Below are 72089 nucleotides of genomic sequence, written 5' to 3'. Positions count from 1 at the left end.
TCGAGAAAGGACGTCCGAGCCAAGTAGGACTCCGTGGGTCCCAGCAGTACCATCAAGCACGAACTCGTAAACATGAGGTCGAGCTGAAGGCAGGAGTTCCTTGGAGATTGAGGGTTTCTTCGCGGGTCGGCTGAGTGTTGGGAGAGTTGCGGCTGGAGGAAACGTGGCAGGCGCGGTCGAGACAGGTGCATCGACCTGGGCATTCGGATCCTCAGCTGTGCTCGTAGCAGTTGGAGCCGATGGGGTCTTCTCAGTGCGCCTGGGGATAGTAGATGGTCAATCTGATTTCCGCGAGCCTCTCAGGCGCGTACTCTTTTGAGATCCCTCATCGCTGAAGAGCACGACATCAAGGTCGGAATCCATAGCACCTGCACAGTTCCAATCGAGATTAAGCATAGTTCTAACAAACTTGGAAGATAAAAAAAACAACAAGTAGAGAAAGACCTAACTGGAACTCTCCCCCGAGCTTGAGCTCGAAGACCATGAAATTCCCCCATCTTCAGAAGAGGCGGGGGGAGTACCTTCCCTATATGTGGATGTCAAACTCGAAAGGTCCCTATAATCATTGGTCCCGTATTGGACGGCTATTCCATTCCATACCTCGTTCAGGCTATACATAGTATCATATTGCCCGAGCCAGCTATCGAACCTATGAACCCGTTCATCTACCCAAGTCCACACATAAAAGTGGTTCCTATTGTCTTCGCACAGAACTAGCCTATCGGGTTTGCGCTTTAACAGGGTGGGGGACCACATTTTCGAGCTTAGGATGACTGTACCTTGATCATCCGAGCCTGAGCTCGAGGCTTCATCGTTGGCCTCGTTCCATGATTACGGGCTCCTTCGGCGAACTGGAGGCGGGGGCCTAACCTCTCTCCTCGGGGGGAGGACGCCTGTTGGCAAGGGTACAAGCTCCCAATGGTCGTATTTTTTGTTAGACCAGTCCGAGGTGGAATGGCCATCTCCCAAGAGCCCGCAAGCTCGAAGTTTATCTTCATGCAAAAGGTATGAGAGCGATCTCCTGCCATAAGGGAGTCGAAGCAGGATCTCCCTGCGCTCCTTCATCTCGTCAGAAGGAGTGAGACGACGATAATTGGATGGAAAATAAAACACATTTCAACTAAGTATAAGCCTATAGATAAATGTTCGAGCACAGAGATAAAGGAGGTGGGGCACTTACGGATCCGTCTGAATGAATAGCATCGTGACGGAGACAGGCCATCTGTCCAGAAGAAGGTCTTCTTAAAATCAGGAGGATGATTGGGAAGATCCTCAAACATTTTTTTCTCCTTTGGGTAGCTCGAAAGATAATAAAATCCATCTCCTCCTCGAGCTCGAGAGGGATTGCCTTTCAAATAGAAGAGATACAAGATCTCTGCTGGCGTGGGTCCTTCCCACTTCAGCTCGCTGCAAATCGACTTCAGGGCAGACAGAACCCTATACGAATTAGTGTTGAGCTAGAATGGAGCCAACCCAACAAAGTCCGTGAAGTCCTTGAAGAAAGATTTCAAAGGCAGTAACGCTCCTGCCTTCATATGCTCCTGGCTCCAAGTTGTATACCTCAGCTTGTTATCAGGATTTCCATCTCCTGGAGCATAGCAGCTTCGCTCGCTAAAAGTAGGGGCTCGACACCTTAAGGAGCCTGACAGTCTAAGACTATGGAAGGCCAGGATATCATTTATTTGACCTAGCGAGGTAACCGAGCTCCTGTAGTGCTCGGCCTCGAAGAACTCCCTCCTCGACTACGAGGTAGAGGGCTCCCCCATCAGTGATAATTGGAGCTCTCCCTGGTTGTACGCGACGATCACTTTTAACCTAGGATTAAGGGGGATCGGCTTGGGCCCTAAATCAGATTCCGGATAAAGAGCCTCTCGAAGGATCCTCCTCTTCTTTTCTATGACCTCGACGATTTGGCGGCGATAGTGAGCTTGGGTTTCTTCCTGTTCGTGTGCGAGATCATATTCACGAATCAGATGTTGGTTCCGAGCAAACAGCGATTCTGGGCTCGGATTTTTTGGCGAGTACGGAATTGCCAGCAGCGACCCCCACTGTCTTTCCAGATTCTGTAACATCTAGCAAGAAAGAAAAAATGGTGAGGGCCATGCAAGCAAGGAATTACGAATACCGAGCTTGGTGAAACAAGCTCGGGAATGCTTGGGTACGAGGTGAGTTCGATTCTAGAGACCCGATTAAATGTCACGGCGTATATTTCACGAAAAAGGGAAGGAAGTGGATTTAATTTTTGAGAATCCTGAAAAATCAGGGAAAAAGGTGACAGTTACTTACAAATGATATTTTTGGGTATCGTGCATTCTTTAAAATCAAGATTTTGTACCCGATATCTTGGTGTACAAGATATGTCCTCCAAAATTTGAAAACCGAAAAAAGAAAAACGTATTTGAGTCTTCCTACATTTGAACTGGAATCTAAACCAGTAATGGGGAACCTAAACGTTATCTATCGATTGAAATATACTAGTACATCAAACTAAAGAATAAATCAACACATTCCCAGAAATGCAGAAGCAACAAAGGCAGAAACTGGCGTAAAGAAAAAAAGATATACATACAAGTTAAGATCAGACACTTACACACTGAAAATGGTGGTTGCAGAGAAACTGATGATTGAAGAGGCAGGTATGATCTCACGATTTCGAACAGGCTGGTGGTCCTTTGCTTCCTTGACTGGGAAAACATGCAAAAGCGAAAACCTTCTGGGCTGGTCTCTGGTTTTTTCTCTCTCTTTTTCTGGTAAACGTAAAAGTAAGAAGAAAGGATGACTGAAGCCCTATATATAGACAATCAGAAGTGAAAAAAGGGGGATTAATCCGAGCCATTGTCCAGGATCCTTATCAAATTCGACGGCCAAGGATAAATGACAAGATGGTGCCGAAAAGATGGCAGGCGAACGATCGTGGGCAGGTTTCCAAGGCACTCGAGTACTTTGAGTGAGCAATACCCAATAGACGCGTGTCCATACTCGAACGTGTGTGACGGTGCAGTTCCCGAAGAAAGTAGTTCAAAAGTTTCCTTCTCATAGGATTCGAACAAATACTTTTGAGGGGGCAAAATGTTACACCCAGATTTCGAGCTCTGAGAATCGTGATCTCAAAAGCTGGATTCGTCAGGTGTGAGCTCACAATATTTAGAATACGTGTTCGCAGCCTAGGCACTGAGTCTTCACAATGGTGGTAACCTTGAAGATAGGTAACCTCAAAGTTCTTATAAGCTTGAAAGACTGACATCGGAAGGCGTCCGTTTTCAGGGGTGACCTCGGATCAATTGGCCTGAGCTTGGGCATGAGTGTGAGCTCAGGGAAAGGCAGCCTCAGTGATATTCACCCTTTATGAGTTGATCTTGAGAAAGTAAGGAAACTTGTACTTCATTCAGAGACTCAGACGGGCATGATGCCGATCGCTGATCTCGAGTCGCTTAATAGATCACTTGAAGAGACCCAGTCCATGCGTTTAAGAAATATTGTTGTTGTAACTTCCCTATAATAAAGGGATATTTATTAGTCAGTTACACGACCCTTGGTCTTCAGTGGACGTTTCCTTGTATATAGGAGCTACAGGCATTAAAGCCATTAAGTTTATTAATGTAAAAGATAACTTCCCAGAAACGGGTGGGGAAGTATCCTGAGACATCCTCTATAAATAAAGAAGTATTGTACCCTTGAAGAGGGGGGAAAATTTGGTAATCTTGGGAGAAACTCTGGAGAATTCATCTCTGAAGAATTCCCAGGAATCATCTTAAGTTCTAATAACAAAGACTTGTGGACTAGGCAGAGTTAACTGCTGAACCACGTAAAAAATCCTATTTCTATTATTATATTTTTCTGGCCATAACTAATTATTGTTTACGTGCTCTATATTCACTGTTGACGAAAAACGGCGTCAACAGTATAATTTTATAATTTTATTTAATAAATGTTTAAAAATTTAATAATAATTAATTAAATAAATTATAAATTAGTTAAAGAAAAATTATTAATTTATTTATTAAATAACATTATCTAATATTAAATTGTTATAAACTAGTTGAATATAGAAATTGATAATTATATTTAATAAAAGTTTAAAAAGTTAATAATAATTAATTAAATAAATAATAAACTAGTTTAAGAAAAATTATTATTTTGTATATTAAACAATAATGTCCCTGCAGGATCTCAAATGTCACATCCCAGGCATCGTGAGTTTGGGGACTCGTTTTGGATCATCTTTGCAGTAATGTCCACAAACTTATTAACCTTCCACACCAGCACCCTGTGTATTACGTAAGCAAGAGGTTGCTGGACGCCGAGTCCAAATATTCAATGATTGAAAAACTCTCCCTCTGCTTGCTAATCGCTTCGCGGAAGCTAAGGCCCTATTTCTAGGCGCACACCATCTGAGTAATCACCAACCACCCTCTCCGACAAGTCTTGCAGAAGCCTGAGTCTTCTGGCAGATTGCTTAAATGGGCCATGGAACTGAGCCAATTTGACATCCACTACCAGCCACGTGTTTCCATAAAAGGACAAGCTCTCGTGGATTTTATTGTGGAATGCTCAGGAATGAATGTCCTCCCGGAAGATCCTGTCCCGGAACTTCCCACATGGAAGGTCTATGTAGACGGAGCCTCAAATGAAAAAGGAGCTGGAGCAGGGGTCATCCTAATATCTCCCCAAGGACATCAGCTCCAGAGCGCCATCCGTTTCGCATTCCCAGCGTCCAACAACGAGGCAGAGCACGAAGCCATGCTGGCCGGATTGCAACTGGCCAGAGAAGTCGCAGCCCAAAAAATCGAGGTATACAGCGACTCCCTACTTGTGGTAAACCAAATATCCGGGGAATACCAGACGAAAGGCAAAAAAATGGCTGCCTACGTGTCTCTCTCCCGCGGCCTCCTGCAGCATTTCAAAGGCTACCAAATCCGCCAGGTCCCCCGGGACCAGAACTCACTCGCGGACACGCTGGCCAAGCTTGCCACAGACTCGGAGATGGAACAATATGGCCTAGTGCCCATCGGGCACTTAGAAGCACCTAGTACCGAGACACAGAAGGTAAATGCCATCATCGACCATTCCCATTCCTGGATGGGACCCATCCTCAGATTTCTCACCACCGGAGAGCTCCCCACTGATAAAGCTGACGCAAGAAAGCTCCAGTATCAAGCTCCCCGATACGCGGTTATGGATGGAAAGCTTTACCGCAGGGGGTTGTCCATACCCTTCCTTAGGTGTGTTTCCAGAACCGAAATCAGCGCCATCATCCATGAGGTTCACGGAGGCTTCTGTGGCGACCATACCTCCGGGCTGAGCCTCTCCAAAAAGATCCTTCGACAAGGATACTTCTGGCCCACCATGAAGAAGGATTGTGTGGATTATGTCAGAAAATGTGAGCAGTGCCAGAGGTACGCCAAGGTTCCGCGAGCGCCTTCTACAGAAATTACCTTAATGACCAGCCCCTGGCCGTTCGCCGTCTGGGGCATTGACCTAGTAGGTTCCCTTCCAACTGGAAGGGGCGGAGTGAAGTATGCCATAGTCGCGGTAGACTACTTCACCAAATGGGTTGAAGCTGAACCTATGAACACGGTCACGTCTAAGAAGGCACTGGACTTTGTCATCAGGAATATAGTGTGTCGTTTTGGGCTTCCACGAAAAATTATGTCCGACAACGGGAAGCAATTTGATAGTGAACATTTCACGAACTTATGTGCTTCGCATGGAATTATCAAAAGCTTTTCCGCAGTCGCCAGACCCCAAGCTAATGGGCAAGTGGAGGCAGTAAACAAAATCTTAAAGACCACGTTGAAGAAAAAACTCCAAGCCTGCAAGGCTCACTGGCCGGAAGAGCTTCCGCGAGTACTTTGGGCCTATCGCACAACAGAGAGAACTTCGACGGGGCACACACCTTATTCCATGACCTTCGGTTGCGAGGCCGTCATCCCAGTAGAAACTATGATCCCCTCTCACAGGCAGGACACCTACGACCCTACCCGGAACCACGCCCTTCTCCAGGTGTCCCTGGACATGATCAAAGAGCTCCGGGAGCAGTTGCAGGTCCAACTAAAAATGTACCAAGGCAAGATAGCCCGACACTTCAACACAAGAGTCAAGAGCCGTACATTCGAAGTTGGGGATCTTGTCCTACGTAGAGTATTTCCTGCTACGCAGGATCCGGGAGTGGGAGTCCTCGGACCCAACTGGGAAGGCCCCTATGAAGTACAAGAAAAAGTGGGCCATGGGACATATCACTTAAAGAGACTCGACGGATCTAAAGTCCCGCGCGTCTGGAACGCGGAGCACCTCCGCCGTTACTATCAGTAGGCCCCGGACTATCTAGTCAAAAGTTCTTGGTGGACGTAGTAAAAGTGTAAAATGTGGAGATAATCCTCCCTGCTGTAAAACACATGCCTCAGGCTAATTTAATGAAGTACGGAGAGGTTCACTCCGCTTTTACTGCATTTTTTATCCCTGTGTTCAAGGCTGCGTTTCAACAAGTGACCACGCGGTCCGGAGACGTCCGGACCCCACGCTCACTTGGGGGGGTATACATGGCTAAGGCATAGCCGTACGCCCCTTGAACAAAATATACACAGAACACCACTCATGTGCTAGTATTTTTTAAATTGTTAAGCTTAGGTTAATTTGTTATTGCCATAAACACACTTGCATTACGTGTCATGTGCGCATTATGTGTTTTTGCCATAAACATAATTGCATTACGTGTCATGGCGCATTATGTGTTTTTTCCATAAACATACTTGCATTACGTGTCATGTGTGCATTATGTGTTTTTGTGAAAATTGCTATTGAAATGCCTGCCATTATGCATCACGAAAATTATCTCCTGTAGCCCAGCGATGAACAGGACTGGGGGTTGGGGCACATTCAGAGAGCTACGCCGAAACACCCCCAACTCCCTGACAAGTCCTTTGCAGAATACTCCGCGACCGCTGTAGAGCTTTGCTTCGCAAGCTCCAGCTCCGGGTCCCGCAAGGCGAAAGATGGCAAGATCCGCGACCGTTGTAAGCCTTGCTTCGCAGGCTTCAGCCCCGGATCTCACAAAATAATGCATGGCGAGCTCCTCGACCACTGCAAGTTTCAGCTCCAGGAGCAGATATGGTCGATCCCCCACTCACAGCAGGCCTTGCTTTGCAAAACCCCTGCTCCGGGATCGCACATGGTGGGCGTGGCAATTTCCCCGACCGCGATGAGGCTTGCCTCGCAGGGCTCCATGCCAGGTCCCTGAAGTCAGCCACCATGAGGTTCGCAATGACAGTTAGTTTTGCTTCGCAAAGATCTAACCTTAAGTCTAGCAACGCTCACCAAAATAACTCCCGTTCCAAGCCATGGAACGTCTCACCTTAGCAATCCCAGCGAACAGTATAACCACAAGTCCCGGGATTGGCTATTTTCCTTAGGAAAGCTAAAATACGGTGAAAGGAGTCTGGCCTTTGGAACCAGGAAACCTTCGTAATCTAGAAACTACGTGGGAAAAGACATCAGCCATTAGAGCTTTCAAGTTGGAAGTGCGTAGGTTCTGGCCGTTGGAACCAAAACCTCATGCGCCCCTACAGCAGTTTCTACCGTGTAAAAGTCTACCCTAAACGCAAAGTTGAAAAAAGAACTCGGCAGAAAAGAAAGGAGAATGCTATAATTACGGCAAAAATGTCTACGATGAGAAAAGAGTACAAGGAGCTTCGCCCCAAAGAAAAACACAAATGAAAAAGAATTAAAGATAAGGCCCCTTCAAGCATTGGGGGTGGCAGCGGTATCCACGGCCAAGGCCTCGAGGTCAACGGTTTCAACTGGGGCTGGCGGAGTCGGCTCATTGGAAGGCGGAACTTCATCACGGGCAGGTTCAGAGGTCCTCGCCTCTCCGGGATCTCCTGCCTCAGGGGCTCCGGCAGGTTCATCAATTTTGTAAGTTTGGACGTACACCTCTGGGCCTTGATCCCACACCTGTAGCTTCTCCCTCATGGCGTCGGCATCCTCTCCCAGATAGCCTAGTACCTCCGGGTTCATTTTCCAGAGTTGATGCATGAGGACCACGTGCGAGATATTAATCGTCCTGTTCAGTACCACCTCGGCATCCTCCTTCTCCTTCAAGCGCTCCGCCTCGGAGGTTGCCAGCTTTGCCTCCGCGACAGCTAACTGAGCTTTTAGTTTTTCCATCTCGACCTTGGATGCATCCCGCTCTCCCTTAAGAGAATCAATCTCCTTGCGCTGCACCTTATTTTAGTTCAGCACGGATTGCTTCTCGGTCACATGCCCCCTGGCGGTGAATTGCAAGGCTCCGATCTCTTTATCCTTCTCGGCGAGCCCCAACTCCAGCATGGACACGAGATCCCTGCTCCTCTGATGAAATTGCTCCTCCTCGTGCAGCTTATTCTGAAGAGTGGCATATTCCTCTTGCCGCTTCAGGAGGAGATCATTTTTTGATTGCAAGCGGGCTTCCAAGGTATCCTTCTCCACCCTGGCTTGAGATAGCTATTCCCGGAGCTTGGAGTTTTCGGCCTTCAAGTCATCCGACCGCTGTTTGAACTCATTCTCCGCGCTGGCCCGGTACTCTCGATATTTGGCAAGATATTTCTTGTCCGCTTCTTCCTCAGCCGTGCGCCGGGCCTGGTCAATCTTCTCCGAGGCCTCCCCCCTTGTGCTCTCGACCTGTTGGGTCAGTTTCTGCTTCTCCGCCTCCAAGGCCTGGCGAGCTACCTGGCTCTCCTCCAGCTGAACCAGAACTGCACCCACCTCCCGGAACGAACGTTCCGCGATCAGAGAGGCCTACAAGGAAAGACAACAGAATGAGTTAAGCAGAACCAAATGTGCTAAGACAAATGATCCCAAAACACAACTGACGGCTTACCCCGGACAATTGTTGCTTCATGGCATGTGTCAGCAACAGCGGATCCTTACTGCTACTGATGGCCCATTTCTCAGAATTGAGCTCGCACAAGCTCAAGGCCATGTCCTCCATCATCTCCGCTCCGAACGGTGCCAATGCACGTCCGAGCCTAGGCACCAGCCTCTTCTCCAAGGCTGGGCCATCCAAAACCGCTCCAGCTGGGTGAAGGGATCTCACCCCCTCGGCCAGTTCAGCTCTCTTCACGGCAGACAAGTTGTCTGCCCTTCCCTGAGTAACAGCCTTCTCAGCCTCCAACCGCCTCTTCAAAAAATTATCGGCCCGTCTTACACCCTCCAGGAGGGCAGCGGGGAAGCGGGTTGGTTTCTGAGGGAAGTGGAACTTCAGGCCAGGCAGAGGAAGGTTTGTTTGCTGAGAAGAAGGAGATCCCGAAAGGGTGGACTCCCTTTGGCCTGGAGGAGGAGGCAGACGGGGTATTAAGGACGGAAGGGAAGACACTACCGCCCCGGTCTGTTGTTGTTGCTGTTGCTTTTGCTGCTGCGGCGGCGGAAGTAATTTCCTTTGTTGTTGTTGCTGCCGCTGTGGCGTTGGTGATTGTCTCTGTTGTTCTTGTTGCTGTTGTTGTTGTTGTTGTGGTTGCTGTTGTTGTTGTTGTTGTTGCCTTCGACCGGGAGAAGAGTGTCTAAGGCGTTTCGTCGTGGCGCCCTCGGTATCTCCTCCGGGACGCTTGCTCACCCCAGTCGTCTTCACGGGGAACACAAGCCCTTCCCCGTTGCTGCTACTACTCGAGGTCGCCATGGTCTCGGAAGGCCCCTTGGCAGGAGATCTCTCCACCGCCGGAGACACTTGCGCCTCGCCACCTATCTTCTTGGATGGGGCAGCTTTACCTCCCTTACCGGCTCCGGCTTTTCGTCCTTTCCCCTTGGACGGATCTTGGCTGGTGGCGGCTTTCTTGATGAGTAAGGTAACTCTCCCCAACATCTTGGCTTCGGGATATTCTGCAAGAAACGTACGAAGCAAGGTCAACGAACCAGCAAGCAATGTGAAAGAAGATAAGCAGAAGACAAGACAATCAACAACACAAAAGCACAAGCAAGTCCGCCAGCAGGGAACAAGGAACAAAAACAAAAAAGAGAGACATTTGAGAGGAACGACCATGCACGAGAAATGTGGATGGCCTTCCCCGAGCGAAACAAGACACCGCTTCCTTCTCCAGGAAGCTCCCGTACTCCTTAAAGTCCGGGAATGACATGCTGAGGGAAGAAGGGTCAACCATGGTGACACCTTCTTGCAGACTACCGTCATCCAAATATCCAAGGAGCTCATCTACCCTATCGCAATATATGTCAAAGGGTATCCTGCGCGGATCTAGCCTAAGTGTAACGACCCAAATTTCCTAATAAGGCTTAGGACCTTGATTAGGAGGCCGGGAGGGCCATAATTGGTTTACTGTACTATTATGTGATTATATGCATGATTGTGTGGGTCATATTATTATATGATGATAAAGGCATGCATAGGACTATATACTCTGTTGTGAGGGTATTTTGGTAATTTGGCTCATTGAGAGCGTAATTGCATACTTGTGTTTATTTTGGTAAGCTAATGTTGAGACCACATTATTATGTGGATATATTTGTGATCTGTGACTCGAGACGTTCCTAGCGAGCAAGGTGGCGAAAATTCATGGCGGGGATTTATACCTGGCTCGGGGTGAGCTTAGGGGTATAAATGGGAATTTAGCGAATATATTGGAGTCTATTATGACATTGAGGAATAATATTGATAACTAATTAGATATCGGGAATTAAGCGGGAAATATTAGAGACACTCGAGGAATTAGCGGAAATTGGGTAAAATGACTAAAATGCCCTTAAGTGGATTAAAGGGTTTAGACTTATTGGGGGAGGGCATATTAGTCATTTAGCTTACATAAGTTAAATAATACCAGGGCTTTATGTTAGTGGGATTTGTAGAATATTGGAGAAGTCTGAAAAAGAAAGAAAAGGAAGGGAAAAGAAAGAAGGGAAAACAGAGAGAGTTCTCTAAGTCGGTTTATGTTTTCTTCACCAATTTCTTGTGGATTTCTGGAGTAAAACTCAGAGGGAAGTTAGTCCAATTAAGCCACAAGGTTACTGAGCAAAGATTGAGGATTTGGCAAGGGTTAGCAGGATTAGGCCATCACTTGAGGTAAGGTTCTGTAATCTCTTCAGTTGCTGGTTTGGTTTTGTGTCTGGTTTTTAAGCTATGGTGCTTAAGTTGAATTGGATGGAACTCTAGGAATTCAGGCTTAAGACTGAGGAGAGGCAAGCCAAGAAGGTTTAGAGACAGCTTGTGGTCGAAATTCTATCAAATGTATAAAGCCTAAACTCTAACTTTGTAGTTCAGCTGGTTTTGACTGAGTTTTAGAGCTTAGGAGTGGCCATGGTGAATTCTGAGTTTGTGGATGCATGTGCTTGAGTTCTAGATGTTTGGGGTGCTTGGGATGAGTGGAATATGGTCATGAGGTTGTTTTTGAGATTGGGAAAGAGTTGGAAGAGTTTTGGTTCGAGTTGGTTCGAGAAAATCGCAGAGGAGGAAAATTGGTGTAAATCTGTCTGTGACTAGCGCTACAGCGCTAGCCTTTGGGCGCTGTAGCGCTAGGCCAAGTTTGCTGAGGGATTTTGGCTTCTGTTTGTAGCGCTGTAGCACCCTCCCATGAGCGCTGTAGCGCTACCCTGCTTCCTGAAGTGGATTTTAGGGTTGTTTGCAAGGGTTTTTGACCTAAGGTTTGGGGTTTGGTTCCACCACCTTGTTTGGTGGAACTAGGACTTCCCGGGGGCTCGGGATTGGCCCCGGGGCTAGGTTTTGAACTTGGGGATTTATAATGACTTTGGCCATGATTGTGATTAGGTAAGCGCTAGGGCTCGAGGGGGATCGTGCTCAAGGAGTCAAGTGATCAAAGCTAGTGAAAAAGGTAAGAAAGCTGCACCCGATTATGTGGTTAGGTTGGGACTAAGTGTTCCCTATGCTTGTATACATTGTTATGTGAATGTGATTAACCATGTGAACACGATGGGACTAAGAGCTCCCTCCACTTGTATATCATGTCGTGAGATGGTGTTATTATGCCATGGGACGTGCGATTACCGGCCTAAGGGTGTCGGAATCAATATTTGCGCACTGGGGCGCGGCTCGGCCACTGGTAGCTGAGGCAGCTTATTTATCACTGAGCTCGGTTAAGCTGGCCGGAGTCAGTGAGTATTACACTGGGGGCGGCCCTAATGAGCCGAAGACAGTGTGTTAAATAGAGGGTGCGACTAAGGGCGCCAACCCTGAATGTTATTTGATGGTTGTGATAATCTATTGGTTATGAATGTGAATACTGTGTTATGAATATAGTTGGTTGACTGTTTGGATGACAAACTGTTATTACTGCTTGGATAAATGTTATGAAATATCAGATTCTTAGTTGAGCATTGTGAAATATTAGATAAGTGTTGCTGATCTTGCTAAGTTATTATGCTTTCTTGCTGGGCCTTGGCTCACGGGTGCTACGTGGTGCAGGTAAAGGCAAGGGTAGGCTGAATCAACCATGGGTTGGAGAGCTCTGGGGGCGAGGTGTACATCGTCAGCTGCTCGGCTGCCACGGTCGAGAGATTGTACAGGAACAGAAACCTAAAATGTATATTTTGCCATTAGAGTGGCTTGAACTATTTGTAACTTCTAGAATTTGTTGTATCTAAGACACCTAAACCCTGTTTTGAGTCTCCATGTATTAAACCGTCATTTTTAATGGAAATAGCCTGTTTGTGACCGAAATCTTTTTATTCTTACTCTGATAATGGTATAGAGTTTACACTTTGTCTGAATGACTTGATTAGCAAGTCTTGCACTATTTTAAACACACAGTGTAACGGTCTTGGTTATCCAAGGCGTTACAATTTGGTATCAGAGCCGTTTGGGTTTATGGGTTCCTGAAGATTAGCTGGACATGTACACTCGCCGCCAAAGACAAGCTCGACTCAGGGGTTTGTAGTGAATGCATGAAATTGTGTGCGTAAGTGCTTGAGTAAAATATGAGTGTATTAATTGGTATGATTAATAGGGAGCATGAGATACTGATAGGGCCTGGCCTTGACTGCTGTGTGATGATATTAAGGCATGCTGATTAGCATTGCTCCTGCATGTGGATGAATACATGGATAATGATGATATATGGATTGCGGGTTATTACATGTTTAAATTGAACTTATATGCTATACTTGTTTATTGGCGCGGAGGGCATAATAGGTATGAACACATTTAGTGATAAAGAAATTTGATAATTTATGCATAATATTGATGTTTGATATGCTTTATATGTGTTTAATTGTTATGGTTATTTGGATCTGCCTTGAGATGTTTTGGGTATAAATGTCAGGGCTGAGAAGTTTAGTCGGCGAAGACAGATTAATTCAGGGTGTATGTATTGAGAGTGGTCAATCAGATTCCGTTTTGGTTTTGGTAAGGATAGAAGATGACAATTGGGGGTTGGAATCCTCCACCTGCCCTGGAGGTTCGCAATAGATGTTTGCTGCTATATGAGTCAGGTTGTGAGGTCTGATAGAATGGATTGGATGGATTAAAAAGGCAAAATACTGAGGAGGAACAGACAAAATTATTGAATGGAAGTATTATCCTCTAGTTTCGAGGAGGGTTTGGGTTTGTTCAGGAATCAATTAATGAATGGGTGTGGCTAATTCCGTTCTTAGTGATATGAGAAGAATAAATTGGGACAGGGTAGCCGTACTAGGCATTTGTGGTAAAAGAATGTCGAAAGTGGCAAGATAACAGTAGTATATATTATTGAGTTTGATGGGTTGGTCGATCTACTTTGGGTTATGATACAAATGGATGTAGCCGGAGATGATTGGTCATTTGTGAGTTAAACTCTGAGATGGTTGTCTGTGTTTGGGCAGTAGAGAGAGGGCCTCATTACCTAAGATGAAAGGAATACAGGTGATGATATTTTCATTCGTGGAAATTTAGTAAGTGTGGTTACTCAGTGATCGACAGAATGAGAACCTCTGGTGGTTTTGTGGCTCCTGGTTTGGATAGGGAAGATTGGGATATCTTACTCATTTAGAGCCCAGAGTTAGTTCCTCGGAAGTGACCAGTGGATTGGGTAGCTTTTGCTCAGGTTGGAAAAAAAAACTGGAAGGACTTGGTGCTGAGTGTCTATTAGGAAGGATTCAGACGAGTATTTGCTGAGGGAAGTTAATATGTTACATAAGGGACAACCCTGGACAGTCATGAGCATCTCTTAAGGTATATTGATTAGAGTGAATGGAAATTAAATTGATCAGTAGGGATGCAGATGAGAATGCAGCTTTTAGGCACGGTTTGGAGCTTGGGTATGGAAGGATCTGGTATCAGGGACACTATGAGGAATGATATTAGGTTAGCTTGAGGAATTATTGAATCACCTGAAAGGTGTGCGGCTTGTAAGTGTATTGGGCAGAATATTGTGTCGTGGGACTCGTGGATATTGCCTACTAGGGATGGAGAGCTTAAATGCCTCGCTACAAGACCGGATGATGTCTTCAGGAGTTGGTCATCGATCTGGTTATTACTAGATAAGGATCAAGGAAAGAGACATCTCAGGAATTATTACTTGTACCGGGAGGGGTGTGATGTATTAACAGTAAGGGTTCCTAATCGCTTGGTACTTCAATGGCATGGGCAAGTCTGATAAGCAGAGGATAGAGAAATGATATGGATGGGTTGCATTTAGATTCAATGGTAATATGATAAACTACTCCCCAGCTAGAGGTAGAACGTGAACGACTACTATACTGATGATTTCACGACTGAAGTAGCAGGGTCAGAGGTAAGGTTTCAGAGGGTCTTAACTTCACTCTTCAAAGGTATTCAAGGTTAAGCTACAGGAAGAGATTTGATTAGAAGCATGCTAAGAACAATGAACATATCAGTTACTACTTGAAGTATCCCCGAAGACAATCATAACTTAAGGATTTTGAGTATGAAGAGTTGGTCAAGTATAGGGAACAATGATGGGTTGTAAGAAAGGAGCAGTAACTCTTGAGTTTAGAAGGGGAGATTCTCGCAGTGATTAGCGTTTGTACCTGGAGTGGGAAATCTGTTGCAGGGGAAAGATTAGAACCTTAGCTAGTATGATGAACACTATTTGAGTTGTATCAGTGGGTTAAGATAGACTGGATTAGTTTGTGGGATTCCAGATGAGTATCCAAGAAATTTTTCAAGGAATACGTCTGCGTAAAGAGATGGAATGGTAATAAGACTGGTGTCAGTAATGGAATCAGATCTAAGACACTGTATTGAACGGTTTAACAAGGCAGAGAGAATTAAGGTCTCAACTGTTGAGTAGGATGATATTCTTCAGGGAGGATCTTTGATCTGGTTATTACCAGCTAGAGATCAGGAATAGTTAAGGGTCTTTGATCTGGTTATTACCAGCTAAAGATCGGGGACAGTTAGGGATCTTTGATCTGGTTATTACCAGCTAGAGATCAGAGGGAAGAGGATAGGCAAGAGGTTGCTACTATATTAGATAAGGACACAGAGGATGCTGAGCTATGTGTTGAGGGTTTGGTCAATGCCAAACTATTCTTGTGGAATAGGTGAAAAGAGTATTCAAAGATTATCTAAATTGGACTCGGAATTGTCTTGATTGGCGGCATAGTGATGTATTTTGATTGGAACCTTGTCAAGGTTAAGGAATGCCTTGGAGGTAGGAGTTTCCTTGGGAAAGCACGATGGTGCATATGTTTGAGCTAAGTTCTGCGTCTTTTTACAGATTAGAATTAATTGCTGAGTTGGTATGACACTCCAGGATAGGAGGAAAATGATGGTCTATGCATGATGTTGGTTAAAGGATCCGACGAAAACTAGAATGGAATTTCTAGTGGGCTTGATAGCTAATTGATAATTGGAATTAGTATCCCGTGAAGGATCAGGAAAGACAATTAAGGAAATCTCAGATGAAAGAAATTAAAGGCAAGTCTTAGTTGAGTTAGATAAAGGTTTTGCAGTGTTGTGAATAAGTATATCGTGATATAAGGATCAAATCTGGACTCGGGTGGATACCGAAATTACATGGAAATTCTGGATGAATCTCGTACTACTCTCTTGGTCTTTTCATCGAGACGTTAGGAAAAAGGTACCGTAATTTGAAGGTTTTTGTATTGGAGGCCTAGGTAGAGAGGAATGTAACGAATGAGGAACAAAATTCTTAACCTGATAGCAGTTCGTGCTAAACATCGCAGCCTTTGAGTGTGTTATAATGGGAATAAGGAAATATCGTGATAGATATCGCAGAGAGGCTGCCAAGACGGTTGGATCATTATGGATCAACATCTGAGAAGAACTTGCTTTTATCAGTAAGGATAATTCATACAGCTGATCAGTATTCAGAACTCTAAGTGAGATGGACGGTAAGCCTCCATGGAATTCAAGGAATAATTTCATTGAGTAAGGACTTTATTTTACCCTCAGGTCTTGGGAGGATTAAGAAAGGCGATGAATAGATAATCGATATCTGATGAACTTTATTATTTTCAGGCTGATGGTAGATCAGAGAGAAAATGAGTTACCCAACTATTAGAAGAACACTTGATCAGATAGAGAATAATAAGGATTGTATATCATTCGTTTGTTGGAATGAGATAAGTCAGACATTGTATTTGGATCCGGAGGTAGTTCAGGGAATCATTGGGATTATTAAAAGGTTAGAGCATGGAAATTCACTTTTCAAAGTAAACGGAAAAGCTTTACTGAATTGGGAAACAGGAGTATGAAGTTCCAAGTGGAAGATGGTATCTTCCTTAGGATATTACCAGAGATAAAGGGGTGAAGAGCTAGTTGAACCCCAGAGTATTGAAACTGTTTAGATCCAGGAAAGGATGGGTGAGATAGTTTTTAAGTTGATCACAGTATTGGGCACTGTTGGCTGCATGTAGTGTATTCTGCACTCCGTGTTGAGGGCATGGGTTGGAGAAACTCATGCATTGACTGATAAAAATCTGCAATTGAGGTAAAGTTGTTCCGTGTGAAGCGACCAATTCAGTTATGGAATAGAAAGAAAAAGGTTTTAAGGAACAGGATTGTACTTTGAGTTGAGGTAACGTTCTAGTACAGTAAGGTCAAAGAATGACCAGAGTAACTGAAATCAGTTATGTGAAATCTATATTCCGGGTAGTACAAATAAAATTTCGAGGACGAAATTTCTGTAAGGAGGGGATAGTTGTAACGACCCAAATTTCCTAATAAGGCTTAGGACCTTGATTAGGAGGCCGGGAGGGCCATAATTGGTTTACTGTACTATTATGTGATTATATGCATGATTGTGTGGGTCATATTATTATATGATGATAAAGGCATGCATAGGACTATATACTCTGTTGTGAGGGTATTTTGGTAATTTGGCTCATTGAGAGCGTAATTGCATACTTGTGTTTATTTTGGTAAGCTAATGTTGAGACCACATTATTATGTGGATATATTTGTGATCTGTGACTCGAGACGTTCCTAGCGAGCAAGGTGGCGAAAATTCATGGCGGGGATTTATACCTGGCTCGGGGTGAGCTTAGGGGTATAAATGGGAATTTAGCGAATATATTGGAGTCTATTATGACATTGAGGAATAATATTGATAACTAATTAGATATCGGGAATTAAGCGGGAAATATTAGAGACACTCGAGGAATTAGCGGAAATTGGGTAAAATGACTAAAATGCCCTTAAGTGGATTAAAGGGTTTAGACTTATTGGGGGAGGGCATATTAGTCATTTAGCTTACATAAGTTAAATAATACCAGGGCTTTATGTTAGTGGGATTTGTAGAATATTGGAGAAGTCTGAAAAAGAAAGAAAAGGAAGGGAAAAGAAAGAAGGGAAAACAGAGAGAGTTCTCTAAGTCGGTTTATGTTTTCTTCACCAATTTCTTGTGGATTTCTGGAGTAAAACTCAGAGGGAAGTTAGTCCAATTAATCCACAAGGTTACTGAGCAAAGATTGAGGATTTGGCAAGGGTTAGCAGGATTAGGCCATCACTTGAGGTAAGGTTCTGTAATCTCTTCAGTTGCTGGTTTGGTTTTGTGTCTGGTTTTTAAGCTATGGTGCTTAAGTTGAATTGGATGGAACTCTAGGAATTCAGGCTTAAGACTGAGGAGAGGCAAGCCAAGAAGGTTTAGAGACAGCTTGTGGTCGAAATTCTATCAAATGTATAAAGCCTAAACTCTAACTTTGTAGTTCAGCTGGTTTTGACTGAGTTTTAGAGCTTAGGAGTGGCCATGGTGAATTCTGAGTTTGTGGATGCATGTGCTTGAGTTCTAGATGTTTGGGGTGCTTGGGATGAGTGGAATATGGTCATGAGGTTGTTTTTGAGATTGGGAAAGAGTTGGAAGAGTTTTGGTTCGAGTTGGTTCGAGAAAATCGCAGAGGAGGAAAATTGGTGTAAATCTGTCTGTGACTAGCGCTACAGCGCTAGCCTTTGGGCGCTGTAGCGCTAGGCCAAGTTTGCTGAGGGATTTTGGCTTCTGTTTGTAGCGCTGTAGCACCCTCCCATGAGCGCTGTAGCGCTACCCTGCTTCCTGAAGTGGATTTTAGGGTTGTTTGCAAGGGTTTTTGACCTAAGGTTTGGGGTTTGGTTCCACCACCTTGTTTGGTGGAACTAGGACTTCCCGGGGGCTCGGGATTGGCCCCGGGGCTAGGTTTTGAACTTGGGGATTTATAATGACTTTGGCCATGATTGTGATTAGGTAAGCGCTAGGGCTCGAGGGGGATCGTGCTCAAGGAGTCAAGTGATCAAAGCTAGTGAAAAAGGTAAGAAAGCTGCACCCGATTATGTGGTTAGGTTGGGACTAAGTGTTCCCTATGCTTGTATACATTGTTATGTGAATGTGATTAACCATGTGAACACGATGGGACTAAGAGCTCCCTCCACTTGTATATCATGTCGTGAGATGGTGTTATTATGCCATGGGACGTGCGATTACCGGCCTAAGGGTGTCGGAATCAATATTTGCGCACTGGGGCGCGGCTCGGCCACTGGTAGCTGAGGCAGCTTATTTATCACTGAGCTCGGTTAAGCTGGCCGGAGTCAGTGAGTATTACACTGGGGGCGGCCCTAATGAGCCGAAGACAGTGTGTTAAATAGAGGGTGCGACTAAGGGCGCCAACCCTGAATGTTATTTGATGGTTGTGATAATCTATTGGTTATGAATGTGAATACTGTGTTATGAATATAGTTGGTTGACTGTTTGAATGACAAACTGTTATTACTGCTTGGATAAATGTTATGAAATATCAGATTCTTAGTTGAGCATTGTGAAATATTAGATAAGTGTTGCTGATCTTGCTAAGTTATTATGCTTTCTTGCTGGGCCTTGGCTCACGGGTGCTACGTGGTGCAGGTAAAGGCAAGGGTAGGCTGAATCAACCATGGGTTGGAGAGCTCTGGGGGCGAGGTGTACATCGTCAGCTGCTCGGCTGCCACGGTCGAGAGATTGTACAGGAACAGAAACCTAAAATGTATATTTTGCCATTAGAGTGGCTTGAACTATTTGTAACTTCTAGAATTTGTTGTATCTAAGACACCTAAACCCTGTTTTGAGTCTCCATGTATTAAACCGTCATTTTTAATGGAAATAGCCTGTTTGTGACCGAAATCTTTTTATTCTTACTCTGATAATGGTATAGAGTTTACACTTTGTCTGAATGACTTGATTAGCAAGTCTTGCACTATTTTAAACACACAGTGTAACGGTCTTGGTTATCCAAGGCGTTACACTAAGGAAGCGGGGATCGCACCCCATCTGAGAGGTCCGGGAAACCTCAGATAGGCTGGGGGTGTGGATCAATCGAAAACTAGTCTTACCTCTCCCGGAGGTACCAGCCCCCGGAGTCCCTTCGTTGGGGTAAGCTGCGGCGTGGCGAGCCTCGATCTCCTCTTCCTCTGGCTGGGGGTCGGGGAACCTCTCCGCCCAACTAGGGGATAAAGTATTCTCGTCCCGGGCCGCTTGGCCGATCACCTTGGACAGCTCCAGGGCAATCTGCTCCCGGATGTCAGCCGACACCTGGCTTTGCCCCCTGCCACTCACTGGCTCAATGTTTTGGAAAGAGGCGAGCAGCCCATACTCCCTCAAAGATTCGGAGGTTACAAGTCCCTCCACTTTCAGCTCTTCCTCCGAGAGCCCTTCATAGAACTTTGACCTCCTTATCATCTCCGCACAGCGAGGTGTCCGCGGAACAACTTCTGCAAAATCCAAATACGAGCATTAGAGATCCTCCCGAAAGGCAAATCAAACGTAAAGAAACGAAGTTAAAAAGGAGAGGAAGGAGCACTTACCAGGGACTTTTAAGTCTAAAGAAAGGGCTGGCACCCTCTTCAATGGGAAGCCGGTCGTCAGGAACCAGTATTCCCGGAGGTCTGGAACCCTTGCGGTATGGCAGGTAGGACACATCACGTCCGGGTACCTCTCCAGCCTGTAAAACCCCACCTTATCTGGATGACCTCTCATGGGTTGAGACTTCAGCCCGTAGAAGTATAACACCTCCTCCGGGGTAGGGGCCTCCAGGTCCCGGGACTTGCAAAAGATGTACCACCCCGCTAGGAGCTTGTAGCTGGGGGGAATCAACTGGAAGGGGGCAATCCCCGCCTTCACACAGAAATTGGCAAAATAACTCCTTAGGGGCAAGTGCGCCCCACACACTATGTGTGCCCAGCTCCAGGAACCAAAGCCCTCATGACTCAGACTAGCAGACTCACCCAGCACCGACAGACGGTGCCACATCAGGCCTGGGATGTTCTTCAGGCCTGCTTCTGAGGAGTACAGCTCCAGCATGCCGTAGTTCCTGAGCAGGTTCGGCTTTTGGTCCATCTCCCAAATTGAACTGTTGATAGTTGGGAGGCTAGCCGCGACCACTTTAGCCTTTCCTTTCCCCAGTGCGCCAGCGACAGGGGAACCTCGCTCCTGGGCAGATTCAGCCTCTACCGCGGCAAGTATTTGCTCCTTTGAGGTGTTCATCACTGAACAAGAGAAACAAAGAAGAAAACACTCTAAGCAGTCAGCACCCTTGTCATACCCTAACGGTATCAAAGGCGTCGGGGAGACCCTCCCCGAAAACTGCTTGGAGAGGCTCCCACCGAGCTTGCCGAGGGGTTGACACCATGCCACCCAAAGGACAGCAAGGAGCCAGACTCAAACTCCAAGCCTAAGCCCACCAAAAGAAGTGTTTTCCCAGAGGAAGACACCCTAAAGACGCTCACGCTTATGCCCTAAAACAGCAAACCAAAACAGCACAAGCAAGACGAGGAACGACTTTCCAAACGCAAATCGTCAAAGCATGCAAAGAGATTACTTATCGACTCACATCAATCGCATGCCTATCGAAGCCCTATTCACACATGCACATAGGCGATACTGGTAGAAGACTCAACTCTAACAACTACCAACAACCTAAGGTTTGGGAGGAAAAAGCAAAGTAGAAATACTTACTGGTATTCGGGTAGTTGAAGATTGAAGGAGTAACCGGATCACTGCACAGCACGATCGCGAGAAGTAAAAGCTGCAAAGACAAACGACGATTCAAACCCTGAACTTCGGCAAGCAAACCCACTGCCAAATCAAAAGAAAAGTTTCTAGATTCCTTACCAAAAAAAGTGGCAAGTTCGAAGGAATGGAAGCTTGGAAGCCTGAAAGTTCGAAGGTTTGGGAATCTGAAAATCCGAAAGATAGAGAGTTTGAAAGCGTAAAGAGGAAGAAAGGTCTGTTCCCTGGTTTTTATAGCAGGAGTGAAGTCCTTTCGAATCCCATAAATGGACGGTCCTGATCTTCTCATATCGCATACATCAGATCCGACGGCTGGAGATGAAGAGCCGATCCTATTTATGACTCCTCGGATGGGAATGAAGTATTTATTTCCCATCATTATACCACCTCGGGCCCGGTGTACCATTAAAAACCGTCAAATCATTACTCAGATGCCTGGCGCACGCATACTCAGCCAGTCGCCTCACGCACACGTCTTGGTCACAGAGCCATTCCCGGCATGACGCGTGGCCCTTGCCACACTTGAGTACTTGAGTTCAAAACAGAAGAAATTTCCTTTCTTTTTCATACTAACACTCAGGCGGGAAAAAGGAACCCTTCCAGGAACACAGGAGGTGACCCCTCGCCTAGTCTAGAAACCAGAACACCCGGAGGACTGTACAAGCTCCCGGACCTCTCAAAGCTCCGTGACCTTGGGGGGTAAATGTTGTCCAGATTTCCGGATAGCGTTTAGAGGGATATCCTCGGGGAAGCAGAATTATCAAAGTCTTTCACAGTAGGTGACCGGAGCTCGCGGATGGACAGAAAGGCTTCGCCTCTCCCGTTTAGTGTCCGGCTTACTCTTTCAAGCAAACGCGACACGGAAGCTCGTCAACTCTCCCGGACTCCCGAAGAGATATCCTTCGGGGAAGCTCCTTCCAGGAGAGGCTCTTCAGGTTGCCTTCGCGGAAACAGTTCCGTGCCTCGCACGGAACAAGACCAAGCGGACGAGTCATGGAGGAAGCATAGTTGGAATGATATCCACCTGACACAGAATCCCGCCTGACACGCCCGACAGGTCAAGACCGCACACATCCCAACACGCCTAAGAGTACTATTTCGCCTACTGTTCCGCTGACAACTTGGAAAAGACGGCTGCCTTTGTGCATTCCCCATACTTTCACGTAAATATACCCACATAGAGCCTGGTAGCCAGGCGACTACGGTAATTGTATCCCCTATTTATGGCTGGTGTAATTAAGACTCATGGGAGTAGAGAAAAACCCTAATCCAAAACCCTAGCTATAAAGACCCCCTCATTTTACGATAGGGGGGACGGCGAAGAAATCACATAGCAAGAACTCTACAAAAATCTCTAGCTTCATCTTCCCCAAGAGAACCCGAGAGAAACACTGTGAGGTTGTGAGTTTCTTATACACCTGCTGTTTGACTGTTATTCTCTACAAGTATAATAACATCGACTCGTGGACTAGGGCTCGTTAACGCCTGAACCACGTAAAAACACTGTTTGTCTATTTACATTTTTGCACTTCTACAGTTCTTATCTTTTCATTATTCCGTTCCTATTCGTTTCCGAAAAACTCGGTAAACAAAAGCGTTCCTGCAAAGTCCCAGAAGCAAAGACGCCTAGGAACAACCCGGGCTGAAGCCTTAGAGGAAGAAGTAGCCCAGCTCAAGAAATGTGGCTTTATCTGTGAAGCCAAATTTCCGATTTGGATCACCAACCCCGTGCTGGTCCCAAAGCCCAATGGGAAGTGGCGGACCTACGTCGACTTCTCCGACCTAAATATAGCCTGCCCGAAGGATTGTTTTCCATTGCCAAGGATTTACCAATTGGTGGATGCCACGGCGGGGCACGAGCTCATGTCCTTTATGGATGCGTACTCAGGCTACAATCAGATCGCCATGAATTCGGTGGACTAGGAGCACACCAGCTTCATGACCCCGACTAACGTTTATTGTTACAAGGTCATGCCATTCGGGTTGAAGAACGCCGATGCTACATACCAAAGGTTAGTGAACAGAATGTTCGCAAACCAAATCGAGAAGAACATGGAAGCGTACGTTGATGACATGCTGGCCAAGCCAAAGACTGCCGATAACCATGTTTCCGACCTGGAAGAATGCTTTAAGATACTACGGGAGTATGGCATGAGGCTTAACCCATAGAAATGCACATTTGGAGTCGCGCCGAGAAAATTCCTGGGTTTCATCGTCAATACCCGAGGAATCGAGGCAAACCCCGACAAGGTCAGATCATTGCCCGAGCTTCCCTCACCTAGGTCACGTAAAGATGTCCAAGGCTTGACAGGAAGAGTGGCAACCCCCAATCGGTTTATTTCAAAATCCACCGATAAATGCTTGCCATTCTACAACCTGCTCCGAGGAAATAAGAAGTTCGAATGGACAGAAGAGTGCAAAAGCGCTTTCCTCGACCTGAAGGCACATCTGGCCGAGCCGCCCGTATTATCCAAACCAAAGGCAGGAGAGCCTATTTTTCTTTACCTAGCCGTCACAGAGGATGCAGTAAGTGTCGTATTGGTCCGAGAAGAAGACCGGATTCAAAGACCAGTCTACTACATCAGCAAGAGACTTCTCAGAGCTGAATCCCAGTACCCGTTGATGGAGAAATTGGCGTTCTGCCTCATCAAGACCTCTCGAAAGCTCAGGTCGTACTTCCAGTCCCACTCAATACACGTCATGACCGATCAACCTTTAAGGCAGGTTTTGCAAAAACCTGAATCATCGGGACGTCTGTTAAAGTGGGCCATCAAACTCAGTCAGTTAGAGATTTTGTACACCCAACGAACTGCCATAAAAAGCAAGGCCCTGGTCGATTTTGTAGCAGAGTGCACGGGATTCCAGGAGGATCTTGCAAAAGACTCACCCCAGGTCACCGCGACCCAGGCGTCGTGGAGGATCTTCGTGGATGGTTCGTCCAACGAGAACGGCTCTGGATCTAGAATCATTTTGATATCCCCTGAGGGACAAAGATACCACTCGGCCCTGAGATTTGGATTCAAAGCCGCCAACAACGAGGCCAAATACGAAGCTTTGCTGGCCGGGCTGAGGATAGCCCAGAAGCTGAAGGCGAGCTCCGTTCAGTGTTTCAGTGACTCCTTGCTCATGGTAAACCAGGTTCTGGGCGAATATCAGGCACGAGGACCCAAGATGGCTACCTACCTGGCAAAGGTAAAAGTTTAGCTGTCCGCGTTTGGGCAAGGCTCAATTGAGCAGATACCTCGAGAGCAGAATGCTAACACCGTCGCTCTTGCCAAGCTCGCCACCTCCGGGGAAACGGAGACCTTGGGGTTAGTGCCAATAGAATTTTTGGAGAAACCAAGTATAGAAGAAGTCCGGACGGAGGTCGAGATGATCGACGCTAAACTGACCTAGATGACCCCCATCCTTGAGTATCTCGTCGGGGGAAAGCTACCTGAAGGACTTAATGATGCGTGGCGAGTATTGGATCAAGCTCCCAAGTATACGATAGTAGACGGAGTGCTGTACCGACGTGGACACTCCCTACCTCTCCTGCAATGTGTTCTTCCAAGCGAGGCAAAGGCCATCCTGCAGGAAGTGCATGAGGGTTTTTGTGGAGATCACACTGGGGGGCAAAGCTTGGCTCTGAAGGTCCTGAGGCAAGGATATTACTGGCCCACTTTGTCTAAGGATTCGATCTCTTATGTCAAAAAATGCGACAAGTGCCAGCGGTTCGCGTCAGTTGCCCGAGCTCCCCTAGTCGAGCTGAAGATGATCTCTTCCCCATGGCCATTTGCAGTTTGGGGAATCGACTTAGTTGGCGCCCTCCCTATTGGAAAAGGCAGGGTCCGCTACGCCGTGGTGGCCATTGACTACTTTACGAAGTGGGCTGAGGCAAAACCTTTGGCAACGATAACTTCCAAAAAAGTCCTCGACTTCGTGTTTAAGAGCATTATCTGTCGATTCGGACTGCCCAAGAAAATCATTTCCGACAATGGGACTCAGTTCGACAACGACCTCTTCACCGAATTTTGTGAAAGGTATAGAATTGTGAAAAGTTTCTCCTTCGTGGCCTATCCTCAGGCGAATGGCCAGGTCGAGGCCTTCAACAAGATGTTAAAGGCGAGCCTCAAGAAGAGACTAGACGAAGCCAAGGGGGTCTGGCCAGAATAGCTCCCCCAGGTTCTCTGGGCATACCGGACCTCGCACCGGACTCCTATGGGTCATACTCCTTTCTCTCTGACTTTTGGGAGTGAGGCGGTCCTCCCCGTGGAGATTAAGGTACTTTCGCATAGGGTCCAGGCATACGACCAGGATCGCAACCATGAGCTACTTTGCACTTCCCTAGACTTGATTGATGAAAGACGAGAAGATTCGCAGCTCCAGCTCGCACATTATCAACAAAAAATCACTCGTTATTTCAACTCAAAAGTCAAAAAGCGCGTCTTCAGCATTGGCGACCTAGTCCTCAGAAGAGTTTTCTTAGCCGGGAAGGATCCCAAAGATGGAGCATTGGGACCGAACTGGGAAGGACCATATCAAGTCATCGAGGTCATTAAAGAAGGAACTTATAAATTAGCTCGGCTTGATGGAGGGGCAGTCCCACGGACTTGGAACGCCATCCATTTGAAGAGATATTATCAATAATTCCCTTGTAAGGCCTAAAAGGCCATTTTATATGTATTGCGCAATGAGAATTGAATTTTTGTTTACGATTGTACATGTTTACAAGTGTTATCTAAAGTAACCACGAAAGACCCTTTCCCAGTTACTTGGGGGGCATATGGTACCTGGATATAACCAGGTCGCCTTAAAGACTTAGAAGTTAATTCAAATTGATTGATCGTTGTCTTTCTTAAAAAACACGAGATATTGATAGGGGATTAACGCGAGCTAAGTCCTATCCAAGATTTAACCAGGTCGCCTTAAAACTTAGAAGGTAATTTAAATCGATTGATCATTGTTCTTCTTAAAGAGCATGAGATATTGATAAAAGTTAACACGAACTAAGTTTTCAAATTAAGTTCCTGGATATAACCAGGTCATAAGACTTAGAAGTTAATTTAAATCGATTGATCATTGTTCTTCCTAAAGAGCACTAGATATTGATAAAAGTTAACAGGAACTAAGTTTTCAAATTAAGTTCCTGGATATAACCAGGTCATAAAACTTAGAAGTTAATTTAAATCGATTGATCGTTGTTCTTCCTAAAGAGCACGAGATATTGATAAAAGTTAACACGAACTAAGTTTTCAAATTAAGTTCCTGGATATAACCAGGTCATAAAACTTAGAAGTTAATTTAAATCGATTGATCGTTGTTCTTCCTAAAGAGCACGAGATATTGATAAAAGTTAACACGAACTAAGTTTTCAAATTAAGTTCCTGGATGTAACCAGGTCATAAAACTTGGAAGTTAATTTAAATCGATTGATTGTTGTTCTTCCTAAAGAGCACGAGATATTGATAAAAATTAACGCGAACTAAGTTTTTCAAAATAGTAACTAAAGTGCATAGACAAAAGGAAATAAGTCAATTAAGAATAAAATTGATAGTTAGATTGTCTCGAGGTGGAAACACCTCATGCAAAAGTTACACACAAAAAAGTAATTGAGAATATTAAAGGAAGACCACTAAGCTCCGCCAGGCTGCCCCATGGAGGTCGCCGTCTCGCCCTGCTCAGCTGCACTGGAGACTTCCCCGGCCTCGGAAGGAGCTTCTTTCTCGAGGCGAGCTTTGAACACCTCCAGCAAGGGCTCCCAGACGTCCGCTGCCAAGAAGGAGAAGTCGTCGTCCTGGTTATAGGCCCAGCAATGGTAGAACATGTCCTCCATGGCAGTGCTTGAAGCTGCCTGCTCGGCTTCCAGGGCGGCCTTGGCTTCAGCCTTCGCAGTGTCCAGGTCTGCCCGCGTAGCGGCGAGGGTGGCTTTGGTAGCCTCGAGCTCTTGTAGCTTGGGGCGGGCTTCTTCCAGCTCGGCCTGCGCGCCCTCCAGGGCATCCTTAGTTGTCTGCAAGGAAGTCTGGTGAGTGGCCACAGCCGCCTGGTGCTCGCTCCTCATATCCTCGAGTTGGCCCTTGGTCCTGGCTATGCTCTGATGAAGGGCAACGGAGCTCTGCAAAAACGGAGAGGCAACTGCCTTAGAAAAAGAAAGAGAAGGGAGAAAGGAAAAACAGGGCAAGGCATGATAATTAAAAACCATAAAAGGGTAAGGTCAGCTTACCGTTAGGGCCATGCCCAATGAAGATTCCAGCATGCCCACCGGGATCCTTGTTTCGATGGCCCTGAGCTCCTTCTCGTTGAATTTGTAGATGTGGCTGACGACGTAGTTCGCTGTCTCATACACCGTCCCCCGGAAAGCCTCTGGAATCTTCTCCAGGTCCTGGGGGTCAACCGGGATGTGCACCTTGGAAGGTGCAATTGCCGAAGTCCCGGGCTCTGCCCCTGTGTCCAGGACGAAGGTCAGAGCTCGCGGAGGGGGTGGGGGCATGCTGCTCCCCCCTGCAGCAGGAGGAACAGTTCCCACGACCTGGGTGGCTGGGGGCTGCTCTTTCTCCTTTGCAGGAGATTTGGTTGGGGTCCCAACGGTTTTCTTCAGCGTCCGGGGATTCTCCCAGAGGCCGCAGCTGGGGAGTTCCCCCCGGTGAACGCAGCTCGCAGACTCTTTCCTCCGGGCTGAGACTTCTCTTCTGTCAAAACAAAGATATGGTTAGTACAGAAGTTAGCAGTCATACAAAAACAAAGGAAAAAAAAAAGAAAAAATGCGAAATACAAGTATATATATGTACTAAAGGGAATCCTACCCCCCGAGCTAGAGGAAGAGTCTACGGTTACGACCATCGGCCCCGGAGCATCTTCGGGGGAATCTAAGACAATCACTTCTCGAGCTGGTGCGGGTTCTGGATCCGAGGCAGGCTCAGGACTAGACTCTTCTACATATTGCCTAAGTCCTGGAGCTACGGTCCCTTCCCAGAGTGATGGTCATGATCGAAGGTTAGTCCCATACTCCTCGAATAGGACCGACCTAAAAGCTAGGGTGTTATCTACAACTATGGTCCCCCTAGGGTAGCTACTTTCGTAATCCAGCACGAGCTGGTCGACGTAGTTGAGCAGGGTTTCATCTAAGTCTGGGTCACTTCGATGGCGTTTGACAATCTGTTTGGGATTGTACCTAGCTAGTTGGGGGTCGGCAATGGCCCTATCTAAGCTCCTAAACATGTATGGGTTACCTTGGCCAGAAGGACCCGCTGCTGCTCCAGACCGGTTCCTCTCCTCGTCCGTTCTTTGGGCGACCTCCAACGCCCGCTTCTTCGTCCTCACGAGAGGCACCTCGTCCTCCTCTTCTTCATCCCCCGCGACCTCCTCCACAATGATAGGTCTGGTATCGAAAGCTGGGGGAAGCGCCCAGAGCCTCCTCAGGTTCAGAGTCTGGCCTGGGGAGATCAGCTTACAGGCCAGCATCGTCTCATCTGTCACGAGCTGACGATAGTCCTTTTCACTGGGGGGCAAGCCCGCTAGTGTCTCGTACTGGTTCCCGAGGACCACAGACTTCTCTGTCCTCACGAAGATAGCTACAAAATTAATTTAAGTCAGAAAGGGGTACAGGAGGAGCTAAATGGTACTTAACTTACGAGCTAAGATTGAAAGGCAGTTACGAGGACGGTTGAAGTAATGCAGCTCGCAGTTTCGGAACCCCGTCGACATAAAGAATTGATTATTAAAGTCATTGGGGTGGCTGGGCAGCTCGATGACCGCGACCGTGTTGGGGAACCGGGTTAAGTAATAAAACCCGTCACCTTTCCCCTGCTGATCCGGGCTGGCCTTGAGGCAGAAAAAATAAAGAATGTCCGCAGGAGTGGGGACCTCCCACTCCTGTTTCAAGAACAAGTATCTTAACCCCGCCAACAAGCGATAAGAGTTTGGGGGAGCTGGAATGGGGCCAACCTCACATAATTGAGGAAATCAGCGAAGTACTGGTCCAACAGGAGGAAGGCCCCCACCTTGAAATGTTCATCGCTCCAGGCCGAGAACCCCTCATCAAGCGGTGCGCAGCTCCGCAATCAGCTGCTTTATTTTTGGTACCAACAATTAAGAATTGTTTTCCCCTACTTGCTGCATCGCTTTCTGCGGGAGGTCGGGCAATCACGGATCCTCTCCCCAGCTCGATGTTGTGGGAGAGGAATATTATGTTTACCCTCGCCTGGTCAATAATCTTTGAAACGATCCTCTCTGCCTCAAAGAACGCGTCGGGAGCCACCTCGAGCTCTTGTTCCACTGCTGGCCCGAAGTTGGGGATCGGGGATTCAGCCATCACCTTCTTTCCTTTGTCTTGTTGGGAGGACGAGTTGCCTACAGGCTTCTTGGGAGCATTCTTCTTGGGTCCCATCTGGTCGCCTAGCGAACAAAAAGAAGAAATTTTAGAAGAAGGCGACCTAAAAATGGAGAAAAATCTGTGTTTCCTTGACACGAGCTGAGGTAAGCCCAGCCCGTGGAGAGTGAGACCACGCGGTTCTATGAACACGCGCCTATGCTCCCAAAAAATCCCCGACTGCTCGGAATTCGTGTGTCAGGAGGGTCAGGGTAGAATTTTGCCTTGGAGGGAAAGTTCCAGTAGGCAAGAGAGGCAAAACCGCCTGTGAAGCATGTCCCCTAAGCTACCCGGTTTTGCACCCAAAATACTGGATATTTTGAACAAGCCTACCAAAAGTCCTACCCAGAAAATTTCCCCAAAAAATGCACCCTATAAACCGTGTTATTAAAGGATTTCCTACCACAAACGATACCCTAACCTAAAAGGCTTTTACCCTTCGTTCCCACAAAAAACCAACAAAACCCTGCATGTGGCTACAGTAAATTTCTACCTAGGCTACAGTGAAAAATAATTTCAAAACGTGCATAGTCAGGAGACTTACAGTATGTGTTGGTTGAGAAGAGGATGAAGGGATCGCCTAGGTAGGGACTTCGTCGGAGTAGTTGATTCCAAAGCTTCAAAGGAACCCTTGCACCTGAATTTCTGGGACGCCGAAGATGGTAACCGGAAGGAAAAAAGGTGGGATTTTTTAGAGCAAGAAGAAGAGAAAACTCTGGAAAATTTCAAATGAACGGGTGGCCCATGCGTAAGGTGGCCACCCCTTTTATATACGTGAAGGGCCACGTGAGGAGGACCGTTGGATTGCCCTGATGTGGGATCCAAGGCCCTCCACTCGAAAGATGAAACGACGGCTGAGTATAGGCTAGGCCATTAAATGCGGTTCTTGGAAGACGTACCGTCACCAACCACGATGTTCCACGTATTCGGCGCCTGCGTAAAATGTGGAATATGAAGAGTTCATGGAGAAGCCTAAAAAAGCCCCTACTGTGGCCCTATGCGACGTTGTATACCACGAGCAGGGGCATGGGGGGCAGATGTACGCCCTGGTTTTCCCACAGGCTATTAGCAAGCTGAGACACGACCTAATTATGAGAGTCGACCTAATCATGTCTACCATGTGGACATCCCTAAGACCGGAGCTGCCATAGAAAGGCCCTACCTCCTCAGCTCGAGATAACATAAGGGTTCGCCAAGAATAGACTGAGTTTGGACTCTGAAGACCACAGGTCAAGGGAAGCATCCAGCTCGTGGTACGAGCTAGAGTTGGAGGCTGTGACCCTTTATAAAGTCAACCACGCAAGGTAAACGTGCATATATCAGACATCACGTGTCTGATATATCCCTGACTTCTTGGACACGCAGCATGAACGTGCGTATTCAGACACCCACGACTGGGTTGGGCCGTGCGGCCCATTATCCCCTTACCTATTGATTTGACCACACTTATGTGTCAGGTTTTGGAATTAATCATGAATGTCACAGAGTTGACATGATAGGTAAGAAGGTCACGCGATGACCTTCTTACCAACTCCTAGGTTCCTTTTCTTATAAATATGGAGACCCTGGGAGTTACAAAGGGTTGGATTCTATTATGTAAAAAATACCCTGTAAAAGAATACCCAGCATATAGCAATAATATCGACTGCTGGAGTAGAAGGATTTTAACCTTTGAACCACCTAAAAAACGTATTTTGTGTCACCATTCCATTTACAAGATCATTCATCTATTTTGGTTCAACATAAGCACTAATCCCTTTCTCTTATCTTCTTAATTACATGTTGGCGAAGAACCGCGTCAACAGGTATGAATGCATATTTTGATAAGTTATGATTTTCTTTATTTTGATTTAGAAAAATATTTAGAATCAATTTATTTGTGGTTTTTAAAGAAATTAAATAGTGGCTGAAAATTTGGTTTAAAAAAGTTAAAAATGATTATTTAATTGTCACATGTGGATTTATGTTACATAAAACTAAGTCTTAAATAATTTAAATAAAATATATTTTCCCACACTTAAAAATATATTTTTCTCGCATCATTTATGTAACACAAGTAACCAATATTAAAATTGATTTTTCTAAAGAAACATAGTAATCATAGGCATTTTTAATAAATTCCAAGCTTTTTGTTAATTCTTTGTAATTAGAGAATAATAAATGAAATTGTCATATATTTTATTTTATTTTAAGCTAAATAAAATCAACCTAGAAATTTTAAGAAAAATAAAGCATGTTATAAGTCTATTAATTTTTTTAAAAACGATATAGAAGTAAGACGTGTAAAATTGTCATTTTAAAAACGTCACAATTACGTAATGTTCTCACGTATGCATGTTACATTCAAATCCACTTTTACGTCCAAAATTATGTCTATTATTCAGCCATGTGGTTTTTATAGAAAGATCATGCATGTAAAATAGGTAAAATGAGCATTATTCTTTTATGGCCTTATGTGTAGTTAAGAATAATTGCATGCTATGTGTAACTCTTATTATGTGTGCATGGCCCATGCACACATGAGTTGTATGAAAGGGCAATATAGTAATTTTATGAACCTAAGAAATGTTGTTTTGGTTATGGTATAGGCTCGTTGAGAGGTTGTGAAATTTCTTAGCTCGGACCTGAGGTAAGGAAGTTAGATAGATTCTATGATTTTATGCTATGAATGGTAAGATTGTTGTATGAATGAATTGTTATGAATTATGAATGTCATAATGTGATGATATGTTTATGAATTGATGTTAGTGTGATGAACGCAACACATCAAATGGGCTGCTGAGGATATGAAGATGTAACACGAGTTACTAAGGATATAAAGACGTAACTCCTCGGGCGGACGCACCGAGGTTATTCAAGGACCAGAGACTCTTGTTTACCTCATAGGGTGACATGGACAAGTTAGTGGACCATGTTCACCATGAATGCTGTATGAATGTGATATGATGTTATGTTACGATAATGTTATGACATGCTATGATGTTATGTTACGATAATATTATGATATGCTATGATGTTTGTGTTACGATAATGTTATGATATGATGATGCCATGATGTTTAAGATGAACGATAGTGATTGTATTTGTTGTATCCTTACTTGCTTATTATTTGTACTTCCTTACTGGGCTTTTAGTTCACCCCCTTACTTTCCCTTCCAGGTAGCAAATAGGATTTCTCTATGGCATGCGTGGTGACGTGAGGAGTTCTATCATCGTAGGGTGTATGGCGTGGGGCATCCTATGGACGGAATAAACGATCACTTTAGGATGCCATTTTAATTATGTTATGTTTTAAGAGACTTTCTAAATTATCAGTGGGACTTAATTATTTAATTTTGTTTCTTTTGAACTTTGCATAAAAACTCATATTTTCTTTTTAAACTAATGGGCCCAACTTGCATTGTTTTAAGCAAGTCCCCACTGAGACCTTTATAATAAGTGGTTTTCTTATGGACCAGCGATATGTGTATGTTTTATTAAGTATTATTTTAGGGCGTTCTTTACAAATGGTATCAGAGACGGTCGTCCATGTTTCAAAGGACCCCCGATACATGCTAAAGATGGGAAAATCTCACTTCACCGCATTGTAAGTATTTGCTTATGTGTTTTTACTTGCTTCTATTTTATTTAATTTTCTATAGTAAAATGCCTCCTTTGTTAAGAACAACAAAGAAATAATTTCTTAAGGAGATCCGCGCGATTCCAAGAGTCGAGCTTGACGAGGATCTTTATGATTGGCGCATGGCAATCTTAAACACGACAAAGGAGTTCTGCGATCGTATCCAAGGAATAATGAATAAAAGGGGAGCCTTGCTTTGGCCCATAGAACAATTCTGGGTGATGAGTGAAGCTTTGTCGATGTACCCAGAGGCTCTTCGACAGTTACATCAATCATGGAATGACGTTGTGCTAGATGACATGGAGTTTAGCACCATGGAGTTTACGATTCGCAAATTTCTGGTAAGATACGACCTTAGTCGTTAGGAGCTGGTTTTAGTAAAGACGGATGATGGCGAAATAGAGGAGCATTTAGAGACGGTGCATGACGTGGAAGGAGAATCGGAAGTTAAGGAAGTACTGCAAGCTATACCGCGTCTGACCGCGAGGATGGAGATTATGGCGAGCGCTCCCAGCTATTTCCACATCCCTGAAAACATTTTTTATTACAATTTAGAGGACGAGTCCACTGTCGAGGACTAGAGTCCATTTCGTAATCGTCACATGGGGGTGCCAATAAATAAGATGGAATAATAATAATTTTCTAAGACCTTAAAGGTTATATGTTTTGGTTAATTAAACACTTTTTGGGATTGTTTAATTTTGGAATAATTTAAACGTTTTGAATGCTATGGATATTTTATTGCAAATTTTAAGTGATGTGATGTGAATGCATGATTTACAAATATCCCTCAATATGCAATGTTCCTTCCTTATGATTTTTCCTGTGATTGCCTTAGAACTTCATCATGTCAACCAGAGGAAGAGGAGGAAGGGGAAGAGGTAGAGGCAGAGGAAAGGGTGCCTCCACAAGGTCTAAAACTACAGCCACCCCTGACGTTGAAGTGTCAATTTGTTCAACCTGCAGCTCCAACAGCACCCACTGTGGACCTAGCTGCAGAGGTAGTAAGGTTAAGAGAACAGTTGAGACAAAAAGATGAGGAACTAGCACAAGCTAGACAAGCACCACAGACATCCCAAACTCACCAGATACCTCATGTACCAGTGGCGCAACCTCAACCGCCAGTACCACCACTCGCACCACTACTAGTAGCCTATGGGTTCAAACCAGTATATGAACACTTCAGGAAACAAGCCCCACCAACCTTTGAAGGGAAGGCTAATCCAATGGTGGCAGAAGATTGGTTAAGGTCGGTTGAGGCTATTTTTGATCATATGGAGTTAGATGATCGCCAAAGAGTTTCCTGCGCAGCTTATCTACTTAAGATGGATGCACGGATTTGGTGGGACGTGACTAACTAGACCCGTGATCCAAATACCATGACTTGGGTGGAGTTTTTCCAGGAATTTAGTAAGAAGTATTACAATCCAGCTATGCTAGCAACTAAGGTTGATAAATTTGTAACTCTGGTTCAAGGGAGTCTTTCGGTCACTGACTATGCACAGAAGTTCGATCGATTGGCCAAGTTTTCCCCTGAAGTGGTGCCGACTGATGCATTGCGAGTCCAGAGGTTTGTAAGGGGACTCAAACCGATGATCACGGGGGACGTTAGGATGACCAGCACTGAGGTGGTCAGTTATGCAGAGGTACTAGATAGAGCTCTTGCGGCGGAATATTTGGAGGAACGGATATGGAAGGATAATATCGCTAGAAGAGAGAACCACCGTAATAAGAGCTTCCATGAGAGTAACAAGAGAAAGGATAATGAAGGGCAGAATAGTGGGGTTGATAAAAGACCTAGACCTCCAGTCACGAACAGCAACAACCACAACTCTCAGAACCATAGCAACCGCAATAACCGCTTAAATGACCGGAACAGTGGGAACCAACAAGGCAACCGAGTCGAGTATCCTACCTGCCCTAAATGCACGAAGAAACACCTAGGAGAGTGCCAAGAAGATTCCAAAAAATGCTTCAAGTGCGGCCAAACAGGACACTTGCGGAAGAATTGCCCACAATGGAAGGCAGGACAGAATAACAATAGCAATCAGATGCTAGCAAGAGTCTTCGCCTTAACTCAGAATGAAGCGGCCAATAGCAACACCGTGGTTACAGGTCAACTCCCTATATCTGGTACAATGTGTAGAGTCTTAATTGATTCTAGAGCGACTCATTCTTATGTTTCCATGAATGTGATTGATAGACTGAATATGCCTTATAAGATTTTTGAACATACCTTTAGTACATTGTTGCCATCGGGAGATATGATGTTGTCAAATAAGTGGTTACCGTCAACATCTGTGACAGTAGAAGGCAGGGAGTTCCTAGCAGATCTCATAGAACTGAGTATACGAGATTATGATGTTATACTCGGCATGGATTGGTTATCTAAACATGGGGCTACGATAGACTGTCGAAAGAAGACCGTGGAGTTCAGGCCAAAGTAAGGAGAGGTCTTTTCCTTTAAAGGCGAAGTAGCGAGCTTTCAAACACCCATAATATCTGCACTGGAAGCACGGAATATGATGCAACATGGATGTTCGGTGTTCCTTGCCAGTGTAGTGGATAAGTCCAAGGAGTCAGAACTAAAGCCAGAAAATGTACATATTGTTTGTGAGTTCCCAGAGGTGTTTCCTGAGGAGTTACCAGGACTACCCCCGGATAGAGAAATTGAGTTTGTAATCGAGCTTGTACCTGAAACTGCACCGATCTCTAAAGCACCTTATCGAATGGCGTCGGTAAAGTTAAAGGAACTTAAGAACCAACTACAGGAGTTGTTGGACAAAGGGTTCATAAGACCTAGCCATTCTCCATTGGGAGCACCAGTCCTATTTGTGAAGAAGAAGGACGAGAGTATGAGAATGTGCATTGATTACCGAGAGCTAAATAAGGTCACCATTAAGAATAAGTATCCTTTGCCTAGGATAGACGACCTTTTTGATCAACTACAAGGCGCTTCAGTGTTCTCGAAGATTGACCTGCAATCTGGGTACCATCAGTTGAAAGTGAAAGAGGGAGACATTCTAAAAACGGCCTTCAGAACTCGCTATGGGCACTATGAATTCTTAGTGATGTCCTTTGGACTCACCAATGCCCCAGCAGCCTTTATGGATATGATGAATAAGGTATTTAAGGATTTCTTTGACAAGTTCGTAGTAGTGTTCATTGATGATATCCTCATCTCCTCAAAGACCAAGGAGGAGAGCACAAAGAGCATTTGAGATTGACTCTAAACAGATTACGGGAACATCGGTTATATGCCAAGTTCTCTAAATGCGAGTTTTGGCTGGAACAGGTAACCTTCTTAGGGCACATAGTCTCTAAGGATGGGATTATAGTAGACCCATCGAAGATCAAGGCCATTAGAGATTGGCCCCAGCCAAAGAATGCCTCAGAAGTTCAGAGTTTCTTAGGGTTGGCAGGTTATTATAGGAAGTTTGTCGAGGGTTTCTCGAAGATCGCTACCCCGTTGACCAACTTAACCCAGAAACATCAAACGTTTACATGGACAGAAAAATGTGAAGAAATTTTTCAGACCATGAAGGATAGGTTGACTTCCGCGCCTATCCTTTGCATTCCCACTGAGGGCGCAAAATTTGTGGTGTACTGTGATGCATCAAAGAACGGGTTGGGATGCGTGTTGATGCAAGAAGGGAAGGTGGTAGCCTATGTTTTCAGACAACTCAAGGATTATGAGCAGCGGTATCCCACTCATGACCTTGAATTGGCAGCAGTAGTGTTCGCACTCAAGATATGGAGACATCACCTATACGGAGACAAGTGTGAGATATACACTGACCACAAAAGTTTGAAATACTTTTTCACACAAAAGGAACTGAACATGAGGCAGCGAAGGTGGTTGGAATTAGTAAAGGACTACGACTGCGAGATTCTATACCACCCAGGCAAGGCCAACGTAGTTGCTGATGCTTTGAGCAGGCGGGGACATGGGAGTGTCTCAGCACTACATACAATAGAGATGCCTCTTCAGAAAGAGATCATAAATGCTAGCATTGAAATTGTGATGGGAAGTTTGGCGAACCTCACATTGCAATCCTCCCTACTAGAACAAATCCGAAAAGGATAGAAATTGGATGAAGCCTTGGTGAAACAAGAGGCTTTGGTACAAGAAGGTGGCAGCAACGATTTCACAATGTCTAATGGTGGATTGCTAAGATATAAGGGTAGGATTTGCGTGCCTGACAATGCTGAAATTAAATAAAGTATCATGAAAGAAGCTCACACAATGCCTTATTCCTTGCACCTAGGGTCCACAAAAATGTACCAAGACCTTAAGGCATTATATTGGTGCCATGGAATTAAGAGGGACATTGCTGATTTTTTTGCTAGATGTTTGGCATGCCAGCAAGTCAAAGCGGAACACCAGAGGCTAGCAGGGTTGCTTCAACCGCTCTACATTCTTGAATGGAAATGGGAGGATATAACAATGGATTTTGTGGTAGGGTTGCCTAGAACCACCAAGCAGCACGACTCAGTGTGGGTGATAGTAGATAGACTCACTAAGTCTGCCCATTTTCTGCCAGTTAAGACCACATACTCGGCGGATCAATATGCTGACTTGTATGTTAGTGAAATAGTGAGACTTCATCAGGTGCCAAAATCGATAATTTCTGATCGTGGGTCATTTTTCACATCGAACTTTTGGAAAGGGCTACAGAGAGCTATGGGATCAAGACTAAAGTTTAGCACTGATTTTCAGCCTCAAACCGATGGCCAGTCTGAGAGGACTATACAGATATTAGAAGACATGTTGAGGTGCTGTGCTTTGGACTTTTCAGAGTCTTGGAACCGATATCTACCCCTAATGGAGTTCTCGCACAATAACAGTTACTAGTCTACCATTGGGATGGCTCCCTATGAGATGCTTTATGGGCGTAAGTGTAGATCTCCTTTGCACTGGGATGAAGTTGGGGAGAAGCAAATTTTAGGTCCTGAAGCAGTTAGGGAAGCCAGTGAGGCGATAGAGAAGATTCGCCAAAGGATGCTTTCTGCGCAAAGTAGGCAAAAGAGCTACGCTGACCTCAAGAGAAGGGACATCGAGTTTTCAGTGGGCGAGTTTGTTTTCTTGAAAGTCTCACCGATGAAAGGTGTGATGCGTTTTGAAAGAAAGGGAAGTTAAGCCTTAGATATATTGGTCCATTTGAGATATTGGACAGAGTATGGCAAGTTGCGTACCGTTTGGCACAGCCCCCAGCATTAGCTGAAACGCATAACGTCTTTCACATCTCGATGTTGCATAAGTATGTGTCAGACCCCTCTCATGTGTTGAGTTACGAGCTGTTACAGCTGAAGCAGAACCTGAGTCATGATGAACAACCTGAGCGCATTAAAGAAAAAGGGAATCAAGGAATTGAAATCCAAAAGGATTCCACTAGTTAAGGTAATGTGGAAGAATAGTATGGAATGAGAAGCAACATGGGAGTTGGATGAAAACATGAAAGCAAGATACCCTGAATTATTTGGTAAGAAAGAATTTCGGGACAAAATTCCTTTTAAGGAGGGTATAATGTAGTGCACCAAAATTTTTTTTAGATTATTTAAATTTTGTGATCTATTTTATTTAAATGTTAAGTGTGATGAATTGTTTTATTTAAATGTTGTTTATTTTATTTAGTTGTTGTTTGTTTTATTTGATTGTTTGTTATTTTATTTAATTGTTAGAATTGTTTGGAATAATCTTTTTGAATTTAAATTTGTTAATTGTCTGTTTGGTTATTTATTTTAATAAGTGAATAATTGTGTAACATGTTTATTTTACTATTAGTGTTACATTTTAAATAAGTGTGACAATTGATGTGATTATGTGAGATTTGGTTGAATGCACTAAGGTGCATGGTAGATAGTGATGCACCCTAGTGTTTTAGTGTGTGCAAGTATATAGTAATAAGATGCACATGTGTAGATTTTCTACACATTTTATAATTTCCATTTATTTGATATAATTGAGTAGTTTTATTTAAATGATAGAAAAATAAATAAAATAAAAGAAAAGGGCAAGTAGTGTGAACGTGTAGCCATTTGTGGGCATTGATTGATTTTCTTTTTCATTGTTTTTTTTTAAGGAGAACAATTTAAATTGGATGAGGATAGTCATTTTGGGAAATCGCCATTTATCTCCAATCTATTATAATAAAAGAAATTAAAAGAAAATAAAGGAGAAAAGGAAACTTACCATTTCTTTTTGGAGAGGCTTTATGAGGGGATTAGGTTAAGAATGGAATGAAAGATTTGGAAGAGCATTTTTCTCATAGGCTGCCGTGGGATTGAAGAGAGGAAGAGAGAGAGAGGGTGGCGAGCTAAAGAGAGAGAGAGAGGAAGGGCTGCCATTTTTCTAGAGAGAAAGGAAGAAGAAGAAGAAGAAGAAGAAGAAAGGGTTCAAGCTAGGGGTTTGAGCAAGGAGGTTATTGGATTCTTGATTTTCTATCAAGAAGAGGTAATGAAAATCCCTCCCTAAATTTTGTGATTTTGGTTTTGATGAATAGATTATTAGAGGGATTATGGTTAAAAGAGGATTTATGTCTTGGGTAGGAAAAATGGGTACTTTGTGTTCTTGATATCTTGTTGATAATGAGTTGTTTGATTTGCATGAAGTGTATTATGGTTTGATGTATAAAAGGGTTTTGATGTTGATTTTCTATGTATAATGATTAGTGGTAATTTATGAATGCAACATGGGGATTTCGGCCTAGGCATACCTAAGGATCATCTTATATTTTGTTTGATGTTTTATGATTTTTCAATATATTAGATCCATGTCTTAGGACCTATGTAATTTGGGTAAAAATGATAATTGGCAATCTTGATATTTGAATCCATGAAATTTTGATAGGATGCATATGATATTGTGGAAGAATAAATTATAAGATGCATGAAAAATGATAGAAACATGTTAGGTTTAATATGAAGGTTTATGTGAATATGGTGTTTATGAATTAATGTATGTTATTGTGATATTTAGTGTTTTGTTGGATTTCATGTGTAGATTCAATGGAATAGAAAAATATTTTTTTTATAAGATTGCATGTGAATACGTGTTAGTAATACTCTTAGAATTATTCAATAATTAGAACATGATGAGATTTTGGACATGTATGATTTTATGTGAATTTTTTTAGATAAATGATGAATTTCATGAGAAATTAAGCTTGCTGATTTTGTAACTAATTGGGTAAAAGTTTGACAAAAAAAAAATGATTTGCATGCATAAGTAATGTCCTTGATGTTATGTTGATTTTATGAAATTAAAAAATGTATTTTTAGTCACAATAAAATGATATTTTACTCAAATAAATACCTGCAGAATTTTTATTGTATTTTTAGAAAATATGAGGTTTTAAATTGAATATGGTGATTTTTAAGATAAAAATGGTTGCTGGAATTTTTTGTAAAAACGATGTGAAGTGTTTCAATAAAATGAATTTGATGAGTATTTGAAATAAAAATTAATACCCTAAATTATGGTAATATTAAAAATTGTATTTTAATATGGTATGAATGCATATTTTAATAAGTTATGATTTTTTTTATTTTGATTTAGAAAAATATTTAGAATCAATTTATTTGTGATTTTTAAAGAAATTAAATAGTGGCTGAAAGTTTGGTTTAAAAAGTTAAAAATGATTATTTAATTGTCACATATGGATTTATGTTACATAAAACTAAGTCTTAAATAATTTAAATAAAATATATTTTCCCACACTTAAAAATATATTTTTCTCACATCATTTATGTAACACAATTAACCAATATTAAAATTGATTTTTCTAAAGAAACATAGTAATCATAGGTAATTTAAATAAATTCCAAGCTTTTTGTTAATTCTTTGTAATTTGAGAATAATAAATGAAATTGTCACATATTTTATTTTATTTTAAGATAAATAAAATTATTTTATAAAATAAAATAATGTTTTCAGAAATTTAATCAACGTAGAAATTTTAAGAAAAATAAAGCATGTTATAAGTCTATTAATTTTTTAAAAACGATAGAAGTAAGATGTGTAGAATTATCGTTTTAAAAACGTCACAATTACGCAATGTTCCCACGTATGCATGGCACATGCAAATCCACTTTTACGTCCAACATTATGCCTATTATTCAACCATGTGGTTTTTATAGAAAGATCATGCATGTAAAATAGGTAAAATGAGCATTATTCTTTTATGACCTTATGTGTAGTTAAGAATAATTGCATGATATGTGTAACTCTTGTTATGTGTGCATGGCCCATGGACACATGAGTTGCATGAAAGGGAAAAATAGTAATTTTATGAACCTAAGAAATGTTGTTTTGGTTATGGTATAGGCTCGTTGAGAGGTTGTGAAATTTCTTAGCTTGGACCTGAGGTAAGGAAGTTAGATAGATTCTATGATTTTATGCTATGAATGGTAAGACTGTTGTATGAATGAATTGTTATGAATTATGAATGTCATAATGTGATGATATGTGGCTTGTATGAATGGATATTAGTGTGATGAACGCGACACATCAAATGGGTTGCTAAGGATATGAAAACGTAACCCGAGTTACTAAGGATATAAATACGTAACTCCTAGGGCGGACGGGCCGAGGTTATTCAAGGACCAGACACTCTTGTTTACCTCATAGGGTGACATGGACAAGTTAGCAGGCGATGTTCACCATGAATGCTGTATGAATGTGGTATGATGTTATGTTACGATAATGTTATGATATGTTATGATGTTATGTTACGATAATATTATGATATGCTATGATGTTTGTGTTACGATAATGTTATGATATGATGATGCCATGATGTTTAAGATGAACGATAGTGATTGTATTTTTTGTATCCTTACTTGCTTATTGTTTGTACTTCCTTGGGCTTTTAGCTCATCCCCTTACTTTCCCTTCCAGGTAGCAAATAGGATTTCTCTATGGCATGTGTGGTGACATGAAGAGTTCTATCATCGTAGGGTGTATGGCATGGGGCATCCTATGGACGGATTAAACGATCACTTTAGGGCGCCATTTTAATTATGTTATGTTTTAAGAGACTTTCTAAATTATCAGTGGGACTTAATTATTTAATTTTGTTTCTTTTGAACTTTGCATAAAAACTCATATTTTCTTTTTAAACTAATGGGCCCAACTTGCATTGTTTTAAGCAAGTCCCCACTGAGACCTTTATAATATGTGGTTTTCTTATGGACCAACGATATGTGAATGTTTTATTAAGTATTAGTTTAGGGCGTTCTTTACAATAGGGGCGACATCCATCTCCCCTAATAATACCCAAAGTCGCCCCTAATAGTCATTATGTCGTCGCTGACGTGTCGTCGTTAATATTTTGACACTAAAGGCGATTATTAGCGGCAACAAAACCGTCGCCCCTAATAAATAGTATTAGGGGCGATATTTTCGCCTCTAATAAATTGAATGCCGCCCCTAATAATCGTTATATTCAGATCATATTTCGCCCCTAATAATAAAAAGTCGCCCATAATAATATAATATTAGCGGCGACTTTGATATTATTAGGGGCGACTTTTGTTGCCCCTAATACTTTTACACAATTAAAAAAATAATAAACAATTATTAAAATAAAATATTTAAATAATATATTATAATTTATAATATCAAAATCAAATATGCATAAAAATGATAATGCTAATATTAAATATGCATAAAAATAATAATACTAAAATTAAATATGCATAAAATTAATAATTTATTAAAAAAATAATCCAATAATACAATATTATCCAAATTAAATATCCATACAATAATTTATTAATTAAAAATTATTGTTTAATACAATAATATATAAAAAACCTCAACCCTTGACGTTCTCCGTATTGTCTCCTTCTAGTGCCTACAATGGCTACGGTGCCTGTGGTGTGTGTAGAGGCATCACCCATGGATACTGTGGAGGTAATGATGATCTTCCATGTCCATAGATGTATGGATATGGATAGTGCGGAGGTTGAGACAATGACCCACTGATATGAGGAAATGGGGGTTGGGATGAAGGTCCGCTCATATGAGGACGATAAACTTGAGGGTACGGAGGCATCGGTCATTGATTCATATATAGCTGGGGCGAAGGTTGAGATGGCAAAGTTGGTGTAGGCGTGTCGGGATGGCTTGGTGAAGTCTGAGAAGTTGAAGCTTGAGACATGTGTTGTGTCTGAGTTTCAGAAGATGAGCCTACATACTTCTCAAAAAACCGCTAATATGTATTCTACATCTCCATGTTTGTTGCCGGAAGTCTTTCAAGTGGAAGTTGTTGATACACGTATTAAAGTTGTTCATTCATGACCTTCACAATGTCAACTAATTCACATATTTCCTCAGTTGACTGTTGAGGTGGTGCCTGCGACTGAGTGTTTTGAGAGGGATGGGTTAACACTTTTCCCTTTAATTTGCAGCCAACTCCTCGCTGGTGGCCCCGCCTTTCACCAAGAACCAGAATTGGTGTCTTCATTTGATCGACCGAGGAGGAATCATCGGTATCAGATTCAACTGTCTACTGAGTCTCAGCTTCAAGAGTTGACTTCAACTTAACCTGTTTTAAAAAATTATAATACAAAAGAAAAATATATTATTTGAGTTAATAATAAAGTTAAAGTTACATAATCTCGTTCATCATCTTCGTTGACAAAATTCTTGTTCTTCTTTGTCTATTGATACTCCTTCCATTCCTCAATTAGGTTCAAGTTCAACTAATAAAGAAAATTAGAATGTTAAAGAACTTAAAAATTCATACAACTTAATTAAGTTAATATTTTCACTTACTTTTTCGTGACGAGTGGCTACTAATGATTTCATGCCTTGTGTTGTAGAGTACTTCATTTGGTCTTGGTTTATTTTGTTCTTCACAGAGCGTGCAATAAACTGTGGACTCCTGAAAAACTCACAAATTAGTTTCTACTCATCGGTGTTTACATCTTTGGGTGGATTCTTTAGGACCTCATCCCAATCATCTGGTCCTTTAGAGAACTTTTTGAAGTGGGTGTGTTGCTTAGTTTTCCTATCCGGGTATCTTCCAGCCATCTTAGCATCGATACTGTCAATGAGGGTGGTATAATCTGGTCGTCCATATATTTGATAAATGTGCTACAATCAAGAGAAAACATGTTAATCGTGTTTGAATTTTAATACAATTGTTATTAAAGTAAATTCTAAAAATTTTACCTTAACTTTACTAATGACATTGTCCTTTAACTGTTTTGGGACACTAGTCCAGTCCTTGTAATATCCTGGAATCGCTGATGTGACTTGGGTGCCCAAAATACAGACAAAAGCAACATGTTTCATTCCCACCACCTTGTACGTAATAGGGTCAACCACTATGGGGAGTGGATGTCTAGCTTCTCGCCTTCTGTCGTCTAAATTTTTCCCAGCAGCAGGCCCACGACTTTTTCTCTTTGGTGGAGCTACTATATTGTTTTGAATAAGTGCATCATATAATTTAGTATGTTGTATAATAAAGTGTAATTAGAAATAAATAAATAATAAATTTTAAAATACTTGACTCGCAACTGGATGGGATCGTAGTAGGATTTGGTGGATCTTGACCACACCACCATCTCCGCCATGGTATGAAGCTACATCTGCTGACATCTTTAAACTAAATATGACCAAATTTGTTTGTTAGTATGAATATTAGATATATATTATTTATGAATATATAGTTGTAATCACAACAAAATTATTATTTAACATTTCTGATTACAAATCCACAACATAACAAATCCATAATTCCATAAATCATTCAACATTTCTGGTATATGATTATTTAAACATTAAGTTTTTCTTAAACAGATACAAGAACTAAGTACAATAGTCACTGTCATCACTTATCAAATTAACATCTATTGGTTAAACATGATTGGTGTTATCATCATCACTAACGTCAACAAGTAAATCATCCTCGTCATCCGCTTCTTCTACGTCTTCGACTTCTTCTTCATCATCATTAATAAAATCATTGGTATCTTGAGCAGTAAAATAAGGTCGAGGGACGTGCCTTTGAATGTTGCGGGTTGATTGGATTGTTGAACAACCAACTCCCCGAGCTCAACCGTCAATACGAAATTGGATGAGTTTGTGTCATGTACAACATCAATATCATCAATCTGATCAGAACTGTCCGGAATATCCCAAACTTGCCTATGATTCACTTCTTCAACAACTTTCCAAGCTCGACCTCTAAGTAGATCTTCTAGATAAAAAAACTTGTTTAGCTTGGCTAGCAAGTATGTACGGTTCATATTTATACCATTTACCGCTCACATTTATACTGGTGACATTATTTTCAATAAATTTTTTTTCAGGTCCATGTTGAATCATTTACATCGAAACAATATCGCTGAATACACCAGTATAAGATACCTCCAAGATCTCTTCAAGTTGTCCATAATAGTTAAAATCTTCTGTCCCTGCAACACACACTCCACTATTTTGTGTAATTTTATTTTGATCTTGAATGTGTGTAACATATCGAACCCTATCCACTATACAGGCTTGATAGGAGTACGCCAATTAATCAGACCCAGATGCCAAAGCTAGCAACTCATCCCCATTCTCTAATGACCCGAGCTAGTGCAAGTCATATATCTAAATATACCTTAACATATTATAATAAGAAACTTATATTTCAATCTAACAAAAAAGAATGTCGTAGGTATAAATTACCTTATCGTGAAACCAGGAACAAAACTCTTTTTTGTGCAAAAGGTTATGATTGCCCAATGGATCCTTCTGTCTGATCTCACAAAGGTGTTCGTTGTTGATTAACATAGTGTTATAGTTCAAAGATGTTACGTTAAATACAACATAAATAAAAAGGATAATTAAATTAACCTACTCCATATAGATTTCGATTTCAAAAGAATTTTCCAAATGAACCACTCATCTATATTCCGAGTCTTTTCATCAAGAGGCACTTGAAATCCCTTACTCAATGGACGACATTGAGATTGAAACACTGAAAGGCGGCGTGGAACATAAACTATATCCGCATTTCGATCTGGACGATTAAATTTGGTTTCCACTCCTTTGAAATACATGGAACAAAATGTTAAAGCCTCATCTGCCACATATCCTTCACCTATGGACCCTTCAGGACGAGCTTTATTCCTAACGTAGTTTTTAATTTCTTCATGTATCTTTCAAAAGGATACATCCATCTCATAAATACTGGACCACCCAATAAAGCCTTTTCTAGCAAATGCAAGACCAAATGTATCATTATGTCAACAAAAGCTGGAGGAAAAATCAAATCCATTTTGCATAAGATGTGAATGACCTCCCTTTGAGCTTTCTCCATATCATTTACATTCAAGTTCCGTGAATATAATTGTCTGAAGAAATTGCATAGTTCCATTATGGCGCCTGATATAGATTCTTGTAGAGACTTGCGAATACCCACTAGAAGTAATCGTTGCATTATCACATGACAGTCATGTGACTTCAACCCAATGATATTTGAGTCATTATCAGTCACTTTCTTCTTCAAGTTCGAACAAAATCCATTTGGAAGTTTAACACCTTTTAGAAATTGAAGAAATTCTCGCCTATCTTCAGGAGTCAACACGTAAGGAACATGTGGTTTCATTAACTTTTTATTCTGATCTTCATATATCCACAATGCGTCCCTAACTCCCGTATTCTTCAGATCATGTCTTGCATTTGTAGTGTCTTTGGGCTTATCGTTATCCAAGATAGTACTAAGGACACTGTCACATACATTATTCTCAACATGAATAACATCTATGTTGTGTTTTAACTCATTCGTACTCCAGTAGTCATGTTCATAAAATATACTTTTTTTCCTCTAGTTACTATCCTTCGCACCTCTTTTTGTTTTTTCAAACCTCCAAACCTCTCATGTGTTCCCAAGACTTGAAGTGGTAGAGCAATAAATTGATCTAAGATATCTTGACAAGTAAACTTTCTTGGAGGACGTCTTCTATCATCTTTTCCGTCGAACTGAGTATCCTTTCTCCACCGATGATTACTAGTCAACAATCGTCTATGACCAACATAAGATGTCTTACCAATCACTCGGATAGAGGATGTGTCTTCGTTGCATGTAGGACAAGCCTTGTAACCCTTACCATTCCATCCAGACAAACTACTTCGAGCAGGAAAATCGTTCACCGTCCACAAAAGGGCCGCACCCATCTTGAACATGTTGTTGTTTCTACCATCCCTAGTTTCCACCCCGTTAATCCACATCTCTTTCAACTCTCCCACCAATGGCCTAAAAAATACATCCATGCCCTTACCTGGTGATTTTGGCCTAGGAATCAGAAAAGTCAGCATGAAATAATGGTCTTTCATACAATGCCAAGGTGGCAGATTATAGTTTGTCAAGACAACAGGCCACATATTGTACGATAAACTCGTGTTGCCAAATGGATTAAACTCATCGGCAGCCAAGCCTAGACGAACATTTCTAGGATCTCTTACAAAATTAGGCTGTCTGGCGTCAAAATCCTTCCATGCTAACCCATCAACTGGATGACGAATCATCCCCTCTTCTTTCGATCTTCCAGTATGATGCCATTGCATCTCTTCCTCTGTATGCCTTGAACTATACAATCTTTTTAATCGAGGAATCAACAGAAAATAACGCATCACCTTATGTAGAACCTTTTCCCCTTTATTCTTCTCATTTATCCACCTACTACTCCCGCACACCAACATGAATCTTTAGATGTATGCTCACTACAAGAAAAAATGCTTTTAATAACACTGAAAATGTGCTATCAAAACATACCATAACACTTTTTGATGTGTTAAGACCGACTATGTTATCGTAGATCAGGGTACTTTACAAAACACTTTATCATTGTTATACAGATGTGTTATTATACTGTCAACGATAACACATTTTCTGTGTTATTTTAATATATAGATAAGTGTTTAATTATGTTATTTATAGTCGATTATATAACACATTTCAATACTTATAAATTTGTGTTATACTACACTTTAGTATAACACTTTTTTTCTGTTATACTACACTTTAGTATAACACAATTTTTTGCATAAAAAGTGTTATTGTAATAGATATTATAACACAATTTTTGTATTATTTTAATATTTAGATAAGTTTAAATTCTCATTATATATTTTATTTATATAACACTAATTTATTCTATTATATTTTAATTTTTTTATATAATTAAAATTAACTTTCTAATATATACTAGCATCATCAAATGAACTTGATTTTCAAATAACAAAAAGTAAGAACATTCAACATTGTATTAACAATCCACAAATTAGTTTAAAACATTCAACACTGTCATCAACAACAAAATGTTCTTTAAGTATTCAAGGAGTCTTGAATATTCAACATAGTTAAAAGTTACTACTTTCAACACAAAGAAATAAACAACAATTGTAGGGAGACAGTCCAGTGGTCAGCAATGACTGTACAGTTGCAAAGAATGGGTAGTAATCCCAGACACATTAGAAATATTAGCCATGTCCTCGACAGATTCCATGTCTATCATGCCACCAAAACGTGAACTAAGACAACAAAACTCCACTGTCGAGAAAAACAACACAAGTAAAAGCTTTATTGTTATGTTAACCTCTGTAGTTGATGGCCTGAAGTCACACAATACCCGAAGGCTAGAACCTGATGTTTTCAACAAATGTATGCAAACAGATAAGTTGAGGCTTTTACATGCAGATCTCAAAAGAATCAGAAAGTAACATGTCCCAAATGACCCCAAACATAACACAGTACACAGGAAAAGAACAGTATTTACCACACTCGACTCTCCAATTACCCACTCACAGCAGTTTCTTGAGCATGAAATGAGCTCTCAATGCCCATTAAAGCAAAACACACCGCCTAGAGCATAAAGAAAAAAACATATCAATAGAAAGAATAAGGTAAACCAAAAAATTTATAGAAAAATCAAACAAGCCTATCAAGAAAAGAAACTCTTGGCAAATTTTTAAATAATCAAAGCATAAAAAATCGAAGATTCCCATTTGTGCCAATTCCAAAGTGCAAACAATAGTTAACAGACCTTAAAGCCAATGTACAGTAAAACATATTTCAACAGAAAAATGCATGGGGACCATATGGTCAAATGTCCATTTAGCATTCATAAAGGACTAGTCCATATCATGTTTGAACTAGAGGAAATGGTTCAGTAAGACTAAAAATGTGACCAAACCAAGTTCAATACCATAAAATGCATAGAAATATTAGGATTTTGAAAGATTGGTACTGCACTTGACACTTAAAAACAAAGTAATCATTGTTTTTCCCCTTGGAATAGGAACCATCCAATTTTTATTCCCTCTAAAGAACCATTTGAATAGCAAGAATCACAAGCTATTATACTGTTGTTTTCAGGTTTCAGCATTATACCTTAATCAACTACCTTTAATTCCAAGATAGATAAATCTTACAAAGAACAGATGGCTCAAATTTGACTGTATCCTAGGATAATCTGTATGCTTGATGCTACTATCAAAGCACCTTGGACTGCTCTCATGGTGTTGAGAAATCTCTATAAAAATGTACAAGAAAAGTAAGTTTCCTTACAACACATAGATAGCAAAGAAGTTATACCACAAAAGAATGCTTTAGTGGTATCAAGGAAAAGGAAATGCCTTATTCAAGAATAGAAGGGTTGCACTTACGATATGAGGTTCCTCAATACTAGCCAATGATGAATCATGAATGATAGATATAATAGGGACCATGAATGCATAAGACGCTACAATAAAAGTAGGCAGTCTGGTTCCAAAGAGAGTTTGAAGAAGTGTGTTAATTCCTTCAACAAACAGTAGAGTCTATACTACTCTGACTTTATCACCCTGATGAAATTTTATTTTTCAAAGATGGTTCATAAAATCATTAACAAAGTTTCAACTTTGATACATAAACAACTCCAAAAACTTGACTTTATCAGTGTCTATATACACGACATAGATGAAGAATATGAAGGGAGAATAATACAGACTTGATTTCTCACACTTGGCGCAGTCGTCCTGTGCTGAGGATTTGGTATTGCTGCTGTACTATCACTTACGAAAGTTAATGTAGCTGATTCTTGTTGTACATAAGCTGTTATTAATGGTGGTGCTTCTCTCATTAACCATAATAAAAAGGCTGAGGGGATTGATGAACCTAGAAGCACACAAAAGTGAATAAAACAAATCAACAGACAATTTACCAATTCTCCCAAGAGCATTTTACTATAGAGAAGAACAATCTTTTAACCATGTTCAACCTGTAAGAGCTATTATTTATTATCAACAAGAAAATTTACATCTAACTCTGCTAATCAATGCTTAACTCCAAGTAATCATTAGGGGGGCTAAGGAGAGATCGAACAATAGAACCTTGGCAATCTATATGTTTTGGAAGTTCCATTTGTTTCTATATGTTTTGTCATTACATTTTTTTTTCTTGAATAAAATGAGAATAAAACCTGAAGCAACCCTCTTGGTTGGTCAAGAGTTCTTAATATAAAATGGGAATTTCTTTCGATACAAACTTCTAGCAGGAAATTTGTAATGGATAATCTCAAGAGAATATAATAATGAAGCAAATGTCCTAACAAAACACTTGAGGATTTGTCTAGTCACATCTATAAAGATGCAACCATTACCACATGAGATAAAAATATTCTAATGTAGAGAGAAGAATGATAGTATAGAATCTTCTCAGTCGAAGAATATAGTTGCCAAAATTACTTTGTGTTTATGTAAAACCATCAATTGAATAAAGGTCAACTCATTAACTGAATCTGGAAGGGTTAGTTAGCATTACTTACCTACAAAGTAATACACAAATAGAAGAGATATACAACCACCATTCACTTCCTGGTCATGCCCGTGATAAAGCATCTGCAATTTTTTTTAAAATTACGAGAAATGAACTGCTAGAGATCTATTAGACCGAGTTAGATGTTTGAATGAAAAATGAATGGCATTACATGCCCTATAGATAGGAACTTACAAGAATGTCAGTTAACAAAGCCACAAAAGCATTAGAGGTGAAACATATAACACAAACAACAGCTAAACCCGTAACCTGCAAACCCAGAGTTACATTCATTCAGCACAACTTAATAGCTTTCATGAAAAAAAAAACATGGAAAGTGCTCATAAAAAGGTTTTCAATTTATATGCCAAAAAACAAACCTTTTGAGCAATCTTATATCTAGATAAAGTTGAATAGTAAAGCATGTTTAGCATCAGAGATGGCAAAACTCAAAGCAGCTAAGAAAGAAGGAAATATCATATTAAGAATGAATTGGAAAAAAGTACCTTCCAAAGCTCTGAAGAAGCTCTTTCAGTTCTGACTTTGCTCATTTTCAGGCATAGTAATTAATATTCCTTGAAAAAAGAAAGAAAAAAAAATTATAACTTAAATAATAATAATAATAATAAAGGACCCAAGTAATTTGTTTTGATCGTAAAAAGTATTCATCGCACCACAGAACAGAATAATCAAACAATAATTAGCATGCATTAATGGTAAAAGAAAACATGTGTAAAACAACCTGTGCTTTTCCAATTTCTGAAAAATCAAACATATGGAAAAGTGTCCAAATAATGACTTCTCTTGAGAGTTCATTATATATAAACACTTTGACCTTATGATGAAAAATACAAATAACAAAATCCATTAAAAATAGACTCTAATGATCATGATTTTATTTTTTTCTCTAGGATTTCTTTGGAAGGAATTAAAACCATCAGTTTCTGAGAAAAAATGGGTAACTCAAACTTTCTGAATCAATTGAAACAATCTGAGTCAATATTAACGCCTCAATGTAATAGAGAAAATCAAGGAAGCATCAGTGTTGAATTTGAAATTACATGTGAGGTCGTGTAAATTTGGGGCAAATCCTTTACTTTTGCTTGACATATTTTATAGTTTTATAGCTGTCAGAAATTATTATTTTATTTATTGTAAATGAAATACATCATACTTAAATTGCATATTCTTGTAAATATGGAAGCAAGTGGAATTCTAGTTCTTTTAAGTATTAACCTTTATATTACTTCATTCAACTAAAAATAAGTCAATAGCATCTTGTGAAGTGTAATAAGTTCTGACACCATAATACAAAAATTGTGTATTGGGTCATCCCATCAAGCAAAAGCAACCAACAATGACCTAATTAGTTCCTACACCGAAACAAAAATTACTAGAAAATGAACAAAACAGATGATAACTAGAACTTCTGAAAATTGAAAGCAGATAAACTTGAACAAAAATTGCTTACCATAACAAGCTAGTGCTCCAGCTAATAAAAGCATTGCTCCTGCAAAAACCTCTACATATACCTGCGTAAATCAATAATATTATTGTCACAACTCCAATATATGTTAATCCATGAAGAAGTAAAATTATCATAACCTTCTTTGTTCTATCAGAAGATATTGCAATCAAGGTTATAGCAATTTATCACTAACAATTGTTCATTTAACTCATAGAAAGCACAAAATAAGAAAAGTTAGTTTTAACTTATCATCTTAGACATGCCAATTATCTGATTTGAACACTTTGCAAAAGTAATCTCCTGTTTACAGTGTATTTTGTACCACAAATAAGCCATTGGAAAATCCTTAAATGTGTGAAAGCAACTAGAAATCCCTAAGTAGCCTAGAAAGCAATAACTTAATCATGGACCATAAACAGTATTGGACCGGCATGGAGCCATAGTTTTATTAAAGGGGGCTATTTATATATTTTTTTCGCTACTTTTGGAAGCTAAATTGGAATTTTTGCATACAATTATAAGAAAAAATTGAAACAATAAAAATGATTGAGCCTTCCGCTATACTGGCTATAATGCCTGGTATGTAACTGTGTTGGAAGCATAGGAAAAAGAGATTCAGCGTAATTATTAACCATTTCATATGTATTCATGTCATAATAAAAAGAAAAACTAAGATCAATTCATAGTTAGGAAAATCTAGACAACATTCTATTAAAATACCAAGGAAAGAAAAATACAAAATGTATCGATATGTGCATAGTGCATGCCCGAGCCACCACTGTAGAATCAATAGGGTTTTTTTCCCATCCCAATCCAGATTATAACAGCACAAGCCAACATTATTACAATAACTAGAAGAGTTGCCTGATAAATTAATAAATACTAAGTTATGCATCTTGATGAAACGTAGTAACACATAACACTTCCTTAATTAACTGAAAATATTAATAGACTATTGTACATGCTATTTCAATACCAACATAACAATTTTCTGGCAGCTTCGAACATGAACCAACTAGAAAGGTAAACATCTTCTGTGATTATGATTATCTGCATTTAATGAATTTCGTTCATTAAATGTCTTCTCTAGCAAAGTTTCCTCAGCACTGCTTTCTTCATCTTCATCATCTAACTGATGGTAGAGATCAACTTTATAGGAAAGTTTATTAAGGGGAACAGAAAGGAAATGACAGAGAAGCAAGGGGGCACCACATATAGTTTATAATAGGCTGATAGCAAAATCATCAATTTGAGAACGACGATTTCTTTCTTACATAGATAAAAGATTCTCCCTTGATGATGAACCTAAGAGTTTTAAAACTGCTATTGCTTGTACTTCCAGACAGCAAGTTTTATCACTGCTTGGATCTCATTCAATTACAAGATGGATAGGCCCTACGGGGCTATTTGGGCAGTCACTAGTTCAAGTTTAGTTTCTAAACCAAGGAGGAATTTGTTATATTGGTCCAAGCAACTAACTTTTAACTGTTTCTGTTAAGTTTGTTGGTTCTATTTCTTTACTTGTAATACTTTGCTATATAAGTTTGTATTACTTTAGTTTTTTCACTGGTCGTGAAAAAGAACAAGTTTTATTCTCTAAAATTGTAACATCTTGAGAGGAACAGAGACAAGAGTGTTGTAAAGGTTGTAAAGAGAATTGTATAAGATAGAATCTATAATAGTGGCTGCCCCTTAGATGTAGACTAGTAGCAATTTTGCTCTAGTTCGAACCAAGTAAATTCTGGTGTGTTGTTTCCAGTTATTTTGTTATTCTTTGTTTTACTGTTATTTATTTGATCAAATTTTTTGGTCTTTAAATTTGTATCTTGATTAAAGCTTCTGTTTTGTGGTGTTCTTCCTGATATACTTCGCACAACAAAAACTATCTCTTTTTCAAGTTCCTCTTTCAAGTTCCTCTACCAGAAACTGAAAAATGATGAGAAACAATAGCCCCCAATAGCACAGAAAGATGGGGAGAGACCTTTATTTTTATAGATCATCTTTTGTAACAAACTAGAGTCTCTTTATTTCTCATCAATTTTTTTTAACTTAAGCCTCAAAAGTTAAATAAAGTTGTAATATAACAAAGGTAACTTTCAAGTATAATTTAAGCCTCAAAAGTTGCAGATAGTGCTAATCATGAGGTATTGATATTAGAGTGTGTAATGCTCAGATGGACAATTCTTTAAAACCAGAAACATTGAAACAAAGTTGTGTCATGCAACTCATATAAAAACAGAATCACTAAAATTGAAGACCAAATTCAAACCATAGGCCAATATGTGACTGCAAATGGCTAGGGCCATGTTACTGAGTTGTTATCTTTTTGGATAGTAAAATGTCTTATGATAACAAATGACTATGTACATGAATATTAATGCTTTCTTTAGTTTCTTCTTCTTTAGACTATAAGAATCTAACTTTAAAATGTTTCTATATCTTGGTTCCCATAGGTATCAAGTGTTTTCCTTTGTTACAGAATAGAGATTGTAGGGAAAGATAGAAGAATATCACAGGCAGAGGAAAAACACTTTATCTGAGATATAGTTTATTTCTGACCACTTTTTGGTTAAGATTGAAGGTGACAAAATAGGTCAAACATGATAATACGACTTGAAACTTGCATTAAGTTTGCCGGTTTGGATTTTAATTATAAGGGGGTTGAATTAGTTTTATGTTGAGGTTTCTAACTTGTATAATAAATGGGTCGTTTACAGGGTTGACTTGCCTAACTCAAAAATTACGTGTAGAAAATTAGACACATGTTTGTTTATGATTTTTACTTTATGTATTTTATGTATTTGACTATGAGATTATATTTATAGTTGGCTAAAGGAGTTTCAAAGCTTCAGTCTCAAACCTAAGATTCATGTCCAGCTAGTACAGAGAAATGTTTGCTCTTCTAATGAGTTAGCAATTTACTTAAAGATTATATAAGTTAATTCTGTTTGATCATCCAGAAATAGTCTTGTACATTTTTGTGACAGTAGAGTATAAATGTTTTTTTTGTTTTATTCAACCTTTTTCAGTTTGTTTAATGAGAAAGGACAATAATTATTATTACAGCTTCTGGACAGTTAAAACCCTCACCTTCTCTAGTACTAGTCAAGCACAAAATCATGACAGAGTAAAGAAATTTTTGAACTTTTCTATTCTGAAGTTTACAGTATATGAACTAGTTTATATAACTAACTAAACTGCCATATAGCCAATTCACTTATCAGTGATTCATTGAGAATCATCACATACTTTAATTAACTTATGAAATATATCAAAATATGTAATCATAGTAAACAAACACATTGAACTTTTCAGCTTAATGAAAAGATTCTATATAAATGTGTCTTTACCTCATTCACGTGTTGGCTTAGATATTTCAAGAAAATAAAAGCACCGACATAAGGTGGGTCAAATGATAACAAGTGGTAGGTGCCAATAGTTGATACTTCATTTTCAGCCCACAAATCCAACATAGCCCAACCTACCAGACCATAATACCATACCAAACAATACAAAGAAAACAGGAAGAGTAGCCCCATGGATGCAGGCACCAACAGTTCCAAAAAACATCAGAGCATAGTCCACTTCAAGAAAAATTTCTTTCAAGAAGACCGAAAAAGTATTATAAAATACATACCATAATACTAAATATAAGCTTTCAAATTATGGACATTATTCTCTACAAATTCTCTATCAAAAAAGAAAAAGTACAAGCACAAATCATTTGTCAAGTCCATTAACCAAATAAAAGGTCCAATTTTCACATTACGAATGACATATCTTGAGATCTAACTAATTCATGTCTTAATATATAAATCCTATACAAGTTTTTATGGGTGAGCTGGGCATAATAAGATACAAGAGGTCTTCTCCAAGAGGTATTTACATATAAATTGGATCTCTTCACCATGAAATGAAATAAATTGAAATCTAAGTTGTTTGCAAAGACTTGTTCTGTTCAACAACATAAAAATACATGATGCACTAGTTTTATTAATAAAATTAATATGCTACATTCATGGCTATATGTCTCAAAATATATGTATAATTAGGTTACATAACAAATGAAGCAAAAAATCTCCAAAAAAAAAAAACATAGAATCCAATAATAAAATAAACAAACATCTTTGAGAAAATTTAATTATGAATTTGATAAACCTATTTAGCAAAATATTCATAAACAATGTAAGTCAACAAGTTAAATATTCATGATGTCACATACACAACATACACATTGGTGAAAAATATCACATCTTGAGCAAGAAATATTTTACTTTTGGTACACAACACAAGCAACAAATTTGATATTTTTTTATACAAGCTTCTTAGAGGCATTGTAACAAACATATTATGTTAAGAGACATAATTGATTACAAATATTTATAGAGAAAAATCACAAACCAATATTTCTTTTTTGTGTAGCTAGAGACGAGATGGACTGCCTGCTTCGAAGACAAGAGAGGCTTCTATTCACTACTAGTAATTCCACCAATTGCTAAAAGTGAAATGATATATAGGAAACTAAGCCAAAAAATAAAAACACAATGCCTCTATGACAAATAAAATAATAAACGAAAGAAACATATACCACTATATAACAATGGCAAAGAAAAAGAATGTTCGGTAAACAATAAGCCTATAATGAAGAAAACTATAGAAAAGTATGTATAATAGAAATAAAGAAAGAAAAAAGCACTTGAACTTTTGAATTAATGTGGAACATTAACATCAATACTCTATATTATGTCTCTAAGGTATTTCACCAAACATATGGAGTGCATATTTTTTTATTGTCTTAAACCATAAGCATTGTTGAATAAAACTTAATCTTAACTTCATAAAGTTTCAAACTTAAATGAGTCACTCAACTAAGAATCCAATCCCATAATCAAGTTTTCTAGTAAGAACTTAAAGAAATTATTTTTTCAACATATTAGATTAAGTTTGGACTTATGCATCTAAAAATTGAAAGTCATAACAAAATGGTGCTCACTTTTGTTGCACAGCCCCGAAAATCTCAAATGGCAATTGAAAGTCAACAATTTGTTCTCTTTGTTTCCAAGCTATAAACCATTTAAGTTCTATATAATTTCCATCATTTGCAAGCCGCATCTTTAAACTTACCACCATCATTCCAATTACAAAAAGTTTAAAAAAAAAATCAAGCATGGCTAGATCCTTACATACCCAAAATTTCTGTAACTATTTCCAGTCTTCCTGGTTTGCCAAAGAGAAAAAAATATTCCAGTGCTCACTGTTTTACATTCTAGAGAAAAAGAAACCATTTCTGTAACTATTTCCAAAATTTTCTTTTTTTTAATAACATAAAGAGGGCTACTTCACCAAAATATTGAATTTTATCTTAAACAGCTTTTACATCTCTAGTCAAGAAATTAACATGGCCAGATCCTTACATACCCAAAACTAGACTATCATCTTTTTACCATCTTATTGATAGAGAGTCCATATATTTTTCTTCTCCAAAGTTGAATTTTGAAACATTAAAACAGTGATGATATCTCTTAAATTGAGTACAGATAATCACCAAAATCAGAAAAGGTAAACCGATAAACAAAAGGGCCAATTATAAAATTCTCCTTACACTGCTTTACATGCTCCAAGAACATGATATTTCATATGCAATCTGGACAACCAATATCTGGCATGGGTGTTTGAGTTGTCTGCCTCTAGAGCCAACTCAAAAATTTCCTTTTCTGTCTGATACTCATAAAATTTAAACACATGCATATTGTTAGACAAAGAAAAAAAACATAAGCTAAATTAACAAGAAAACGATACATTTAAGATTGATTCCAAAATAAATGAAGAGATAACTAATCAATTACTTCAAAAATAAAATAAAATTGACAGCAGAATCATACCCTAAGGAGAGGAATAAGATGTTTATCATGGAGAATCACCAGAGCATTGTCTATCAAAGATAGTTAGAGCACATTTTAGACTCTTCATAAGAAATACCACAACTGAAATTAAAGATGGCTGTAATTTTTTTACATTAAAACTGAAATCTATTATCAAGGATATTGATTCAAGGCAAGAAATTCGAGAGAGAGATGAACCTGTTCCTTTGAAACATCCTCTTTCCACTGACTCTGATACTTCTGGAACAAAATCAAAAGCATTTGCTGAAGACCAACAGGCAAATCAGGTGGAACAAGCTTAAGAAGATCATCGCAACTGAAGTTTCCATAGGCGCATTTTCTAATCATCGAACGAAGGCATGCTAAAACCTGTTCAAGCACCACAAAAATCAAAACTTTCTTCACAAGAACACTAAGCAACAGAAACCCACCAAGAAAAAAACTCCATTTAAGAAGAAAAGAGAAGTCATTCCATATTGGGTCGAGGTCGGAGCGAGAAGGGAGATTGAGGAGGGTCTGGAAATGGGACTTGTCATGGTGACCACGGAGACCAGTCTTCGTGGTTTGCCAGAGAGCAGAAATAAATTGGTCAAGAGCTTCTTCAGACTTCACCCCTTATAGCTTATGAAGTAGTTGGTACAGTGTGTTTTCTCCAACCTCCATTTCGGACCAGCTCTTGCGGCGGAGAATAGAGGAATCAGAAGGAAATAATGACTTTGCCTTTTACATTTGCTAAAAAATATAAGGGTTTTACATTTAAGCGGGCTACCCAAAATTACCCAGCTATTTACATGGGCAGAAATGTTGAAGGAAAGCTCAGAAATGGGTGTCTCGGGTCTCAAAAATGGGGAAGAGAAAGGAGATGGGTGTCTCGAGATTCTCAAGTCTCAGAAATGAAAAAATATTTCTAAGTGGCGGGATATGCAATATATTACCGCCCTTTTACCTAAAAAGTTTCCCAATATAATACTCTACCATAATACTTTTCTATTAATATTATATTGATGTGTTATGGAAATGGGTATTTGGTGTAGTGGCTCATTAAAAAATAAGCAGCAATCATATCTACACACATGTATTGATTGGTATCCTAACCCTAATTTACTCAGTTTTTTCAGCCTCATAATGTGATGTTGGAATTTTGTTTTCCTTACGAAATGCATGTTGGAAATGTGCCCTGAAAGCATATGTAATAGACATTGTTTTATAAAATAAATAAATAAATTGAATTTGTTATGCATATATTTTATGGACTATATTATTCTATGATAATATTATGTAAATATCAGGAAAATTCCTAAGTTCGTATATGTGATCTCAAACACGTAATTTGTACGGGAGGATTGTGTTTGAGATAAATGAACTTGAATAGTTCGCAGTAAAATAAAGTTATGGAATCTTTAGACTAATTACTGCAAGTACGGTCCACTAGTATTATGAATACACGTGATCTAGATCCGGATCACTAGTGTGGTAGGACACTTTAGTGGAGGTGCTTTATATATTAGAGAATATATAGAACTAGACCAAATATGTTTATTAGTACTTAGTTAAATACTGTTTCGAAGTATTAATTAAATATATCAACTGATGATCATATACAAATAGATCTTAATCCTGAAGTTACTATGAACTCCTGTTTATATTATATGAGTTCTTTGATTCACTTGTTAGGGTCTGTCAAAATGATCAGGCTAGAAACTTTTGTTTTGGGAACTCATTAAAATAGATGGTTGGGGACATAGTATACAGATATGGAATCTATACCTTATCGCAAGAGATTGAATGATGGTTCTCTTAAGGGTTGACTTTTGGGAATGAAAGGTTATTGAGCTCAAATTCATAATTTAGTTATGAATTAACCTTCACTAGTAGAGTCAATGGTTCTTAAGGAAACAAGAGATAATTAAAAGGGTAAAACGGTAATTTTATTCCTGATTAATTATGAACCATTATTAGAGGGTCACGTTGTATGCAATGATTATATCAATGGACGCTTTATGAATATAAAGTACTCAATAAATGAAATGTCTATAATTACAAGAGTGCAGTCTCATATTTATAGTGGAATAATCAAGAGATTAATAAATTAAGATTATTTAATTAATAATCTCAAATTTATTGGAGCTTGGAATTATAGGTTCATAGGTCCCCATAGCGGCTCTATCAACACTGTTCAAGGTAAGAGTTGATATGAAGGGAAAATAGTTTAAAGACATATTTAAGAAGAAATTTGTTCTCCAGGCCAAATATGCAATTATATGATAATAGTGATTAATTAATTAATTACAAATTAGTTGTAGTTAATAAAATTAATTAATATTTAATTATTGTATAATTTTCGAAATTATATTAAATAATTAAATTAATTTTCGAAATTTAATTAAATAATTAATTAATTATAATTTTCGAAATTATAATAAATTAAATATTTATTTATGAAAATTTTGGATTTAATTAATTGGTAGAATTAATTAAATATCTTTATTTGAGTGGGAGATAATGATCTGATAAGTTCAAATTTGATTTGAATTTAAAAGATTAAAATTTATTCAAATAATTAATTATATTTGATAATTAATTTGAATTTAAATTTGAATTAGTTATCAGGTTGTTAGATTTTATCTGACAAAATAATTTGAATAAATAATTAAATAAAATTTGAAAAACCAATATCCCTAGAAATTAGGAAGCTACACGTTCACACACAGTCCTGGACTGTGTGTGCGCGTGTAGGACCAGTATTTTTCAGGGATGGGATTTTCAATTTTATTTAATTAATTAATTAATGGATAATTCAAAAAATTGGTTTTTTGATTTTTTCATTAATAGAATAATTAATTAATTAAAAAGTAAATTGTAAGACAAGTCTGAACATTCGCTCTGTAAAAAATAGAACGATAGTTTTCTCTCCCTGAAAATAAAGAACCAATTCTCAGGCCTATTCTCTTGATCTCATGAGTTGAGTACATCAAGTAGAATCACAAATAAACTATCCTTCATTCTCTAAGTGCCCACACATTTCTTGAGGTGTAGAGAACGCTTTGGAAGATCTTGGTGTGAGTACGTGGGAGCGGCTTGGATAGGAAGATCGTTCTAAATACGAAAAGATAGCAATGACACTTGATAGGCTTCAAGAGGTATGATTTCTATTATTATCTTGCTTATGATTAATGTATGTATATTAATGGATCTGCATATTTAAAGGTAGTTTAAATATGTTACAAAAATTTTGTTGTACACTGGGCCAACCATACCACCATTCCGCTGCGTATTAGGAAACTTGTTCCTAACAATGCAAACTTTAATAACTTCAACAATTCATCAAATGTGTTGTTCGGTATCTTCCCTCTCACTTTCAAGTGCATTAACTTAGCTAAAAAGTTCAGTAATGATATCCAATCTCAACCCAGATACAACTCAGCTTCAATCTCGTCGAATAACTCGTCATAGTACTAACCCATTCAACTGTTAGCTTCTTCAGCATTGTTCGGTAAAAGGAAATCGTCAATGACATCTCGCATCTCATCTACGGGCTCATTCTCATCCACCCCTTCATCATCAACATCTTCCTCGACTTTCCCCATGGTAAATCCATTGTTCATAGCTCTATTGGAAACCCCGATCGAATATTTATGCTTGAATGACATCCAAGGTTTGCAGTCTAAGATTCAAGCATTTGAAGCATGGACATCTTATTCTCCTGTCACAATCTTTGTGTTGTGACGCCATACTCACGAAATTTTGGAGACCAATCCAATAAGCATCACATGCACGATTTATTAATTTCGTCAAACTCTTATCAATTGCCATCTACGATAAATAATAATGATTTTTTTGTTCTTAGAAATAATAACAATTATTTGCTATAAGAAATAATAACAATTCTTTTGTTATTACAAATAATAACAATAAAGATCCTATCTCGATCCCGACACTATAAAGAACCTATCTCGACCCCCATCCCTATAAAGACACTATCCCGACCCCCGACCCTATAAAGACCCTATCCCGACCATATAAAGACCTTATCCCGACCCACGACCATATCTCAATCCCCAGCCCTATAAAGACCCTATCCCGACCCCCAACCCTATAAAGACCCTATCCCGACCTCCGATCCTATAAAGACCCTATCTTGAACCCCGACCCTATAAAGACCATATCCCGACCCTATAAAGACCTTATCCAAACCCACGACCCCATAAAGACCCTATCTCGACCCTATAAAGACTTTATCCCGCTATCCCGACCCTCAGCCCTATAAAGATCCCATCTTGATCCTATAAAGACCCTATCCCGACCACCGGCCATATAAAGACCCTATCCCGACCCCCGGCCCTATAAAGATCCTATCCCGAACCCTAACCCTATAAAGACCCTATCCCGACCCCTGGCCCTATAAAGACCCTATCCCGACCCCCAACCCTATAAAGTAGGGCTGATCATTGGGCGGGTTGGTCGGGTTACATGGCATTTTTACCCGTCCAATGTCATAATCAGGTTATGAAAAATGAACTTGTAACTTACCCAATTAAGAAAAAAATCATTTTAACCCATCCAATAGTTTGGGCGGGTTGGTCGGGTCAACCCGCTCAAACTGAAGTGAGAAGAATTTTTTTTTAAGATTAAATTTTTGTAGTTTTTTTCCTTTAAACACTAGTACTAATAGTGTGAATTTATCTTTTTAAGCTTAAAACAATATTTTGAATTTATAGTAAAAAAATAAAACAAAATTTAATTAATTTATGTTTTTATTTGAATTAATTGGCAATATATTGATAATTGCATCAACATTAAAAGTATTAAACAAAGTAACAAACATATATCCTTAAAATGAAAAGAAAAGTTAATATAGTCTAAAGTCCAATTACAAACCAAAGTCCAAATACAATTAAAAAAATTATAAATTTAATTATGTAGATAATATATTAATATATTTGAATGTATTAAAAAATAGTAAGCTCTTAATTGGACGGGTCGGGTTATAATGGGCGGTTTAAATTTTTGTCAGTTTATTCGGGTTGTATTTTTTGGCAGTTTTATCGGGTTGGTTTGGGCAGATTATTCGGGTTGGGCAGGTTGTAAAAATTTCTGTACATCCCTACTATAAAGACCATATCCCGACCCCCGGCCCTATAAAGATCTTATCCCGACCCCGACCCTATAAGGACCTTATCCTGACTCATGACCCTATCCCAACCCCCGACCCTATAAAGACCCTATCCTGACCCACGACCCTATAAATCTACACAAAATTGGGCAACATCTCCCCTATACTAAAGACCTAGCCATTTTTAAACAGTTGAAAAAATAATTCAAACAACACACTATAAGTTTCTTCCTTATATCTCCGCAGCCCACAAAAATTTCACTGAACCTACTTCACTAATACATACAAGTTCATTCCCTCTTGTTATCACCGCAACACACAATATGTATCTCAGATTCTACTTCACTATGGATAAATATTTAGGATATTAAAACTCCTCTAACAATAGTAAATAATAATAATATTAAAACAAGAAATAAAAAACACATACCAATTAATAAAAAGACCCACGAGAAAATGCTCCAAATGAAAAGGTTCCCAAAGAAAAGGCTCCAAAATTTACTCCTATTTATTTTCTAAAAAAAACACAAAGTTAGTAAAACAAAAAAATTATAACTCATCTAAACAAACACATCTAACAAATACATATATATATATATACACCTTACACCCATTTATACATATACACCACACACACATATATATATTTATATACTTACACATATACACACAGACATATATATACACATATTCATATACATATATATACACATACACATACACATATCACACATACACATGTATACATATATATATAGGGCAAACACACACCTGACAAATAAAAACATAAAAATTAAAACAAATAAAAATAGAAAATAAAAAATAAAAAATAAATACAAAAACAAATAAAAACAAAAAATATAAAATATGAAAACTGAAATAAATTAAAAAATAGAAAAAAAAAAGTTTTAAAAATATCATATATATACACGCACACATACACATATACAATATATACACACATACACATGGATTTATATATATAAACAAAAAATTAAATAAATAAAACAATTATATATATTAAATAAAAACAAATATATATAAACTGAAAGATAAGAAAAAACAAATTTATATAACTGTAAAAAAAATAACAAGTATATATATACATACCAGTGTGGGTGGTGGCTCCGGGGCATCGTCAAGGTGGTAGCTCCGGGCGGCGTCGGGTGGAGACACGACTTCGGGGTGGGGGTCAGGGGGACAGGGATTCGGGGCGTGGGTCAGGGGGACGGGGATTTGGGGTGGGGCTCGGGGGCACGGGGGTTCGGGGTGGGGTGGTCTAGGGGACGGGGTGGGGCGGGCGAGACTTCGGAGGTGGGGTGGGGTGGGATGGGGTGGACGGGGCTTCAGGGTGGGGTGGACTGGGCTTCGGAGTGGAGTGGAGTGGGGTGGGGTGGAGCAGACAGGACTTTGGGGGTGGGGGTAGCTGGGGTAGGCTAGGTTTACAGAGGTGTTTGGGGTGGGGGAGGCGACAAATGAAGAAGAAGAAGTGAAGAAGATGGTGATATCGTGGGGATTATTAGCGGCGACATGTGTTGCCGCTAATAGTCGCCACTTATGTTTTTTTAAACACGTGGCGACTATTAGCAGCTGCGATTCGCCGCTAATAGTGAAAATGTCGTCGCTAATAATCAGGTGAAAAAATTACTAGGAAAATTCCCACATTTTTTAGGATATTTTTTGAATTTATTGAGGGAGACTTTGTCGCCCCTGATATTAAACATGTCGCTGCTAATAATATGGTAAATTAAAAAAAATATCCGATGATATATTAGTGGCGAACTTTCGTTGTCGCCGCTAAAAAACATTTTTCTTGTAGTGATAACCTGTTTTGTTGTAATGAAATCACTATTTTTGACCCATATATAGAGTAGGAACCGTCATTAGGTCTAACCAATAGGATTAGTGTCACGACCCGAGCCCTAGGCCGTGGCAGATTTGTAATATCCATAACTTGGGTGGTCAAAGGTCAAACTTTGACCCTCGTTGAAAAATAGTCTTTATAAATGATCATTTAATTTATATTAAATCGTACTATAATTATAAGTTAAAATAATGAAATAACTCCTATAATTATATATAAAAATATTAGTAATAAAAGTATGATCACTTATCATTATACATAAAACAATAATATTCTCACAGTTATGTAATCACCAAATAGTTAAATTTAATAAGTCATAAACACCCAACATAATACTTAGCATCCACCATTCCTCATCCCTAACTATTTCATAGCTCATTCAGATATACCGATTATTAGATTCGAAGTCGAATACATATATAATGCTCAAAAGATAAGACAATGATACGAAATAGAAATAGGCTAAACACATTGGCTCCATCGATAATTCATCTTTTCCACGTTCGCGTCACTAGGGTCTTGGAATGGGAGAGATAGGGGTGAGCTTATAAAGCCCAGTAGGTAAACAACTAACAACATAGGACCCAAAAGTTTAATACAACCCCTGCATGGTTAGCTTTGAAAACAAAACATACATCAACATGTATAAACCAAAATAGAGAAACCACAAATAATCATAAGAGCATATCTACAAGTGCACATCACACCATCCACTAGATCCCTAATTCACGTTACCCACCATAGAAAATCCGACATCCTAAACTGGGTAGCCGGACCTGATAACCACCACAAGGGAGGCTCAGAACACTTCCTGTATACAGATGCTAGGTCTTTACACCTACATGTGAGTGGACACCTGATCTACCTATGATGACACAGAGACTAGGTCGTGAAACAACAATGTGCACCAATCATGATCACTATGGCTCTCATCGATATAACCAAATGCAGGTAAACATGAAAAGAAAGAAACATATTCCCTTTATATTTTAGAAAACTGGGCAGCATAACAGCTACATTTGAATAAACCAAAAAATCATAACCTGCATAAATAAGTGAACAAAAATATATATTTGGCACTCAGTGCCCTCATAACAGATCAGAAACACATGCAGGTTAAGTTTTCAATTTTTCAAACATTTTATAAATATCAAAATTGGAATATGTTGAATGCAATTTAATACGAGTAAAATAAGTCCAATAGTCTAGTTGAGTCCCTACCTCTTTAGAATTTAATCCGAGCCCAAAGCGACACTCCTAAGCTTAACGATGATCTTAGAATGATTAAGTCTGATTTTAATACCACGTTTTTCCTACGTGAACCAAATGAGAAAACGATTATCATCATAGCATTCCTTATTCAAAATCGTGTCCAATGATATATAATATGACCATATTTAAAATTTCAAGATCCGAACCTCACCCAAGCGGTGCACAATAGTGGTTGGTGGCGGTACCGCAAACGTCAACGAATATATGCATGACATATATCAAAACGATCATCTCGATGAGTACATCACGAAAGTACAGCTCCTTCGCCCAAATGACTTCCGGTGTCACCGGAAAATGCTTCCAAAGGGGTGAAGATACCCAAAATCTCGCTGGAGAAAAATGGCGAGTTGACCGGAATGACTTAGTGGACGACGATCCTCTCACGATGCTGATTCCAAAGGTACCACCCACTCGTTGAACGGTGGTCGGAGTTCGCCGGAAAGTCACCTTAAAGTTTTGACGGCAAAACTTCGGAGTGGTTGTACAAGCGCGTCGTTGCTCCGTTGGTCACCAAACTTTGGGATTGCCGTCATCGCTGGTCGGGGAAGCTGTAGCACTGGCGCGTGTCAGAAATGGCGCTCCGGCGATGGTCCAGCTGGTTGTGGCCGTGACTGGTTTGGAGAGAAAACAAAGGAAAGAAAAGAAAAAGAAAAAGAGAGAAGAAGAAGAAGAGATTTCGGGGAGAGAGATGAGAAAAGAAGAAGAAAAGAAAAGAAAGAAGAAAAAAAACAGGAGTACTGACTCCTTTACTCAGGTGGGTCCCACCCACAAAAAAATATTTAAATAATACTTTTTTTTTAAAAAAAATTTTGAGTCTCTACAATTAGACTTGCAAAAAACATTATTTTGAGCATTTACGGAAATCCACGTAATATAGCAGGCGATGCATCGCCTATTAGGGTTTCTGGAAACCCTAGTCTTCAGACGATGTGTCGCCTCCTGGGTGGTGATATCGCCACCTTCTCTGACTTTGGACACTTCTAAAGGTCCAAGAAATGCTCCAAATGCCACCAAACTTTTTGAAAACCGTTAGATACTTTTATGTATCACTTTGGACTCAAATTTACATTTTCTAAGTGCCTATAGTTTAAAACTCAAATTCACATCTTCAATAATGTGAATTCTACTAAGTGTTTATACATTGTTTGTATTTTAACGCTTTATCATTTGTACTTAACCAAGCATAACACTTATTTTATTAAAAAAAAATCAAAGCCCATAACGCACATGTTGCTTTGATACTGCTTGGATGTTTAAAAAGTCTTAGAAGTTTTTTTATTTATTTATTTAGTGATTTATTTTGTTATTATCATGGTCAAACCAACTTTTTTTGGGACAATTAAATTATAAAGAGAAGTGAATGTTATATTTGTGAGCTTGAGATGGGAGTAAAATGGAGGGATTCTCAGTGAAAGAAGAGAGGAAAAATTGGGAATTTAGGTGTGAGTAAGGGTATTTTCGGGCTAGAGGAAGAATAAAGGGTTTCAGATTTTATGTTTTCTTTATAAATTGTACCGACAACACGTTATTGGTATATGCCAATATTGTCAGTAGAATCACTTAACCTAGATCAACACTTTTTGTTGTTGTCGGTAAATGTGTTATCCGTACAAACATTTATTTTTGTAGTGATATAAATATATATATATTTATATTACTATAAATATTACAATATATTTTTCAATTTTCATGTAAATATTTTATTTACATAACCACACCTAAGCTCTCCTCGTGTATATATGATAAATTCTTTATGAGTAATGACACGTGCACTCAAAATATGCACCTAAATATTACACACAGTGATGTGTCACTGCATTTTAAAACAGTGGATCCCAATTTTAATAAATGTGATTGGCTAGACTAAACTGCCACATCACTGTGTGTAATATTTTAATGTATATTTTAGGTGCACATATCATTACTCAACCGGCTATATACTAGCATTTAAATGAAATATCTTCAATTGGTTTGTGTAAACATGCTCAAACATAGAAAAAAACATTTCTAACCTACCTACTGATTTCATATATAAATATATATATAATTAATTTTAAGAAAGAGAAGATCAATCAATTATTTTTTATAACATGTATATTTGAAGTGTTTGCATGCAAATGGGCAGAGTAATATTAATTAACAAGACAAGCGAATGGTGTTACAAACTTAATATGCTAAAGACGCCCCAAGTCACAACACACCTAATTATAAATGTTTATGTTTGGTAATCTAGGCTTAGGAACAAGAACAAGGGGAGTCGATTTCTCCAACACAACCCCAAGTTTCTCTCGAGAATCTATCTTGGCACCACTCGGCAATTTCCACTCAAATAAATGCAACAACATAGCTAATAGTTGCATTAGCATCTTCTCACCAAGAGGAAGCCCAGCACATATACTCCTACCAGCCCCAAAAGGAATGTAATGGAGATTGTTCCCATGGTAATCTAACTTGCTCTCATCCAAGAACCTTTCGGGCCGAAACTCTGTTGGGCTGGCCCAAAACTGAGGGTCTCTGTGGATTGCCCATGCATTGACGAAGACCTTAGTCCCCTTCGGAATGACATAGCCTCCTACAATGGAAGACTTGGTGGGGGAGCGAGGCAAGAGAAGTGGTGCTGCTGGGTGCAACCTTAGTGTTTCTTTCACAGCAGCGTGGAGATAAATCAAATTGGCTAGGTGAGACTCTTCAACGTTGTTTTCGTTTCCAACCACTTCAGATAGTTCTTCTTGACATTTTCTTAGTGATTCAGGATGTTTCACGAGCTCTGTCATTGTCCACTCTACCATTGTTGAAGTAGTGTCTGTCCCACCAATCACTATATCCTGTTTCACAAAGTAAGAATATAAGAATTAATAACTAAATTTTACCAAATTCAGACTTAAATATGTATATATCTATAAATATATATTACCATAAGCATAGCCTTCATCTCGGTTGTGGAAATAGATCTTCCAGTGTCAGGATCTTTGAAATCCAAGAGGACTTGCAAAAAATCCTTATTACTGCTAATTACTTCACATGAATTTCTTTTCTGAGCTATGACAAACTCAAAAATCTGCTCGAGCCATCTTGACACCTTCTTCATGTTCCTTTCTACTCTTTGCACATCCATCCATGCAAGAAATGGGAAGAAGTCAGAAATATTGGGCTTCCCGAGAAGCGAAACAAGTTGCGAAACCGCTGCTCGAAACTCAGCCCTAAGAGTACATGTTTCATCATCTTCATTATCATCCAGTGAACCACCCCAAAACATGCTTGTGATCATGTTAATCACAGTTAGAAACGCTAATTCACTTATGTTTACAGGCGTGTCAACCTTGCTATACACATCTCTAACACTTTTCTTGAGCTCATTTCTCCTAAGTGGGTAAAAGGCATCGAGATTTTCATTGCTAAGCATCTCTCGCACAAATATTTTTCTTAATAAGCGCCACTGAGGACCGTAAGAGGCGAATGCAATATCATTACCACCGAAAGAGAAAGCCAAGGAAGCTATGCTAGGGTTCCTATTGGCAAAGGTAATGTCTTGGTCTCGTAACACCTCTTTGGCTAAAGATGGAGAGCTTATTATAACACACTGTTTTCTTCCAATGGAGAGCTTATAGATTGGGCCGTAAACTTGGGCCAATTCCATGAAATTTTGATGGAGGTCTGACCCAAGATATGGGAGGTAACCCAGTATTGGAAAGCCCTTAGGTCCGGGAGGCAACTGGGGCATCATGAATAGCCCTGTTCTCTTTGTTGTTATAGCCTTTTACTTATTAGCTGCACTAGAAACCAAAGCGTACCTATGAAGAAGGTAAATGCCATGACGAGTTGGATTGTCCACATTGAATCTTCAAATACGTAGTTCCTATTATTTAGAAAGAATATTTGTATTATCATTATGTTTCTGTATTTTATATTTATTACTAAAACGACAGTCAATATTTGTAATTAAACAACATAATCAATATATAGTTGAAGGAATATAGTTGTTTTATTTATTTTATTTTTATTTTTTACGTTTATAATATATATCACGCTCTTGTGTGAATATAATATATACATTTATATCATGATTATAGAGTAACACATGAAGAAGTCTCACTTCTGAGCTTGATAATAATAATAAAAAAAGCTGTGACCCATATTTTTCCCAACATCATATCGATCGGTTTTTTCGTTGCTCTTTTGGGAAATTATTAAAATGTCTTGTTCTAGGATTGTCCTCCTAACACTGAACACTATTTATATAGATACATATTATATATATATATATTCACACTAGCAATTTGTAACGTACTATATGTATGTTTGATTAGCTTTATTTATAAAATTTATTAATTATTTTTATTAAATTTATATTAATGTCATATAAATTTATATTTTAATTAAATAATTTATTTATTTTTATTTAAATTTATGTTTATTCTATATTTTAAATTTAGGAGTGACAAAAATATATTATATAATATATTTAATGTAATATTAAATATTATAGGTGAATTTTTAATTTAAGTTTCTTGGTAATTTTTTTTTAAAAAATAATTTGTTGCCAATTAACAGTAGATTATATTATATGTTTAATATGATATTATTTTAATAAGTGAGTTTGAGTTTAATTAAATTTTATTTAAGTTATAAAACGTATGATTTTATTATTTTTAAATAATTATTATTTTAAAATATCTAAAAAAATATTATATTTAATTTTTTTTAATTATTTATTTTATTTTATTTAAGTTTAAGTATTTATAAATTATGATTAAATATAAGAATATTCTTGGCCACATGGCCAAGTTTAAGAGAGCGTTAAATATATTTCTAATTGTATACACTCCATTATTCTCTGGTGCCATGGCCGAATTTTAAAGAGTTTTTTTGGCTCAATGACAGAGGACAACGATGGCTAACAAATATCTGGGTGGATGGTGGATCAGGATCACAACTTAGGCATAGAATCACCAAACAAATATATAATGATCATATTTACTTGACTTTTTGTACATGTAAGAATTGGTTTTCTGCATTCTTGTTTTTCTCGTTATAGTCCTTTAAGTTATATTAAAGAAAAGTAATCATATATCTATATCATGGCTACTTGTGGACTTCAGAGCAGTCAAGGATACTAAGATTAAATCGTGGCCGTATTGGTCTGTAATTATTATTGCAGCCTCTGATATTCCAAAATAGAAAATAAAATGGAACGAATTTATCGATCAATATTTCTGGCTGAGTCGCGGACAAAGTCGCTATCTTTAAGACGTTTCGCGGCTCTGCCCCAAGTGTGCACGACAGTCTATCAACCACGCCGTCCCCAGGATAAAACAGCCTCTGATACGA

General features: G+C 39.6%; 2 protein-coding genes and 1 pseudogene across 2 annotated transcripts; 1 reads left to right on the top strand and 2 right to left on the bottom strand.

Moving 5' to 3' along the window:
* Positions 1 to 34983: 34983 nt before the first annotated feature.
* LOC133780001 (uncharacterized) lies at positions 34984 to 35817 on the top strand. Its single transcript, XM_062219889.1, has 2 exons — positions 34984 to 35503; positions 35678 to 35817. Exons 1-2 carry the CDS (start codon positions 34984 to 34986, stop codon positions 35815 to 35817), a joined length of 660 nt encoding a protein of 219 aa, XP_062075873.1.
* Positions 35818 to 50138: 14321 nt separating this feature from the next.
* On the bottom strand, positions 50139 to 62099 carry LOC133780000 (uncharacterized; annotated as a pseudogene).
* Positions 62100 to 68956: 6857 nt separating this feature from the next.
* LOC133834013 (flavonoid 3'-monooxygenase-like) lies at positions 68957 to 70668 on the bottom strand. The gene is made up of 2 exons (XM_062263547.1): positions 69676 to 70668; positions 68957 to 69586 (listed from the first exon to the last, which is right to left on the bottom strand). The coding sequence occupies exons 1-2, from the start codon at positions 70483 to 70485 to the stop codon at positions 68963 to 68965; spliced, it is 1434 nt and encodes a 477-aa protein (XP_062119531.1). The 5' UTR covers positions 70486 to 70668; the 3' UTR covers positions 68957 to 68962.
* Positions 70669 to 72089: the final 1421 nt, after the last annotated feature.

This window comes from Humulus lupulus, chromosome 5 (genome assembly GCF_963169125.1).
Source record: "Humulus lupulus chromosome 5, drHumLupu1.1, whole genome shotgun sequence".
Taxonomy (NCBI): Eukaryota; Viridiplantae; Streptophyta; class Magnoliopsida; order Rosales; family Cannabaceae; genus Humulus; species Humulus lupulus.
This window is presented reverse-complemented; position numbering and strand designations above follow the sequence as displayed.

Bases quoted from the DNA above. Each gene is read 5' to 3' on its own strand.
- LOC133780001 (XM_062219889.1), top strand. From the start codon at position 34,984: ATGACCAGCACTGAGGTGGTCAGTTATGCAGAGGTACTAGATAGAGCT. The intron at 35,504-35,677 runs GTACAATGTGTA...CATCTGTGACAG, and splicing joins AGGTCAACTCCCTATATCTG to TAGAAGGCAGGGAGTTCCTA.
- LOC133834013 (XM_062263547.1), bottom strand. From the start codon at position 70,485: ATGATGCCCCAGTTGCCTCCCGGACCTAAGGGCTTTCCAATACTGGGT. The intron at 69,587-69,675 runs GTAATATATATT...TTTGTGAAACAG, and splicing joins AGATGAAGGCTATGCTTATG to GATATAGTGATTGGTGGGAC.